The 72089-nt window shown below is 34.0% G+C and overlaps 2 protein-coding genes and 2 long non-coding RNA genes across 5 annotated transcripts; 3 read left to right on the forward strand and 1 right to left on the reverse strand.

Moving 5' to 3' along the window:
• Positions 1-10508: 10508 nt before the first annotated feature.
• LOC128290231 (uncharacterized) lies at positions 10509-12788 on the reverse strand. 2 transcript variants are annotated; one of them, XR_008279883.1, is made up of 3 exons: positions 12589-12788; positions 11629-11670; positions 10509-10752 (listed from the first exon to the last, which is right to left on the reverse strand). It is a non-coding gene; the product is annotated as an uncharacterized LOC128290231 (long non-coding RNA). The 2 variants fall into 2 exon arrangements; XR_008279884.1 differs by lacking the exon at positions 11629-11670.
• Positions 12789-19746: 6958 nt separating this feature from the next.
• LOC128290490 (uncharacterized) lies at positions 19747-21300 on the forward strand. The gene is made up of 3 exons (XM_053026139.1): positions 19747-20172; positions 20272-20749; positions 20852-21300. Exons 1-3 carry the CDS (start codon positions 19747-19749, stop codon positions 21298-21300), a joined length of 1353 nt encoding a protein of 450 aa, XP_052882099.1.
• A 16595-nt stretch (positions 21301-37895) lies between these two features.
• On the forward strand, positions 37896-38726 carry LOC108484145 (pollen-specific leucine-rich repeat extensin-like protein 1). The gene is made up of 2 exons (XM_053026140.1): positions 37896-38267; positions 38364-38726. Exons 1-2 carry the CDS (start codon positions 37896-37898, stop codon positions 38724-38726), a joined length of 735 nt encoding a protein of 244 aa, XP_052882100.1.
• A 23941-nt stretch (positions 38727-62667) lies between these two features.
• LOC128290232 (uncharacterized) lies at positions 62668-65029 on the forward strand. Its single transcript, XR_008279885.1, has 2 exons — positions 62668-62826; positions 64787-65029. It is a non-coding gene; the product is annotated as an uncharacterized LOC128290232 (long non-coding RNA).
• Positions 65030-72089: the final 7060 nt, after the last annotated feature.

The following is a 72089-nucleotide window of genomic DNA, read 5'->3' on the forward strand; positions in this document are numbered from 1 at the left end:
GCCTCCCTTCTAGCCTTAGCACCATCGTTAACGCCGAGATTGTTGGGATACCTGCAAGAAAAGGAAACGCAGCAGACATCTGAAGAGCAAGAAAAGGAAACTAAAAGAATCTCAAAGATATCATCAAAGATACCATAGACAAGAAATCGAGATTTCTTTCCTTATGTAAAAAATCAGTAGGCTATAAAAAGCCTTTGTAACTCTTGTAACAATTACGGACACACACATATACTCATACGAAATAAAAGAGAATACAAGCGGTTTCAAAGAAAAGGTGATTTAACCGTGTGTTTTTAGAATATATGCATGTATGTACATCATTTTTAGCAAAAGTAGTAGCTTTTAAGAAGGGAAGAGATTACTGTGGAAGGACGAGGTTTTAACCTCGGACCATCAGTCTGGTGCGCGCGTGGCGTGAGGAGATCCCTGACGAAGCTCGGCCTCGGGATCACCTCAATCCTCTTCAGAGGATTTTTGTCTTTTTTTTAAAAAGCGGATGTTAAAATGATTTTAGGGGTGAAATGTGGCTTATATAGTCTGTTTAAAACGGTGTCGTTTTACAACTATAGGATCCCATGGCGTCAATCCGATTACCGGGAAGGTCCGCAAGATTTTTGAGAATTGGGCTAATTGCCCAATTGATCCTCTCGCTATTTTTATACTTTCAGTTCTATTTTATTTATTGTGAAATTTGGTATTAACATTTTAATTCTGTTTCAATTGGACCCTCTCAATGATTTACAAGCGTATTAGGGGAAACGGTGACGTTTTGGGAATAGGGCTATTTGCCTAATAACCCCTCTCGATTTCATAAATGTTTCAAATTGGGTCTTAATTCAGTTTTAGCTTTGTGAATCGCCTATAATTTTGTTAAACATCAAATTTAGTCCTATATTTATTATATTATTCTATATATATATTGTATTATTTGTTTATTTTAATTTTACTTTTATATTATATATTATAAAATTGTTTTATTATGAGTGATATTATATGTTGTTATTATTTATTATATATATTGTTTTCCTCAAATTATCACTATTTTTATATATTATTGTATTTTCACATATATTATATATTTATTAATTATATATATTTACATGTTATTTTATATTATATCTACTATAATTCTTATATATTTATATTACATTTTATTATATAATATTTATTTATTTTTATATCATGTATAGTCAATTATATTATTTACATTTATATTGTATATATTATTTCAAAAATGAAAATTATTATTATTAAATCATATTTTTTTAACTCACACTATATATTTTTATTAATTAATTAATTATTTACTATATATTATTTTTTTAAAACTAATATTGTTATATTATGAAATCTCTACATACTTCTAAACCAATATATTATCATATAATTATTATTCTTTTTATATTATCTATTAAATGCTATTTTAAGATGGTTATGAAATGTCTTGTTTTTCAATTGTATGTATATTTTGTTAACAATCAAATTTTTATATATATATATATTAGTTTCTTTTCATATGTTTTATATTGTATGTATCATGTATGTGTTAAGTCTATTTTTATAATATGCACTATATTTCTTTTATTTGTATACCATACATTATTTGATTTATGTTTTTTATATCATGCATCATTTAAATATTATTTCGTGTGTTTGTATATTTCATTTATTCATATTCAATACATGTTATACATATATCTTTGTTTGCATTTTTTTTGCCTCGTATGAATTATTCCTTATATCATAGTATTCATTTTTTATCTACCTAGTGCAATAATATATTATTATGATTTATAATGTAATACGATTTTCCATGCATCATCTTTAAAAAGATAAGGCTCCAAAATTTTCAAAAGTTATAAAGGCAATACTTGGTGTTTGAAAGCTTCGAGAAAAGTAGTGCCCTAACTTATTGGGTTGCAACTTTTCTCGTTGAGTTTGAATAGTCAAGTACCCTTCTAAGTTTTTAAGATTTTCAAAATACGAGCAACTGTCTTGGAATTTCAAAGCGTTGTGTCCTAACTTATTGGATGTGGCGATTTGTCGTTTCGAGATAGGGATTTCCAAAAGGTTAACTTAGAGTCAATGTTTTGATACGAGTGAGCCCAAATTTTCAAAATCAAAGTATTTTAAAGAGGATTACATTTTAAAATCTTTTAAATTTCCGACATTAAAGACACTTGATAACCAATTAGGTACCAATTTTTGGGCGTTACGAGGGTGCTAATCCTTCCTCGTACGTAACCAACTCCCGAACCCATTCTTTTATTTCGTGGACCAAAACTAATGATTTTTAAAACAAAATGTTTTAAAGGTGATCCAATCACACCTAAAAAGATTGGTGGCGACTCCCGTTTTCGTTTTTAAAAAAAAATCGATTCCCATTTTCCAAAACTCGACTTGAAAATGGTCTCGACAACCCTATTATATCTATTATTAATATTGGTTGATTTTATCATACCGTATATATATACTTTCTATATAGTATTATTTTCATATATCCTTATAGTTATTACTATACCTATTATGTTATTCTAATGATATTTTGTATTCATTTTAAAATATATATATGTATTTATGTAGTGTTATCGTGTATATTTTTTATTTCTATTTTTATTTCTATTAACCATATATTTTACACTACTTCATGTATATATTTTTATCCTTATTTATTGTCCTTAATCTTAGTACATTTTTATTATATATGTATATATTTGATATATATAGGTATATATTTACGTAATAGGATTTTTTTATATATATATATCATTATTCCCAATATGTATATATTATGTCAATATTTAAATATTATATTACATGCGCATTTTTTCGTGTATATACTTTTTAATATTGTATTTTCATCGTGCATATATTTGAATACTATGTTATCTTTTTACATATTATATCATGTGTATATATATATATATTTTTTATTTTTTATATACGCTATGTACATACATCTTTCAATATTTATTATTATGTATATACTTTAACATTGCTAGTTATATATATTTTATCACTTCATGTATAGTTCAAATAATATACATAGTGTATTTCTAACATTATCACTACTTATATATATGTGTTTTGACGTACATGTTCTTAATATCATTTTATGTATGTATATTCATTGTTTTCTCGTATTTGATACTATTATTACATTTAATCTCGCATGCACCGTTATTATTTTTTTAATATTATTGTCATATTAGTTATTTGCTTCAATATATTTTTGGCTCTCTTATTTATTTTATTCCATATCAGTTTGCTTTGCATTACCTCAAAAATCATATCCTTGTTTTCTAATTAATTTCAATAATCAAGGCAATGTACCGATTTAACATTAAGTCATCGAATTTCATCGCTATGTTGGATGGAATTTGTCGGCTCGTGTTAAAACGGTATGTCCTTCTCAAAAAATCAAAAAAATTGAAAATTCTTGTGTTTTAACCGGATCACGGCTAAATGTTACATTGAACTCGTATTTTTGAAAATCAAGATAACACGTGTTTATAAGATACCAATTTTGGGCGTCGCGAGGGTGCTAATACCTTCCTCGCGCGTAACCGACTCCCGAACCCTAATTTTTCTCTGGACTTTCACGTAGACCTAAACTTGGCCTTCTTTTTGTTTTAAAAAAAGGAAATCTAATAGGTGTCCGATCACACCTAGGAAACAGGATCGGTGGCGACTCTCTTCTTATTTCAAAATCAAACTTCCATTTTCAAATTTTCAATAAATCGCCACAACTAGCGACCGAAGCTAAATTTTTACGTCGCTACAACATGCACAAAAGAAAGAAAACAGTCAGTATCATATGATATTAATAAACACAAAGATAACCTAAGTATAATTCTATCTATATTGAGCTCTTACGGTTTTTCTATATGTGGTTTGTTTCTAAAGTTTGAGGTACCCGAACCAGCAGATTCCTCAATCCTCACCCATTATAGGCTCATTTGAATCGAGTTCAGTTCAGGGGAATACATTTCCCTATGGCTACACGGAGATGAAAATCTCACGAAACCATAGGTACGGATGTATCCCGAAAGTGATCCACTATCCTACACGGAGGCGAAAACCTCACGAAGGTGTAGCTTCTCACTCCCACTTAAGGGTGTGACCACAACGGTCATGCAAATGCAATACGTATCAGAATATAGCAACACATGTAATAATACAAACACATGTAATGCAAAGAGGATTAAATTTTAAAATTTTTAATTTCCGACATTAAGACAAGAGATAATCAATTACACGGCTTGACTCTCTTATTGGTCCCCAATGAGTCGCTAAGTCGTCGAAACCATTTTTAAATCGAGTTTTGGAAAATGGGAATCGACTTTAAGAAAAACGAAAACGGGAGTCGCCACCAACCTTTTTAGGTGTGATTGGATCACCTTATAAAATGTTTTGTTTTAAAGCATTAATTTTGGTCTACGAAAGTCAAGAAAACGGATTCGGGAGTCGGTTACGTACGAGGAAGGGTTAGCACCCTCGTAACGCCCAAAAATTGGTACCTAATTGATTATCAAGTGTCTTTAATGTCGGAAATTTGAAAGTTTTAAGATGCAAACCTCTTTTAATTAGAATGTCTCAATTTTGAAAATTAAGGCTCACTTATTTCAAAGAGTCAAAACATCACATCTAGTAAGTTAGGACGCAACATTTTAAAACCTTCAAAACTAAGCTCGTCTTTCGAAAATTTCTATCTCGAAACAACAAAACGCCATATCCAGTAAGTTAGGACACTATGTTTTGAAATATCGAAATAATTTTTTAAGTTTTGAAAACTCAAAATCACTTAGAAGGGTGCTTGACTATTCGAATTCAACGAGAAAAGTCGCAACCCAAAGAAGTTAGGGCACTACCTTTCTCGAAGTTTCCAAACATCAAGCATTGCCTTTTATTTTTTTTAAAAAAACCTTGGAATATTATTTTAAATGACGTTTTAGGATGACATATTAATGCATCATGAAGCATAGATGTACAAAATATTCTAACATTTCCATACAAACATAAATAATATCATTAAGACAAAACTAAATAACATGAACATACGTTTAATGGAAAAAAATACTAGGGTAAATATAAGATAATAAACAAATAAAAACATGAGTAAACTAAAATAAAAACATAATACAAGCAAGAATTATACAACAATATATATATCATAAAATAGCACATAAAAGAAATAATTAAACATAGCATATAAAAAATGAAACTATGCACAAATAAGATAAATGACATACACTAAAAAATGAATAAATAGAACATTTACAAATTATAAAAATATAATGCAATAGTTCAAAATACATGAAATGATAATATAATATATATACATGCATAGAAAATATATATTTAAAAATAAACTATATAAAAGGTTAAATATTATAATATATAAAATACATAATCAAATGTATAAAAGATAGGAATAAATATACATATTTGAAAAATGAAGAAATTAAAATATAAAAAGGTTGAAAAACTAAGATAGACGAAGAATAAAATAAGAACAAACCACAGAGAGTAAGAACGCAAGAGGGAGAGAAATTTGAGTGAATGCTCTCAAGAATTCTTATTGCTTCCCAAAACTCAAGTGTGTTACAATGAAGGGAGAGGCCTCTATTTATAGTTGAGCCTCCCCAAATTACATCAACGGTTAAGATTAAAGGATATCTACAAATTAAATCTCTAAGATTACAAGATCTTATCTTCAAGATTGCATATCATATCAAGATTGTATATCATATCTAAGATTGTATCATATCTAAGATTGCATATCATATCTAAGATTGCATATCCTTAAAGATTATATTTCCATATGAGTCAAGCTTATAGATGGACCTTAAATCTTTTCAAGTAATGGGCCATTTTGATTCGGCCAAATTTTATGTTTCTAATTTTGTACTGGACTTGGACTTTTTTTTTTAACTTATTTCTGGGCCCTGGCAAAATTGAGTGTCTACAATGATAATGTGAATATTCATGTTATTTGTGATTATGTATGTATGGAATGTTAAAGTATATTGTGTGATTTATGTCATATTTACCATTTTCAACATTATATTTGCATGAAATGTTAAAATACGTAGGTTAATTAATCCAATATTGATCTTTTGTAATAGGTTAAATGTATCATCATTTTTTAATTTTTATATTTTATTTAATCTAAAGGAATATTAAAAACAAGGCAATGTCTTTTGTATTTAGGAATTCGAGAAATAGTGCCCTAACATGTTGGGTTGCGGTTTTTCATTTGTCTAAATATCTAAAGTATCCTTTTAATAGATTTTATAAATTACGAGATGATTTTTTTTAGTTACGAAAGTTTATGAATATCGTGTCCAATCACGTTGGATGTGATGTTCGCATTCTTTTGGGACGAAAGAATTTTGATTTTCAAATTATTATGGTTTTAAAAGAGATCTTATTGCTAAATTCTTTCAAGCTTTTGACATTAAGACAAAATTATTCAATTTGGTACCAATTTTGGGCATTACGAGGGTGCTAATCCTTCCTCATGCGTAACCTACTCCCGAACCTGTTTTCTCGTAATTTCGTAGACCAAAATGTTTTATAAAGTGATCCAATCACACTTTAAAAGGTTGGTGGCGACTCCAGTTTTCAAAATACCCTTCGCCTTTTAAAACGAGGTTTCGACAGCTTGGCGACTCCACTGGGGACTTATAAGAGAGTCAAGCCAAGAAATTTATTTTTTGTGTCTTAATGTCAAAAGTTTGGAAAAAATTTACATATATTGATCTTTTTACATATGTTTGCTGCATATGTTTGTTATCTTGTTTCCGCACACATTGCATTTGCATGACCACTGTGGTCGCACCCCTAAGTGGGAGTGAGAAGCTACGCTTTCGTAAGGTTTTCACCTCCGTATGAGCTAGTGGATTGCTTCCGGTTTACTATACCTATGTCTTCGTGAGATTTTCATCTCCACATGGCCATAGGGATATGTGTCCCCCTGAACTAAACTTGGTCTATATGAGCCTATAATGGGTGAGGATCGAGGAATCTGCTAGTTCAGGTACCCTTGCTTTAGAACTGAAACGCATATAGTGAGCTTTAGGTGCTTACCCAAGGGAGCAGAACCTTTAGAAAGCTATCCTTATAAGTGCTTGTTTGTTATACTTTTATATGATACTGACTTACTTTATTTTGCTATCATTGCATGTCACTCAACATTTAAAGGTGTCGATTCACGGTTCGATTTCTAGAATAGAAAGTTTTGTAATGATGAATGAATATCTTGATAAAGTGGAAGAAAATGCCTCTGTTTGTACCTGGTCAGAGAAAACCCAGTTAGAGAAAGGAGATAGTATTACCGAGGGGTATACCTCAGAGTTATGGGATTTCACTCGTATTAATTCGACACAGAATGAGTTTCAAGAGTTGAAAGACATTTTGGCCCAATGGGATGACGAGGCTAAGCAGCTTTTCTATCAGAATTATGGAGATCTTCCCTATTTGCTAAATATCAAGGTGGATAAGCGTCTGTTCCGAGCTATGGTACAGTTTTGGAACCCTGCCTATAGTTGTTTCACATTTGGAGATGTAGACTTAGTCCCTACTTTGGAGGAGTATACGACCTTGCTTCGCTGCCCAAAAATTCGAGGTAACAAAGCTTACGTTAGGGCTGCTAATTCCCTAGCTTTAATGAAGAAATTAATGACGATTACAGGGGTGAGTGAACAGTGGGTCGCAGCTCGAATCCAACAAAAGGGTGATAGCAAATGCATTCCGTGGGCAAGTTTGAGGGATTTGATATTGGCACACCCAGATGTGAAGAAAAAGGCTGATGTCTTGGCTTTAAGTATGTATGGATTGATGATTTTCCCAAAGGCTATGGGGCACATAGATGAGGCAGTTGTAGATTTATTCGATCGAATTAGTAAACAGAACACGCTTGTGCCTGCAATCCTGACCGAGACGTTTAGATCCTTGAGTGCATGTCGGAAAGCTGGTGAAGGTAGATTCATTGGATGTGCACAATTGTTGTTAGTTTGGTTCCACAGTCACTTTTGGAAGGTTGATAAGGTTCCTTGCTGGGTGTTCTTTAAAGACTATTCTCCACTAAAGGAAGCAGCAGCTATACCGAGGAGGGATGACATTACAGAAGAAAGGTGGATAGAAATACTTCGGAACCTACAAGAAGAAGATGTTATGTGGAAAGCCCCTTGGATGACCCCTAGCAAAATTCTTTATCGGTGCGGAAGCTTTGATTGGGTACCTCTTCCTAGAATTTGGGGAGTTGTTGGTTATACACCATTATTTGTCCTAAGGCAATACAATGCGGAGTAGTTTATACCGGTAACACAAGGGCTAGCTCAGAGTGACTTCTCATATAAGGGGGATCACTATAAGAAGAAGATGCGGGAAAATTCCGAGGCTTAGAAGAAGGTTTGTTGCGTGAAGATTCTGACTAAAGGTCCGACGTCAACTCTTGAATACAAAGGGCGGTTTGGTAAGAGGGTTAATGATAGCATCCTTAGACCGAGTTTGGAGGCTGCTCGATCAATAGAGGAGAATTTACGAGTGATTCCATCAGAGTTAGATGTCATAAAGAAAGAGTTCGAAAGGAAGAGTTTGGAGCTTGGAAGAAAGATAGAAAGGCTCGAGGAGGAGAAGATGTACCTAAGTTTAGACGTCGATGTTCAGAAAATCGAGGTTCAAAAAGTAAGGAAAGAAAAGAGGAAGATTGAGGAAGACCGAGATGATTTGAAGACACAGTATAAGAAGACAGAGCTATCATTGAAGAGAGCTGGATTGAGGAAGTCTTCAGAGCCTTGGCAATAAGAGGTTCAAGAAGAAAGAGCCAAAGCCGAGTATTGGAAGAAGAAGTTCCAAGAGATGTAGTCGCGTAATCAGGCCCTAGAGAAAGAGAATCAAGGATTAAAAACTAAGGTAACTGAGCTGGGACGATCCCTTCATCATCACCGAAGTCGTAACTCTACGGTCGAGTTAAAGGCAAGCCTGGATAGGATCGAGGAAATGAAGCACAATATTGGATGGTTGGAAGCAGCACTACATAACTGTGAGCTACGGATTGAGCAGCTCGAGGCAAGAGAAGAACATTTGAAGGGAAAGCTTCACCATTTTCAGGATCAAGTCAGAGATAGGGACTACCTCATGGGAGAAGCTATAGCACAGATTCGAAAGGTTGCTGATCATTTGCAAGACCTGGCGGCGCAAGCTAATGTGTTAAGTACAAAGTATGAGTTAGTGTCAAATAGAGGGCTAGAGTTAGCTTCGTTATTGAATAGGGTTAAAACTTTGGGCCTGAGGGCAAAGGCGTACTTGTAATCCGTTTTGTGTTAAGATTTTTGTTTCTTAAATAACGTTTTCTAAAAGATATTGAATCAGAATCGATATCTTTTTACATTCATGCATCTGCATCTCATCATATCATATGCATCCAAATTTATAGAAAAACTCTAATTAGCTAAAATTAATAGGGAGAAAGAGAGTAAGAGAAAGAAACTCTTGAAGCAACACATCCTTACAGTACACGCGCTAAGTCAAAGAATATGGATCAAAGACTTGAGCAGATTCAGAAAAAATGCAGGAGCAATTGCAGGAGCAATTAGCAAAAATCCAACAGGAGATTAAGGATCAAATGTTGGAAGCTCAAAGGAATATGATGGTTGAGATGGCTCAGCTGTTGAGGGGGACAACGAATAAAGGAAAGGCCCCTATGACTACCACTGAGGAGGATAACGAGGGTCATCCTCCTGGTTTTACTCCGTCTCATGTGCAGACTCAACCTGAGGCATATCCCCAAGGGCCGTCCGTCATAATAAGGCCTCAACAGGGACAAGTCAATGCTGGAATACCCATGAACTTTCAAACTGGTTCGGGATTCAACCTTGGAGACAACCCTGCCAATCCAGTTGTACCTGATCTAGATGTAGCTGAAAGGGAAGAGATGAGACTCAAATCATCAAGGCAATTAGAGGAATGTTGCAGATGGTTAGAGGAGAAATTTAAGGCACTAGAAAATGCTGATAATCGTCAGGGAATTGATGCTAAGGACTTCAGTCTGGTCCCAGATTTGGTGCTTCCCCATAAGTTCAAAATGCCGGAATTCGAAGAGTACAATGGGACTACTTGCCTAGAAGTGTAACACCCCAAACCCGGCCCAGACGTTATGACCGGATCTGACATGCCACATCGAAGCGTTCAAAACATTTTATATTGTTGATCCGAAAAACTTACTTAGTGTTTTAAAAGATAATTTCATTATAGGTTAAAGTGAATGGAAGTCATGCACCGGTAGGAAACCGGAAAAGAGGTGGTGAGTCCATCGGACTGCTTAAGTACCAAGCTCCATTCGGATCCAATCCTAGACATGCATACCGCCATTGCCACACCTTAACGTCATGGATATTTCTAGGAAACCGATTTGATTAAGTCATTTTTAGGAAAAGTGATTAATTTTGGAAAATACTTTCATTGCGGAAGCTTTGCTTGTTGTCGTGTTATTTTGAAATCAATTGTTGTTTTTGAAAACGCGCCCTAAAGCTATCTAATTTCAACAGTTAAAATAAGTAATACCTATCTTAGTAATACATATTAAAACCATCAAAAATAATTAAGTGGCCTTATTACATTTAAAAACCCAAAACTTCAAACGTAAAAAAAAGGATGTCCAGTTCACCAGAAGAAAATCAAACTTTCAGAACGGGTGGCCACTCCAAATTCCCTCACAGCTCCAAGCCCACTATGGTTGGGGATTTCCTGCGTGGATGAAAATAAAAGGGTGAGTTTGGGGAAACTCAGTGTGTAAGGAAAACCCATTCAAAGCCCAAGTCAGCTCAAGCCTATTGGGCCTAAGCCCATTCAGGTAACAGTGGTACTGGACCAGAGCCCTTTTCAGATTCGAAGGCGGACCTTAGCCCTTATTCAGATAACAAGATGGCCCATAGGCTCATTTCAAAATACATGCAACATCAAGTAAACATATGCAAGCCCATTTGGGAGACTACTCAACCCACCAACCACTACACTCCATCCGTACCACCATACACTCCATGTGGGGAATAGCTCAACCCACCCACCCAACACTCCACGATTCTGACCTTTGCTGCTCGATTATCATAGAATTGAGGCAAAGCCTCCAAGACGTGGACAAGCCACTTTCAGTACTTCCTCCGTCAATATCCCAGTCCCATGCATCAGATAATAACAACATGGCATGCAATAAATAATATCGGTCAAACATGCATTTAGGTCAATTTAACCCTATGGGTATTTCGGTAATTTATCTCCTAGGGGTAAAACTATAAATTTTCCACTTTTCAAGGTATTTCAGTAATTTATCTATTTTAGGGTTTTTCATGCATATTCCTACCTTTAACGTGCTACAGAATCACGTACCGAGGGTTCTTACCAAATTAGGCCCGTTGGCCCATCATTCCAATTTTGGCCCATTAAGCCCAAAAATATCGAGGGCACAGAAATCATGCACTTCGCAGTCCAAACATTGCAGCTTACCAAAAACATTAATCGATTTACCTCACGAGCATTCGCACACTCGCAAATCTACAAAATACCGGTTTTCGGCATTTTGGCTTTTGCCGATCTAGACTAAGAAAGAGGGTGTTAGTTACACACCTGTTTGCGACGATATGCTGACGAGATCCACACACGAACCGGCTACAATTGGATTACTAACACGTTAATCTAACTATTCAAATATGAACTACCTATTAAACCCTTACAATGTTCGGCCAACCACACCTACAGATCATAGTAAGCTTATAAGAAATCAATAAGCAACTCATTAACAATTTTTTTGTCAATGTTTACCACATAATCAAAATTTCACTGCAAGCTGTCTTCCTGAGCAACAGTCACTAAATCATTTATAACCGGAGCTAAGAAACTCCAAATCAAGTGCCGTTAATTTTCCCTGAAAATAGACTCATATATATTGTATCCATAAAATTTTTAGAATTTTTGGTTTGGCCAATCAATACCAGATTTTTCTCAAAACTTCGCATGTTTCACTGTTTGACTAATCTGACCACTCTTCATTACGAATCAAATTTCTCATTGTACAGAATTCAAAATATGTTCTCGTTTATTCCATTTGAAACTAGACTCAACAATATTTAATTACATAATTTATTCAGCTTCTAATTCATCTCCCACAATTTATGGTGATTTTCCAAAGTCACGTTACTGCTGCTGTCCTAAGCAGATTTATTACCAAATTCACTCTTTCACACGTAACTTGCATGCATGTTATTTAAACATGTATATCACCAATCAATCATCACATATCTATGATTTTACTTAAGTATAATCTCCATTTCATCATTTTAAAGCACAATATGTTAGCCGATTTTTCCCCTTAGCATCTAAGGCACATGCATGCTCATTTGTTTGGCTCAACGTCACCTATCTTCCATTTTTCATCAAAAGAACATGAAACAACAACCATTTCCTTCATTTTAATTCATGACTAAATGCTCACAACACAACTAAAAACCAAAATATGCTTCAAGAGTTAAGGTAGAATTAAGAAGAACTCATGAACCTCAAAATAGAAGCAAGGTACCAAGAACTTACCTTCAATTTTCCTCCTCCTAATGACCGAATACTCAAGAGCTTTCTCCTCTCCTTTCTCTTCTCTAACTTTCAGCTATGATGAACAAAGATGGACAAAACTTTGTTCTTTTCACCCCTTTTTCTTTTAATAAAACTTCATATTTCATCCATTTAATTCTTTAATACAAAAGACATGAAATTCTTATCATGAAACATTTACCTAACCCATTATCATGAAACATTTACCTAACCCATTATCATGGAATATTTACCTAACCTATTATCAATTTGTATCAATTTGTACCATAAATTATGGATATCAAGTGCACATTTTGTCTACAACAACATGATGGCTGGCCACTTCATGTAAAATGGGAGGTTTGTCGTGCAAATCCTCCTATTTCGCACTCCTATTTATTTGGCCACTTCAATTTAGCCAATAACATTTTCAAACATTTTCACATAGGTTTTATTTCATAATTTCACCCCCTTTTTCTTATGGAACAAAAATTAAATAAAATTGTCGGGTTCTATCTTAAGTTTGGGCTTTCTAGAGGCCCACTAACATAATTAAACCTATGCCAACATTCACAGGATTCCCGAAAATTGGGGCGTTACAACTCTACCCTCCTTAAAGAAATTTCGTCCTCGAAATTTACCTAATCAAACAGATGAGGGTATTGTTGTTGCATCGTCTCTTCGGCTCCCAAACTCGAAGTTTCCCTTCCTTAACTTGTTGAAAACGAGCGACCAAAGACTCATCGTTCAACTATTTTTCCTTAATCGATCCACCAAAGTTGGCCTCACTTGTAACTCACCAGCAGACTTCCATCATCATACAGACTCAGACGAGCAAACATTGCTCTCAGATCAGATACAACTCTATGACTTAGAGCATCGGCTACCACATTAGCCTTGCTTGGGTGATACTCAATCGAATAGTTATAATCCTTAAGCAACTCAATCCATCTCCTTTGCCTAAGGTTCAGCTCCTTCTGAGTCAACAAATACTTAAGGCTCTTATGGTCAGTGTATATAATACACCTTTCTCCGTACAAGTAATGTCTCCAAATCTTAAGTGCAAATATCACTGCTGCCAACTCTAAATCATGAGTCAAATAGTTACCCTCTTGCATTAACACGTAGCCCAAACCCACGTGTGATGCGTCACTATACACAGTAAAATCATTCCCAGACTCCGGCTGAATTAACACAAGTGCTTCAGTCAAAACTTTCTTCAACTTCTCAAAAGCTTCCTGCTGTTTCTTAGTCCATACAAACGGTACTCCTTTCCTTATATGTTTTGTCAGAGGTGCTGCCATCATAGAAAAACCTTCCACAAACCTTCTGTAGTATCCTGCCAGTCTTAGAAAACTCCGTATTTCTGACACTGACCTAGGCGGCTTCCACTCCAAAATGGCTTCAATTTTCCGAGGGTCCACCTTAATCCCCTCAGCAGAGACCACATGTCCTAAGAAGGTTACCTCCCTCAACCAAAATTTACACTTGCTGAACTTCGCAAAGAGTTCATTTTCCCTTAATACTTACAGCACTATACGGAGATGCTCATCATGTTTCATTTCAGTTTTAGAATATACCAGGATATCGTCAATAAAGATGACTATGAACTGATCCAAAAATGGTTGGAACACACGATTTATCAGATCCATAAATGCTGCAGGAGCGTTCGTTAGTCCAAATGGCATAACCAGAAACTCGTAATGACCATACCGAGTCCTGAATGTCGTCTTTTGGATATCTGCCTCCTTGACCCTTAACTGATGATATCCAGATCGAAGGTCGATCTTGGAAAATACAGAAGCTCCTCTAAGCTGGTCAAATAGATCTCCAATTCTTGGCAGTGGATACTTATTCTTAATCGTCAGTTTGTTCAACTGGCGATAATCAATGCACATCCGCATCGTACCATCCTTCTTTTTCACGAATAGCACTGGTACTCCCCATGGAGACACGCTTGGCCTAATGAAGTCCCTGTCCAACAACTCTTGAATTTAACCCTTTAACTCCACTAACTCCTTCGGTGCCATCCTATACAGTGCAATGGACACAGGCGCCGTTCCATGCAACAAATCTATTCCAAACTCAACTTCTCGGTTCGAAGGCAATCCTGGAAGCTCCTCCGGAAAAACATCTTGGAACTCCTTTACAGTCCTAACTTTATCCACTGTCAGTCCCTCCTCTTCTGACTGACTTACAAATGCCAAATAGGCCTCACAACCTTTCCGAATCCACTTCTCGGCTTTTAATGCCGACACCACATTGGACAAATAATCCCTTCGCTCACCTATCACCATAACCTCCTCATCCTTTGTGGTCCTTAACACCATTCGTTTAGTAGCTCAATCCAAGGTCGCTTTATGCTTAACAAGCCAGTCCATTCCTAAAATGAGGTCAAACTCTCCGAACGGTAACTCCATCAGATCTCCAGGAAAAACCTTGCCTTAAGTTTCTAAGGGTACATTCCTATACAGTTTGTCTACCCTAACCGAGTGACCCAAGGGACTTAGTACAGATACCCTACTCACAATCTCATCAGAGCAGTCCAAGTCGTCCATAATCCGTTCTGCGGCCTCCAACCAATATTCCGCCACATTCGGGGTTATACCAGACACGCCCTTAAAGATCTCCGCTCCGTTAGCCCGAAGTCGTTCAGAAATAGATCCCTGAATTTCGTTGCCCGAACTTGCTCCGGCAACCCTTTCCAGAACACGAAGCATTGCCTGTGACAGGGCATCATCCTCGGCGACCCTATCATACGGCCCATTCTCATTCGTCGGTGGTGGTCGTGGTACTCCAGTAGGTATGTGTTCAGAAGACGAAGATCCAGCTTGAGTACTACCTCGGCCTCGACCACGGCTTCTTCTCTGAGTAGCTCTTGTACTCATATCGATATATCTTGATTATGAATTTTTATGCATCAATTCAATATTCCAGTGTTTATTACAGATGTTTTATGAATCAGACAGTAATTCAAAGTTTGTTTTCGCAGAATCGAAGTTTAGCTACAGTTTCAATCTCTTATCAGATTTTCCTATGGTTTCAGTATCATCCTATCTAGAGTGTCCTAGTAGGGTTTCAGTACAGACAGATAATTCAGGAAAATATTTAGAAAAATTTAGAATACTTACAGACTTAAGCCGGAGATTCGGAATGCCACCTTCTAAAGATCTAAATTTGAAAATCAAGTTTTTCGCATTCTTTATAAAATTTTCGCTTTCAAAAATCTTTGTTTTTGTAAACCCATTCCACAACCGAGTTGTTACAACCTAGGCTCTGATACCACTAAATGTAGCACCCCAAACCACCTTGAAGTTATGGTAGGATCCGCATGCCACATCAAAATGTTAAAAAATTCCATTCTAAGTCCGTAAAATCGTACTTGATGTTCAAAAGATTAATTCATTAAAGGTTAAAGTGAATGGAAGTTGTGCACCGGTAGGAAACCTAAAAGAGGTGGTGAGTCCATCGGATTGCTTAAGTACCAAGCTCCTTCGGATCTAATCCTGACATGCATACCGCCATTGCCACACCTTAACGTCATGGATATTTCTAGGAAACCGATTTGATTAAGTCATTTTAGAAAAAGTGATTAATTTTGGAAAATACTTTCATTCGGAAGCTTTGCTTATTGTCGTGTTATTGTGAAATCAATTGTTGTTTTTGAAAACGCGCCTAAAGCTATCTAATTTCAACAGTTAAAATAAGTAATACCTATCTTAGTAATACATATTAAAACCATCAAAAACAATTAAGCGGCCTTATTACATTTAAAACCCAAAACTTCAAACGTAAAAAAGGATGTCCAGTTCACGGAAGAAAATCAAACTTTCGAGCGGTGGCCACTCCAATTCCCTCACACTTCCAAGCCCACTATGGTTGGGGATTTCTGCGTGGATGAAAATAAAAGGGTGAGTTTGGGGAAACTCATGTGTAAGGAAAACCCATTCAAAGCCCAAGTCACTCAAGCCTATTGGGCCTAAGCCCATTCAGTGTGATGGTCTGGACGAGCCCTTTTGAGACATAAAGAACTGGACCTTAGCCCTTATTCAGATAACAGTATGGCCCATAGGCCCATTTCAAAATACATGCAACATCAGTAAACATATACAAGCCCATTTGGGGAGACTACTCAACCCACCAACCACTACACTCCACCCGTACCAGCCATACACTCCATATGGGGAATAGCTCAACCCACCCATTTAACACTCCACGATTCTTGCTTTACTTTGCTCGTCAGTTATCAAATAAATTGAGGCAAAGCCTCCGAGACGTGGACAAGCCACTTTCAGTACTTCCTCCGTCAATATCCCAGTCCCATGCATCAGATAATAACAACATGGCATGCAGTAAATAACATCGGTCAAACATGCATTTAGGTCAATTTAACTATATGGGTATTTCAGTAATTTATCTCCTAGGGGTAAAACTGTAAATTTTCCACTTTTAAAGGTATTTCAGTAATTTATCTATTTTAGGGTTTTTCATGCATATTCCTACCTTTCACGTACTACAGAATCACGTACCGAGGGTTCTTACCAAATTGGGCCCGTTGGCCCATCATTCCAATTTTGGCCCATTAAGCCCAAAAATATCGAGGGCACAGAAATCATGCACTTCGCAGTCCAAACATTGCAGCTTACCAAAAACATTAATTGATTTACCTCACGAGCATTCGCACACTCGCAAATCTACAAAATACTGGTTTTCGGCATTTCGACTTTTCGGCTTTTGCTGATCTAGACTAAGAAAGAGGGTGTTAGTTACACACCTCTTTGCGACGATATGCTGACGAGATCCACACACGAACCGGCTACAATTGGATTACTAACACGTTAATCTAACTATTCAAATATGAACTACGTATTAACCCCTTACAATGTTCGGCCAACCACACCTACAGATCATAGTAAGCTTATAAGAAATCAATAAGCAACTCATTAACAATTTTTTTGTCAATGTTTACCACATAATCAAAATTTCACTGCAAGCTGTCTTCCTGAGCAACAGTCACTAAATCATTTATAACTAGAGCTACGAAACTCCAAATCAAGTTCCGTTAATTTTCCCTGAAAATAGACTCATATATCTTATATCCATAAAATTTTTATAATTTTTGGTTTGGCTAATCAATACCAGATTTTTCTCAAAGTTTCGCATGTTTCACTGTTTGACTAATCTGACCACTCTTCATTACGAATCAAATTTCTCATTGTACAGAATTCAAAATATGTTCTCGTTTATTCCATTTGAAACTAGACTCAACAATATTTAATTACATAATTTATTCAGCTTCTAATTCATCTCCCACAATTTATGGTGATTTTTCAAAGTCACGTTACTGCTGCTGTCCCAAGCAGATTTATTACCAAATTCACTCTTTCACACGTAACTTGCATGCATGTTATTTAAACATGTATATCACCAATCAATCATCACATATCTATGATTTTACTTAAGTGTAATCTCCATTTCATCATTTTAAAGCACAACATGTTAGCCAATTTTACCCCTTAGCTTCTAAGGCACATGCATGCTCATTTGTTTGGCTCAACGTCACCTATCTTCCATTTTTCATCAAAAGAACATGAAACAACAACTATTTCCTTCATTTTAATTCATGACTAAATGCTCACAACACAACTAAAAACCAAAATATGCTTCAAGAGTTAAGGTAGAATCAAGAAGAACTCATGAACCTCAAAATAGAAGCAAGGTACCAAGAACTTACCTTCAATTTTCCTCCTCCTAATGACCGAATACTCAAGAGCTTTCACCTCTCCTTTCTCTTCTCTAACTTTCAGCTATGATGAACAAAGATGGATAAAACTTTGTTCTTTTCACTCCTTTTTCTTTTAATAAAACTTCATATTTCATCCATTTAATTCTTTAATACAAAAGACATGAAATTCTTATCATGAAACATTTACCTAACCCATTATCATGAAACATTTACTAACCCATTATCATGGAACATTTACCTAACCTATTATCAATTTGTATCAATTTGTACCATAAATTATGGATATCAATTGCACATTTTGTCTACAACAACATGATGGCTGGCCACTTCATGTAAAATGGGAGGTTTGTCATGCAAATCCTCCTATTTTGCACTCCTATTTATTTGGCCACTTCAATTTAGCCTATAGCATTTTCAAACGTTTTCACATAGGTTCTATTTTATAATTTCACCCCCTTTTTCTTATGGAACAAAAATTAACTAAAATTGTCGGGTTCTATCTTAAGTTTGGGCTTTCTAGAGGCCCACTAACATAATTAAACCTATGCCAACATTCACAGGATTCCCGAAAATTGGGGCGTTACAAGAAGCCCATATCACCATGTTCTGCAGGCGAATGACTGGTTATGTAAACAATGATCAATTATTGATCCATTGTTTTCAGGATAGTTTGGTTGGGGCAGTGGCTAGGTGGTATAATCAATTGAGTCGCGCAAGGATCGGTTCTTGGAGAGACTTAGCGCAAGCCTTTATGCAGCAATATAATCTTGTGACTGACATGACTCCTGATAGAATCACTTTGCAAAATATGGAAAAGAAGCCTAATGAGAGCTTTAGGCAATATGCACAGAGGTGGAGGGAGGTTGCCATGCAAGTTCAACCACCGCTCTTGGAGAAAGAAACTACCATGCTGTTCATCAACATTTTAAAGGCCCCATTCATTACCCACATGATTGGAGGTACCACCAAGAGTTTTGTCGATGTAGTTATGGCGGGAGAAATGATTGAGAACGCCATAAGAGGTGGCAAGATAGAGGGGAAAGCTACTAAAAGATCGGCCTCAAGAAGGAAGGATAATGAGGTGAATAATAAGAGTAGTTATAATTCAAAAGCGGTTACGGTTAGTCAGCCCAGAGTAACTATGGTTGGGCAACAAGATTCTCAAAATCAGGGATCTAGTTCGAGACAGAATTCTAAAAAGGTCTCATTTACGCCTATCCCAGTGACGTATCAGGAGCTTTATCAAAGTTTATTCAATGCGCATGCAATAGCCCCTTTTCATTTGAAACAGTTACAACCCCCATATCCCAAATGGTATAATGCAAACGCCAAAATGTGAATACCATGCGGGGATATCGGGGCATTCAATTGAAAATTGCATTGGTTTTAAGAAAGAAGTGGAAAGACTAATCAAGATGGGGGTCGTAAAATTTGACGACACCCCTAGTACAGAGAACCCGTTGCCAAATCATAGTGATCAAGGGGTAAATGCAGTTGGGGATACGGATATGAGAAGGATTAAAGAGGGCGTGTCTGAGGTGAGAACGCTGATGAAAATGATTTGGGAAGAAATAGTGAAAAGAGAGATGATAATCTCTAAAGAGATGAATAAAGGAGTAAGAGACTACTGTGAGTTCCATGCTAAAGAGGGGCACGAGATCCAGGAATGCGACGAGTTTAAGACCTTGGTACAAAGCCTTATGGACAACAAAGAGCTAGAATTTTATGAAGCTAGCTCAAATGAGGGACATATATGCACATTAGAAGGTGCACCGAAGAATCAAAACCGGCCGAGGATTATTATTTCTTTACCAGGAAGTAATGAAGTTGAAACACCAATGGTACCGAAAGTCATCATTCATAAACATGTTTCCTTTCCTTATAAGGATAACAAGAGGGTACCCTAGAATTATAACTGCCATGTGTCAATACCGGAGAAGGAGGATATAGCTAGTGCTTCTAAGGAAGCTCAAGGTGAGGGTTCTCACGCACGTAGTGGGAAGCGCTACGATGCAGAAGGCATTGGAGTTGAGCCTGCAAAAGCAAAAGCTTTAGACAAAGGAAAAAGGACCGAGACACTGGTTAATGAGCCAGTGAAGGAAGAAGAAGCCAGAAAATTTTTAAAATTCTTAAAACACAGTGAGTACAGCGTGGTTGAACAATTGCACAAACAACCAGCTCGTATATCAGTGTTGGCTTTGCTTCTAAGTTCAGAGGTACATCGAGAAGCATTAATGAAGGTGCTCAATGAGACTTATGTTACTAATGATATATCCGTCAACAAGTTGGATCGATTGGTTAGTAACATAAGTGCTGACAATTTCATCTATTTCAATGATGATGAAATCCCACTTGGTTGCATGGGATCAGCTAAAGCTTTACACATCACCACTCGTTGTAAGGGGTATACCCTGCCAAGTGTGTTTATTGATAATGGATCAGCTTTGAATGTCTTGCCATTATCGACATTGAACAGATTACCCGTAGATAGTTCTCACATGAAAACATGCCATAATCTAGTGAGAGCATTTGATGGCACGGAAAGGAAGGTCATGGGAAGAATCGACATTCCTTTGATGATTGGGCCAAACACGTATGAGGTGGACTTTTTAGTGATGGACATCAAGCCCTCTTACAATTGCCTATTGGGGAGGCCTTGGATACATTCAGCAGGAGCGATGCCCTCATCTCTACACCAAAAATTGAAGTTAGTAGCTGATGGACGGTTGGTCACTATAAATGCGAAGGAGGATATTATAGCGACAGTTACCAGTAGTGCACCTTATGTAGAAGCAAATGAGGAGGCAATTGAATGCTCTTTCCGTTCATTAGAATTCGTCAATGCAACATTCATTTCAGAAGGGAATGAGGTGTCGGTGCCCAAGATATCTAGAACTACAAGGACGGGTTTGCAAATGACAATAGGAAGAGGAGCCTTACCAAGAAAAGGATTGGGAAGATATCTTTAATGAGGGATTCAAATTCCAGAGTTAAAGGAGAAGAGAGACCGTTTTGGTTTGGGTTTCAGGCCAGATCAAAAGTAAAGGAGGAGGGAAATGGAGAAGCGTCAAGAAAGGAGAATGGCGTGTTTAAGCGGAAAAGAAGTAGAGTGGGAATTGATGACGTTCCCCCATATATCCCAAACCTTTGTATCAAGAGGGATAATTCACCCTAAAGGAGGGTTGCTTGAAGAAGGAAGTTATTATATCAATGCTGTGCATAATGAAGAATTTGGACAAGGAAACCTTGAGGGCATTCGCCCTTATGAACCAGAAAGCTCTTTAAACAATTAGGTTGCAGAAAAACTTCCTGTAGTTTTTACAGATTCTTCAGAGTAATTTTCAGAACAATCTTATTGCTCTAAAGCCTAGGAGTAGTAAGATTTCTTTTGTAAAATAGGCTCATGTTCGGATATTTACATTTCAATAAAATGCAACTTTTGTTATCAATTCAAGTGAATATTCTTTTATATCGTTCAATATTCTTTTGACATTTAAATTCTTTCAAATATTTTCCATTTCATTCATAACATATAAATAAATTCATTCATTCTTTGTACATTCTTTCGTACCCCACAGGCCCCTAGATATCAATGACATGAGCACTAATACTACGAACCCTAGACTCTCTTTTGAGCAAGACACGTCTCTAGAAGAACTTGAGGGTTTAGAAGATGACAGGGATTGTGATATGTCCCCAGATCTGTTGAGAATGGTGAAACAAGAGGAGAAACAAATCCTACCCTGTAAGAAAGAGGCAATAGAGAATGTAGCCTTGGAGGAAGGGAAGGAGGTGAAAATTGGCACACATATTGCTAAGGAAACGAGGCAAGGCTTTGTTGAGCTATTACAGGAATTCAAAGATATCTTTGCATGGTCATATGAGGATATGCCAGGTTTGAATACTGATATTGTGGTACATCGTCTCCCCATAAGACAAGATTGCAAGCTAGTCCAACAAAGATTGCCTGGTATTGTGCTAAAAATAAAAGATGAAGTCAAAAAGTAGTTTGATACTGGATTCCTACAAGAGGTTAAGTATTCAGAATGGATGGCCAACATTGTGCCTGTCCCTAAGAAGGATGGGAAGGTACGAATGTGTGTTGATTACAGAGATCTGAATAAAGCTAGCCCAAATGACAACTTTCCTTTACTGCACATCAACACTTTGGTGGACAATACAGCGAGATATTCATTGTTCTCCTTTATGGATGTCTTCTCAGGGTACAATCAAATAAAGATGCATCCTGAGGACATGGATAAAACAAAGATGCATCTTGGGGACATGGATAAAACCACCTTTATAACATTGTGGGGCACCTTTTGTTACAAGGTAATGCCCTTCGGGTTAAAGAATGCAGGGGCAACATACCAAAGGGCTATGGTGACTTTATTTTACGATATGATGCATAAGGAGATTGAGGTGTATGTTGATGACATGATTGCTAAATCTTGAACAGAGAAAGAACATATTGAAGTTTTGAGGAAGTTGTTCCTGAGATTAAGGAAATTTCAGTTGAAGCTTAATCCGGCAAACTGCATCTTCGGAGCTAGGTCGGGGAAGTTAGTAGGTTTTGTGGTCAGCGAAAAGGGAATAAAAGTTGACTCAGACAAGGTAAGAGCCATACAAGAATTGCCTCCACCACGTACTCAGAAGGAAGTTCGGGGTTTTCTTGGAAGATTGAATTATATTACCCGGTTTATTTCACAATTAACCGAGAAATGTGATCCTATATTTCGACTTCTTAGAAAACACAACCAAGGTACTTGGGACAAGGAATGCCAGAATGTTTTTGATAAGGTTAAGCAATACTTGTTAAACGCTCCAGTGTTATCTCCGTCTAGTCCAGATAGACCATTAATTCTGTACTTATCAGTGTTTAGTAATTCTATAGGATGTGTGTTTGGCCAACATGACGAGTTAGGAAGAAAAGAGAAGGCGCTATATTACCTCAGCAAGAAATTCACAGAGTGTGAGATGAGATATTCACCAATTGAGAAATTGTGTTGTGCTTTAATCTGGACAACTCGAAGGTTGAGGCAATATATGTTATATCATACGACTTGGCTAATTTCAAAACTTGATCCATTAAAGTACATGATGGAGTCAGCAGCCCTAAATGGAAGAATGGCAAGATGACAGGTACTGCTTTCAGAATTTGACATAGTCTCTGTAAGTCAAAAGGCTATAAAAGGGAGCACGATAGCAAAATTTCTGGCAAGCAGAGCACTAGAAGATTATGAGCCATTAAACTTTGATTTCCCTAATGAGGATTTGATGTACGTGGTAGCTATTGAAGAACGTCCATGGAAGATGAACTTTGACGGCACATCCAATATGGTAGGAAATGGAATTGGGGCAGTCTTGGTATCCCCAAATGGTGATCATTATCCATTTACATGTAAATTGGATTTTGACTGTATGAACAACATCACCGAATATGAAGCATGCATCATGGGGATTAGAGTGGCCAAAGAGTGAGAAATTAGAACTTTGGAAGTATATGGAGATTCTGCGTTGGTAATTTACCAGCTTAGGGGTGAATGGGAGACAAGGGACCCCAAATTGATTAATTATTGACAGGTAGTTTTGGGGTTACTTGAAGAGTTTGATAACATCACTTTCAATTATCTCTCACGGGACAAAAACCAGATGGCAACCGCTTTGGCGACATTGGCTTCCATGATTAAAGCAAATAAATAGAAGGATATGAAACCAATTCAGATAAGCATTTCAAAGGATCCAGCTCATTGTTGTAACATCGAAGAAGAGGAAAATGATGACCATCCTTGGTATCAAGATATATTACGGTATGTGAGAAATCGTGAATATCCTGAGAAGGCAACTGAGAATGAAAAAAGAACTTTGAGAAGGTTAGCCTGTGAATATGTGCTAGATGGGCATATCCTTTATAAAAGAAGGAAAGATTAGGTATTTTTGAGATGCGTTGATGCTGTAGAAGCTAAACAAATCCTGAAAGAAGTACATGAAGGAGTTTGTGGTACACATGCTAATGGCTTTACGATGGCAAGACAAATCATGAGGTTTGGATACTATTGGTCTACTATGGAAGGAGATTGTATTAGTTATGCTAAGAAATGTCATAAATGCCAGATATCTGGAGACAAGATTCATGTACCACCTTCACCCTTACATGTTATGACCTCTCCATGGCCCTTTTCCATGTGGAGCATGGATGTCATTGGGCCAATATCGCCAAAAGCTTCGAATAGGCATCGTTTCATTTTTGTGGTCATTGACTACTTCACGAAATTGGTAGAGGCGGCTTCTTATGCTAGTGTCACCAAGTCAGCAGTAGAGCGATTCTTGAAAAAGGAGATCATTTGTCGGTATGGAATGCCTGAGAGGATCATATCAGACAATGCATTGAACTTGAACAACAGCACGATTGATGAAGTATGTAGCCAATTCAAGATTAAACATCATAATTCATCCCCATATCGCCCAAAGATGAATGGGGCAGTGGAAGCTGCTAACAAAAACATCAAGAAGATAGTGGGGAAAATGACTGAAACCTACAGAGATTGGCACGAGAAATTACCATTTGCACTCTTAGCCTACCGAACATCTATCAGAACCTCTACTGGGGCAATTCCTTTCTCGTTGGTTTATGGGATGGAGGCAGTGTTACCTATTGAAGTTGAGATACCTTCTCTTCGAACTTTGTCGAAAATAAAGCTAGATGAAGTAGAATGGATTCAATCGCGATATGACCAATTGAACTTGATTGAAGAAAAGAGGCTAAGGGCTATTTGTCATGGTCAGATGTATCAGAAGCGAATGATGCGAGCTTATGATAAGAAAGTTCGTCCAAGAGAATTTCACAAAGGGGACCTTGTGTTGAAAAAGATCATTCCCATACAAAAGGACTTTAGAAGAAAATGGATGCCGAATTGGGAAGGGCCGTATGTTGTGAAGAAGGCTTTCTCTGGTGGTGCACTGATTTTGACAGAAATGGATTGTAACAGCCTAATTTTCAGTGGTGTCGGAACAGTGATTCGAGATTACTAAATTCGACAAATGAGTAGGAAATATTATTAATTTAGTGAGTATAAGTTAAATGTGAAGTTAGGAAAATTTTTGAAATAGTGAAATGTACAAAAAATATATATATTAAAATAATTAGAATTGAAAACGAGGTATCGAGACCTCGAGAATTTAAAATCGAGCCATAAATATTTTTATAAATATTTATGGAGTGTTAATAAGTTAGTATTAAAGTTTCGCCAAGAAATTTTAAAGTACTGATAGCTAATTGAACAAAAAGGACTAAATTGTATCAAATGCAAAATTGTTGAAAATGATTAAATAGCTTAAATGATAAAAGAAAGAGGGTTTAAAAGGCAAATAGACCCAAGGTCTATTTGGGCTGGACGATAAGAGCATGAAATCACCAAGAAAATAAGGGCAAAATTGCAAAATTGCAAAATTTACTTAATAAAGCTAGGACTAAAGTGGAATTCTAGATTTCTCTTTATTTTTCTGCATTATCATCAGCAAAAACACCATGGAAGACTTCCCTTAAGCTGGTTTTTCATATTTTTACTGCAAGTGAGTTCAATTCTTGATTATTGCTTGAAATTTTTGTGTTTTTGTGACTTTTACAACTAGGTCCATTTCTTGAATTCATTAGTTCTTGATTCTATGAAAGAAATTGAAAGTTTCTATGAATATGTGCTGGAAGTATATGATGATTTGATATAGAATTAGAGCTTTAAATTGTTTATATGCTGATTTTATTGAAAGAATTGAATAGAAAGTGAATGTTTGGGACCTAAATTGTAAAAGAGTTTGAAGTTAGAGTTTTATGTGGAAATTCTGAATTTCAATAGTTATGAAATAACTTATAATGTCTAGGAAAGTATTAATTGAGAAAATTAGTTTAATTGAGGGTTAATTAAGTAAGGACTGAATTGTATGAACTGTGAAATTTGGGGCAAAATGAAAATCAACATTTTGCACTAAAACAGTTTTGGACAGAAGCAATAGTCTAACTTTGAAAAAATCTCCAAAAATTATAGAAATCTAATTAGAGGATATGAAATTAAATCTTATTAAGTCTAGTTTCTTATAGAAGAAACGTTGTAAGCAATGGAATTGTAAATCATGAGATATAATAAGTTTTGTGAGACAATGTCAGAATGATTTCGGGTTCCCCTGTTCTGACTTTGGAAAATCATCAAAAATTGGAGAAAAATAATTAAGCGATTAAATTTATATGTTTAAAATCCTTAAAGAGTCTATTTTCAATAGAAATAAGCAGGAATATCATCCGAATCTTGTACGATGAGATAATTAATTCTTAGTGAAGAAGGGTCGGAAATGTCAGACAGTAGAACATGGGCAACTTTAAAGAATAAACTGTATTTATTGGCTACACCAAAAATTCTGAAAATTTTATGGTAATAAGATAAGTAAGTCTAGTTTCAGGGAAAATTAGCGGATCTTAATTTTGAGTTCTGTAGCTTAATATATAAATAATTTAGTGACTATGACGCAAATGGCCAGTTTTGAATATACATAAGTAAATAGTGAAATTATTGATAATGTTACTTGTTGCATGTTATATAAATTAAGGATGCAGAATGGAGAGGAGGAGGAGGAAAATATGTATGAATATTCAGCTAGCATGGCTAATTTGTATGTTTTAGGCTCATGGACTAAATTGAATAAAAGTAAAATTTTATGGGCAATTTTGTAAAAAAAATGTTAAAAATGACCAATTTGCATGAAATGGATTATTTTATTATTTAAATTACAAAATTGAATGAAATTATTAATTTAGCTCAAGATCAGGGAAAAACATGTTTTAAGGATTAAATTGAAAAGTGTTGAAATTATGGAAAATTCAGACATTTTATAGAATTCATAGGTTGTTATCAATTTGTGTGAGAATAACAGCTGGAAATAAGGATTAAATTGCAATAATTTTATTTTATTTTAACCAAGGATGAAATCATCATTAATTAAAAGTTTAGGGGTAAAATGATAATTTTGTTTAGAGCATTAGTTGAATGTATTATAACATGAAATAAATGAAAACGACGATCAAATTTCTTTATAAAGATCTGGATGACTTGAATACGAGACTTGAACGTGGAAAAGAAAAGATATCGGATTAATGAAATATCTGATAAATGAATCGGTAACTCCGGTAATGCTCCGTAACTCTATTCCGGTAACGGATTTGGGTTAGGGGCGTTACATTTATTGGTATCAGAGCTAAGGTTTAGTCAGTTCTCGGACCAAACGTAGCATATGTGAAGTCTAGAAATACATGCCATTATATAACTTGTGATAAGATAATTTAATATCTTCCAGCTCTGATGATATTTATTTTACTTAAAGATAGAGATACTTTCCCAACCGAGCTAATTACGATAATGTTGAAAGCGATACTCAAATATGTTAGCAAAAGTAGATTATGATGAGTCGGAACTCATAAAGGTATGAATAAATGTTATATTTAAATTTATGTGTATAGTAAGTAAAATTTTAAGGTAAGTATCAATATTGAATTAAATTTGTATGGATATATGTGATTGATGTGGAAATAGAATTTTGGAAATATGTTATATTTGAAAATTTTATTGATTGGGAATGTGATGAAATTGATATGAATATGTGATTAATTGAAATGTGTATTGATTGGAAACTAAAAAGTGAATTGAATACCCTATTAACTGTACCGGACTGAGTCCGATATAGTTGGCATGCCATAGGATTTTGAGAAGGGATTTGGAGATAAGATTTGGATATGCTGATGTTTATATCCTTCAGATTTATCCGAAGAGGCACTTTGTGCTATTTTGGTGTGTTTTGGATGGATTATATTATTCTGGTGTGTTTGGGAGGATTATATGATGCTGGTGTGTTTTGAAGGATTATACCGGTGTGTTTTGGTTGGACATTTTGGTGTGTTTGGATGGAATCCGTGTATCCGCTAAAGTCCAAGTCTTGTTAATAGAGGTAAATATGAATATTAAGTGAAATTGAAATGAGAATTGAATTCCCTATTAACTTGTCGGACTAGTCGGATATAATTGGCATGCCATAGGAACTGGAAGTGTATGGGATTTGTCGGCTTTACTGATCAGGCACTTTATGTGTCATATGTCAGGCACTTATGTGTCGTATTCTGATCAGGTACTATGTACCATTTTAAGCACAATGTGCCTTACTGGTGTGTTTGGTTGGATCCGTGTATCCGTCTGAGTCCGAGTTATGTTAATAGGGTTGAGTAAATGAAATGAGAAAATCGAATGAATTTGATCGATTAAACTATAGAAAGTGTGAAAAAGTGGAATTATGAAAAGAAATGTGAATTGTGAATTGAAATAGAGATATGAGATTGAAAGCTTGAACTAGGTTCATGAATTGATTAAAGATAATATAGATGATATATGATGCCATTTGATGAAAGACTATTGCCGAGATATGAAATTAAAGCATAATTAACACATATGACTTATATTGTTACATGTTTGATGTCTATTATTTATTATAGTATTTATAATTTGAATTATGGTAATACCATGAATACAAACATACTCAACGACGATTATATTACTATAATTCAAATTATTTATTATTAAATGTTAAATTTAAATTATGTATATGGTAAGAGAAGTATGAGTTAGTGATATTGAGATATTTGAAATGTGTTTATGATGAGAAGGAACTTAGAAATGTAAGAATAGAAGTTCATGATATGTATGTGACAATGTACGAAATGAGATAATCAAAAGTTGAGAAATGATGAAACGTGAATGAAATGAAAGTTTATATTGTGATAAACTTATCTATGTTTGTGTGGCATTCATATGATATTATGTGTCTGACTTGTTTGGTTAAGTAAATGCTATGAGTAAATTTACTCAAAATTCATGGAATGTATGTTTAAGTACACTAGTTTGAAATGGATAATTGAAAAGTTCGTGTAACATAATCATGTATGTTAATTTGTTTGAAGTAAATTATGTAATTGTGATGATATGATGTTGATGATAAACGCTAAGTTATATGTGTGTATTTATGAGAACTCGTTAGAGGCTTTACGACCTCACCCTCTTACCAATGTAGTATTTTATAATGAAAATTTACAAAAAATGATAATTGAGTAGTAAAGATGTCTGTGTGTGATAGTTACAGTTGAAACGAATATGATCATCTTTTCTGGGTATTCTATATATTCTTTTATCCTCAGAGATATATGTGTGTGGTTGTTCAGTCTCTGGTGGAGTTCTGATATTTTGAGAATGCTAGTTAATTATGATGTTAGACGAAAGCCCTATTGGTCTGATCGGTTTATGATCATCATTTCTTCATCTTCTTGGAATTCTATTTTAATATGTTGGAAATGAAGTTAATGGTAAAAATTTATGTGAGACTATTCTTATGTTTCTACTGATTATGATTTTGTTTTATACATGCGGGAAATATATTATCTTTGTTATGATGGAAGTCCAGAGTCGGTAAGCAGTGGTTTTCTTCTGGCTTTCTTTGAGAAATTATCAAGATCTTTATTATCTTCTTGTGAGTTAGATGTACTAGTGATTGCACGAGCGTTACATAATATCTTTGAGTTCATGTTCAGATGTCTATTTGTTAGCAAGTAAGCCGAACATTAAGAACATTTAGGATTATTGCAGTCAATGATAATACTAGTGTGTTATGAGATAGAATGACTATAGATTTCGAATTGGGATTGTCATTAACATCGGAAAGGAAAATGTTATTTAGTTTATGGTTGTTCATTTGACAAAGAAAGATCTGTATGATCATTTCAGTAGGTACAGAGTTTTCATTTGACAGATCAGCTGAGTATATGTATCCCTGAGAGGGTAATTTAGAATTTTGACAGTATGTTCCAACATTGTGTTCTAGAGTTCAAAGGTGAATGGAAAAAGATATTCGAGGTTAAATCAAATTGTGATTCTGAGAAGTTAGTAAAGGTGTTTTATGAGTGTTGAAAGCAACTTCTTCTGGTAAGATTTTCGGGGACGAAAATCCCTAAAGGGGGGAGAGTTGTAACAGCCTAATTTTCAGTGGTGTCGGAACAGTGATTCGAGATCACTAAATCCGACAAATGAGTAGGAAATATTATTAATTTAGTGAGTATAAGTTAAATGTGAAGTTAGGAAAAATTTTGAAATAGTGAAATGTACAAAAAATATATATTAAAATAATTAGAATTGAAAACGAGGTATCGAGACCTCGGGAATTTTAAATCGAGCCATAAATATTTTTATAAATATTTATGGAGTGTTAATAAGTTAGTATTAAAGTTTCACAAGAAATTTTAAAATCTCGATAGCTAATTGAACAAAAGGACTAAATTGTATCAAACGCAAAATTGTGGAAAATGATTAAATAGCTTAAATGATAAAAGAAAGAGGGTTTAAAAGGAAAATAGGCCCAAGGTCTATTTGGGCTGGACGGTAAGAGCATGAAATCACCAAGAAAATAAGGGCAAAATTGGAAAATTGCAAAATTTACTTAATAAAGCTATGACTAAAGTGGAATTCTAGATTTCTCTTTATTTTTCTGCATTATCATCAGCAAAAACACCATGGAAGAGTTCCCTTAAGCTGGTGTTTCATATTTTTACTGCAAGTAAGTTCAATTCTTGATTATTTCTTGAAATTTTTGTGTTTTGTGACTCTTACAACTAGGTCCATTTGTTGAATTCATTAGTTCTTGATTCTATGAAAGAAACTGAAAGTTTCTATGAATATGTGCTGGAAGTATATGATGATTTGATATAGAATTAGAGCTTTAAATTGTTTATATGAAGATTTTATTGAAAGAATTGAATAGAAAGTGAATGTTTGGGACCTAAATTGTAAAAGAGTTTGAAGTTAGAGTTTTATGTGGAAATTCTGAATTTCAATAGTTATGAAATAACTTATAATGTCTAGGAAAAGTATTAATTGAGAAAATTAGTTTAATTGAGGGGTTAATTAAGTAAGGACTGAATCGTATGAACTGTGAAATTTGGGGCAAAATGAAAATCAACATTTTGCACTAAAACAGTTTTGGACAGCAGCAATAGTATAACTTTGAAAAAATCTCCAAAAATTGTAGAAATCTAATTAGAGAATGAATAAAATATGAAATTAAAGCTTATTGAGTCTAGTTTCATATAGAAGAAACGGTGTAAGCAATGGAATTGTAAATCATGAGATATAATAAGTTTTGTGAGACAATGTCAGAATGATTTCGGGTTCCCCTGTTCTGACTTTGGAAAATCATTAAAAATTGGAGAAAAATAATTAAGGGATTAAATTTATATGTTTAAAATACTTAAAGAGTCTATTTTCAACAGAAATAAGCATGAACATCATCTGAATCTCGTACGATGAGATAATTAATTCTTAGTGAAGAAGGGTCGGAACTGTCAGACAGCAGAACAGGGGCAACTTTAAAGAATAAACTGTACTTATTGGCTGAACCAAAAATTCTGAAAATTTTATGGTAATAAGATAAGTAAGTCTAGTTTCAAGGAAAATTAGCAGATCTTAATTTTGAGTTCTGTAGCTTAATATATAAATAATTTAGTGACTATGATGCAAATGGACAGTTTTGAATATACATAAGTAAATAGTGAAATTATTGATAATGTTACTTGTTGCATGTTATATAAATTAAGGATGCGGAATGGAGAGGAGGAGGAGGAAAATATGTATGACTATTCAGCTAGCATGGCTAATTTGTATGTTTTAGGCTCATGGACTAAATTGAATAAAAGTAAAATTTTATGGGCAATTTTGTAAAAAAAATGTTAGAAATGACCAATTTGCATGAAATGGATTATTTTATTATTTAAATTACAAAATTGAATGAAATTATTAATTTAGCTCAAGATCGTGGAAAAACATGTTTTAAGGATTAAATTGAAAAGTGTTGAAATTATGGAAAATTCGGACATTTTATAGAATTCATAGGTTGTTATCAATTTGTGTGAGAATAACTACTGGAAATAAGGATTAAATTGCAATAATTTTATTTTATTTTAACCTAAGGATGAAATCGTCATTAATTAAAAGTTTAGGGTAAAATGATAATTTTGTTTAGAGCATTAGTTGAATGTATTATAACATGAAATAAATGAAAACAACGATCAAATTTCTTTATAAAGATCCGGATGACTTGAATACGAGACTTGAACGTGGAAAAGAAAAGATATCGGATTAATGAAATATCTGATAAATGAATCGGTAACTCCGGTAATGCTCCGTAACTCTATTCCGGTGACGGATTCGGGTTAGGGGCGTTACATGGATGGGAAAAGTTTACCCAATCCAGTGAATTCAAACTCAGTCAAGAAGTACTTTGTCTAAAGAGAAGGGAAGACAAGGTGAAAACCCATAAAAGGGCGCTTTGAGACTTCTAATATATATATATATGGAGAGGCCAAGGTGAAAACCCATAAAGGGCGCCTTGAGACCCAAGGGGTTTGAGTTGAAAACCTGAAAGGGCTGCTCAAATTTTGAGAAGCATACAGTGACCTTGCTATACCAGACCTGATGAGAAGTGAAGTGTGTTACATACGGGGGATCAACGAAGTACTTTGGATCTTCTAAACTCATGATGTTAAAACTCAAAATAGTCTTCATGGAATTTGTACACAGAAGCTCAAGCTGCGATATGTTGGACATCGAATTTTTGATCTGTTTATTATCTTTGGATTCTTTTTCTTCTCAAAGATGTTTTCAGATTAATTTCCTATTGTATTTTGATGATTTATCTAACTATTCTCAAGGTTAAATCATTTTTCTTTCATTACTCATAAAGAGTGTTGCGTTGAAATAATAATTGATGAACTAAATATTTTTACGAACGAAGTTTTGCATATTACTCTGGAAATCTCTAGAGAATACAAGAAACTAAAACAGGACAATTGTTTGAAGAATTCCTATGAGTAAATGTCGGAGGTACTCGAGGAAATTTCTTTCCAAAGGATGATTGGATAATTCAAACGATTCAATCGTGGGAGAGGATCGCCTTCAGCAGGTTGTAACGTTAGGAGAATGGTATAATAGGACCAATTTGATTCAAAACACATGAGGGAGTATGATTGATACTTGGAGTAAAATAAAAGTGGAACTTTGATGGATGAACGAATAAAGACGTCTGAAATAGGAAACATTTTCATAACATTTGGCATAATTAGGAGCATTTGATTCATTTCAAGCATGACATCTTAATCATCGGGCATGAGTACATATGCATTCTACAGGTTATGTCCTTTAAGGGACAATGTAGATCACCGATAGCTGATTTGGCGTCTTTGTATTATCAGAGAGCAAATTGAAGATAGTAGATTTGGCGTCTCTGTATTGTCAGAGAGTAGATCAAAGATAGTAGATTTGGCGTCTCTGTATTGTCAGAGAACAGATCAAAGATAGCAGATTTGGCGTCTCTGTATTGACAGAGAGCAGATCGAAGATGACAGATTTGGCGTCTCTGTATTGTCAGAGAGCAGATCAAAGATAGTAGATTTGGCGTCTCTGTATTGTCAGAGAGTAGATCAAAGATAGTAGATTTGGCGTCTCTGTATTGTCAGAGAACAGATCAAAGATAGCAGATTTGGCGTCTCTGTATTGACAGAGAGCAGATCGAAGATGACAGATTTAGCATCTCTGTATTGTCAGAGAGCAGATCGAAGATAGCAGATTTTGCGTCTTTGTATTGTCAGAGAGCAGATCGAATATAGCAAATTTGGTGTCTCTGTATTGTCAGAGAGCAAATCAAAGATAGCAGATTTGGCGTCTCTGTATTGACAGAGAGCAGATCAAAGATGACAGATTTGGCATCTCTGTATTGTCAGAGAGTAGATTGAAGATGATAGATTTGGCATTTCTGTATTGTTAGAGAGCAGATCGAAGATAGTAGATTTGGCGTCTCTGTATTGACAGAGAGCAGATCGAAGATAGCAGATTTGTCATCTCTATATTGACAGAGAGCAGATCGAAGGTAGCAGATTTGGCGTCTCTGTATTGATAAAGAGCAGATCAGAGATAGCAGGTTTTGCATCTCTGTATTGACAAAGAGCAGATCAAGGATAGCAGATGTGGCGTCTTTACAGAAAGCAGATTAAAGATGGCAGATTTGGCCCCTCTGTATTAGTGAAGCAGTTTGAAGCCATCAGAATACCTTTGAGGAAGATGAGGATCAAGATTTCGAGACTTGGTCAAGCCGGGCAAATTTGGTCCTTGTATAATCTTTGCTCTATTCCTGTTACACAGTAATAAGCAAAGAGGGGCAGCTGTAATAGTCCAAATTTACCCGGGCCCGTGAAATAGAATAAAACAAAAATTAAATAAAGTCTGTAATGTCCAGTTTACAAAACGGGCCTAAAGGCCTGATGACCCAAGACCCAGTTAGCCTAAACTACCCATTAGCCCGGTTACATTTGGTCTTAACTAGAATGCCCATACCCGGCTACACCTCAAGACCTTTAGCCCAAAAACCTAAAACCCAACAACTAACCCCAAATCAACAAAACCCAATAGGGCCCAAACTAATAAAGGACGGAAGACCTAGGGTTTTTGAAACCCTAGGCGCCGCACACGCTAGAGGAAGGTTCCAGAATTCGTGCCGCAGGCACGCCAATCGTCACACCCTGTTGCGTCATTCCAGTGACCTTCATCGACGCCTGCATCGACATCGTGACTCCGGCGCCATATTGCGTCGTAATTGGCCCACGAATCAATGCCAGCGCATTCACCGCCGGATTCTTCGCTGGTACCTGCAAAAAAGGAAAGAAGAAACAGCAGAGACCAATGCAAATATGGCAAGAAATAAAATCAAAGATTGTAATATATTTTTCTTTTCTTTTTCAGTGGCTATAAAAGCCCAAATCAAAAGGATGTAAACTACGGTTTTTTGAATATACACACAGATTCAATAGAAAACACAGATTTTACAGTATAGAACAGATATACACATATACACAAGGGAGACGAACAGTTTCATTGTGAAAAAGGTGATTCAGTTGTCTATTCATTTCTGTTACTTTTTCTTATGCTTAAGAATCATTTCTTTTAAAAAGGGCTGTTAATATTTAAAAGGAAAAGGTTACCTGAGTTTCACCTGGAAAGATGAAGGTTTTTAACCTTCCGGCCACCGTGTACGGTGGCGCGTGTGGGGCGTGGACATGTGTTGCCCAGTGACCGGAGGTTGGAGGCCGGAGCCTGGATGGCCTTTTCCTTTCCTTTTTCAGAGGATTTTAAAGATTTTTTTTTTTGAACAGCTTCTAAAATGAATTTTGGGCTAAAAAGCTAACTTAAATAGCACAATGAAAACGGTGTCGTTTTACTTAATCTGATAAGTACCAAAACGGCACCGTTTAAGCCTAGGATCCACGTGTTGACCTGAAACCCAGATGAGATCCGCGTGTTTTTATTAAAAGGGCAAATTATTCAATCGATCCTTCCGCATTTTTAATCTTTACAATTTCATTTTGTTTTTATTTTAAATTGACCCCCAGTCTTCTACGATTAATTTAATCTAGTCCTAATGGCTATTAAAGCCTATTCTGGGAACGACGTCGTTTTATGGGATTAGGGCAAATTGCCCAGTGAGTCCCTTGTAGTTTTGAATGCGTTCCAATCAGGCCTAAATTTTTTTGTTATTTTGAAATTAGCCCTAGAACCCTAGTTTTATTTAATTTTAATCCTTTAAAATATTTTTGCATAATTTATTTATTAAATACCTTATATATTATTTATTTTTTATAAATATTAGTTATATAAAATAGTATATATTATTTTTATTCATATATTATTCATTATATTATTTTATTATTATACATTTTATTTTTAAATTTTATTATACATTATATATTTTACTATAAATATTATTCCTTGCATTTTTATTTTTATTTCATTATAAATTATGTATTGTTTTATTATTCATTAATTTTGTAAAATATTAATTTTTTATTAAATAATAGTATATATATTATCCTTATTTATATGATAGTTATCATATTATTATATTTCATTATATTTTATTTATATATTTTATTACATATCATATATTATTATATATTATTCCTATATTATCTTCCTTTTATTATATATTATTTCATTATTTATTATTTATTAGTATAAAAAATTTTAAATTTGTAATTTATTATAAACTAATACATATATTGTTATTATATATATTTAATGTCTATATCTAAAATTTACTATAAAATTTTGTTCTAATTTAACATCCCTTTTATAAATATATCAAGCTACTATATTAAATAATATATATTTTTAAAATTTTTTTATTACTTATATATTGCTTAATATTTTTTATTGTTTTCATTTTGTTTTTTTATCCTTCTTTTATTAGGTATTGTTTCAACACGCTAATTTCATCTTATAAATTATTTATTATTTATCATGTTATTTATTTATTGTTATGTATTCGCGTGTAAATTGATCATTTTATGTTATTATTTTAAGAATATATTCGCATGAAATATTATTATATATGTTTAATATTCATTATTCTTGTTGCTTTGTACTTTTGTATGAAATGATAATGTGAATATTCATGTTATTTGTGATTATGTATGTATGGAATGTTAAAGTATATTGTGTGATTTATGTCATATTTACCATTTTCAACATTATATTTGCATGAAATGTTAAAATCGTAGTTTAATTAATCCAATATTAATCTTTTGTAATAGGTTAAATGTATCATCGTTTTTTAATTTTTATATTTCATTTAATCTAAAGGAATCTTAAAAAACAAGGCAATGTTTTTTGTATTTAGGAATTCGAGAAATAGTGCCCTAACATGCTGGGTTGCGATTTCCCGTTTGTCTAAATATCTAAAGTATCCTTTTAATAGATTTTACAAATTACGAGATGATTTTTTTTAGTTACGAAACTTTATGAATATCGTGTCCAATCACGCTGGATGTGATGTTCACATTCTTTTCGGACGAAAGAATTTCGATTTTCAAATTATTACGGTTTTAAAAGAGATCTTATTGCTAAATTCTTTCAAGCTTTTGACATTAAGACAAAATTATTCAATTTGGTACCAATTTTGGGCGTTACGAGGGTGCTAATCCTTCCTCGTGCGTAACCGACTCCCGAACCTGTTTTCTCGTAATTTCATAGACCAAAATGTTTTATAAAGTAATCCAATCACACTTTAAAAGGTTGGTGGCGACTCCCGTTTTCAAAATATCCTTCGCCTTTTAAAACGAGGTTTCGACATTACTCGAATCAAATGCTCTCACAAACTATTATCTAAATAAAGAAAAACACTTAATTTTTATAACATTTTTTTCATATATTTGAAAGATTATATTTTTTATATTTACGTAAAAATATTTGACATAGATTGATCACCTTCTTAACATAATCCCACCATAAGTCAATTATGTAGATGAGAAATTGGTACAAACAACGTGGAGCCAAATCCCACCAAACCATCTCTCATCCTCTCCTATAAAAGGCTTGCTACACATAGACAACAATCCACACAAAAATACACTCAAAATTCTTTTCTTTCTATTTGGTTAACCATGGCTCATAACTTTCGTCATCCTTTCTTCCTTTTCCAACTTTTACTCATTACTGTCTCACTAATGATCGGTAGCCACATCGTCTCGTCAACGGCTCGACATTTATTCCAGACACAAACAACCTCATCAGAGCTGCCACAATTGGCTTCAAAATACAAAAAGCACGAAGAGTTTGAATACAAACAGCCAAAATATCACGAAGAGTACCCAAAACATGAGAAGCCTGAAATGCACAAGGAAGAAAGACAAAAACCCTGCAAACAACATGAAGAGTACCACGAGTCACACGAATCGAAGAAGCACGAAGAGTACAATAAAGACAAACCCGATTTCCCCAAATGGGAAAAGCCTAAAGAGCACGAGAAACACGAAGTCGAATATCCGAAAATACTCGAGTACAAGGACAAACAAGATGAGGATAAGGAACATAAAAATGAAGAGTTCCACGAATCACGCGAATCGAAGTAGCACGAAGAGTACGAGAAAGAAAAACCCGAGTTCCCCAAACAGCAAAAGCCTAAAGAGCACGAGAAACACGAAGTCGAATATCCGGAAATAACCCAGTACAAGGAAAAGCAAGATAAGAGTAAGGAACATAAAGATGAAGAGTGCCACGAGTTACACGAATCGAAAGAGCACGAAGAGTACGAGAAAGAAAAACCCGATTTCCCCAAATGGGAAAAGCCTAAAGAGCATGAGAAACATAAAGCCGAATATCCAAAAATACCCGAGTGCAAGGAAAAACAAGATGAGGATAAGGAACATAAACATGAGTTCCCAAAGAATGAAAAAGAAGAGGAGAAGAAACCTGAGAAAGGCAGAGTACCCTGAGTGGGTTAAAATGCCTGAATGGCCGAAGTCCATGTTTACTCAGTCTGGCTCGAGCACTAAGCCTTAAGCCATATGACACTGGTGCATGTTCCATCATATCATGCAGTAATTTCTTGGGATATCATAATTATATTGTTAATAAAAAAGATGGTGAGTGGGAAATGTGTGTGTGCATTCATCCATGTAACAATGCTGAATCTCTTTGCATGCATAGAGATTCTGAATGGTTATAGTTTATGTTATATCGTTTGTTCTAGTGAAATTAATTTTGAATGTTGTATCTAATGTTAACATCACTTGGCTTGATTTATGTTTTAATGAAGTTTATGTTGTGTATTTTACTTTAATGATATTGTATGTATTGTTAATTTAACATAGCTTGATTATTATACTCTTCTATTGTTAATTATAAATTGCATCGCCTTGTTTAAACTTTTTACAAGTTAAGACATATATAAATATATGACAATATAATTACAAGTTTTAGTTCAATGTTCGCTATCTTAGTATGTTATTGATGATTCAATCTTAATTACATTTAAAAAATTCTATTTAAAATTTTAATAAATAATAACAAATAATTATTGTAATATAATACACAACTAAAAATGAAATAAATAAAATAAAATATCAAATAATTGTTATAATATTGTAATATAATATGTACAATATTCTTAAGTGAATTAGGGTCTAACTTATAATCCGGTAAAATTTCAGTTTAAATATTTTTATTCTTATCATATTATTAGAACTCTTTTAAATAAATTAAAATTTTAATTATATTAATTTAATTTAAACTCCTAATTATCTTATATAAATTAAAACTTTAAATATCCTAATTTAATTTAAATTCTTAATTATCTTAATTTGTAACCTCCTTCACCCGGCTAGACATTAGACTCGAATATAGGAGATTACATCGGCCACCGAGATGGCCTAATAGAAATCAGGGTTTAAAAACAGTCGATTTTAAAACATTTATTTATTTATAAATAAAAATTAGTCTATTTTCGAAAAAACACATGAGTTAGTAAAATGATTTATTTGAAAACTTTTAATCTTGTTATTTGCATTTTTACCCTTCAAGTTACGCAATTCATGTTTTTCATCTTTAAATTTCTATATTATTTAATTTAAGTCCTTCTACCATTTATTTTATTAGATGATTATTGTTAATTTCGTTAAAATTTCATTATTGTTAATATTACACGGTTATAATTATAACATCATCATATCTTTTCTGTTATTTTACTATATATTATTATCATTATTAAATAGTATTATTATTCTTATTATTATTTTTGTTATTTTATTATAGTGTTATTTTATTATTTGTGTTGTTATAATTATAATATCATAATTTTGTTATTATTATATTATGCCTACATATATTCACCTGTTTGGTACAACATACCACGTTCGAATAGAATTATCGCATGTCACATTAATGTAGCATCCATTTTCGCGTACCGCATAAGCAGTTCTTAAGACCAAGGCAATGTTCTTGTATGTAGGTAATATAAGAATTTGTGCTCCTAACTTACGGGATATGACTTTCTCCTTGAACCGAATTAATTAAATATCCTATTTAAAATTAAAAACGTATACGGTTTAGGTAATAATTAGACGATGAATATTCTTTATTTTTGGGATTCAAGATGTTGTGCCCCTAGCTTACGGGACATGACTCATCTTCTTGATTGACTCGAAAAAAAGTAGCCTCCTCCATAAAATGTAATTTACACAGTGATGTTTTTCAGCAATGTCATCTAATAATATCATGTATGCAAGGCTCGCATTTTAAATTCTCTTCGAATTTTCAATTCCCAACACTAAGATATTAAGTAATCAATTAGGTACCAATTTTGGGCGTTATGAGGATATTAATCCTTCCTCATACATAGCCGACTCTCGAACCCACTTCTTGAATTTTGTACTAGAAATCGTCACTTAATAATTTTGACATTTTATTAAAATGATTAAATTTTGAGGTGATCCAATCACATCTAATAAAAAAATTGGTGGCGATTCCATCTTTCTTTTTAAAAAAGAAAATAGTTCAAGACAAAAAAAAGGCTTCCACAATAGACATATCATCAGCCAAAACTCAATAAATATTATGCTATTCCAATCATGGTCCATTACATCGAACTCATTGCTTCACTCTCTATTCAAACATTAAAACATATACCAACCAAATCAACTTGACAATATCCAGGTTTATTCCATTCTCATACTGCAAATTAAATTATCATATAACTATAATAATTAATCTATTACTACTCATCCTTCAAATTAACTCACCTACTAAACCTATTTATTCATCATCATGTAAGTGCCACCATAAATTTCACACAAGATATCAAAATCATCTAGTACTCTTTACCAACCTATTATGTTATCTCTTACTCGTTAACCACTCAAAACATCACAACATATTATAAACACATAATTCATACCATTGTCAAAATATCATATATTACCATTTCAAATAAACTAATGCAATATTTCCACAATTTGGCATCAAAACATATCAAATTAACTTAAATAAACTCACATGCATCAACCAAGCCTTTTAACCATTTCATGACATTATATTACCTATTTAATTGCATGCTCGAATGCTATTTCAAATGCCAAATGCACAATTCAATCCATTTACTAATGCATTTGTTTTCCACTAAGCATTATCTCTGCCAGAATTCTATCAACAGGGATTTCAAGCCTTATCATTATACAAGGAAACCAAAACAAACTCCTAAGTACATGTAACGACCCGATAGTTATGGGTTTCGGAAAATGTATTTATGAGACTCCGTTTTCGTAAATTAGACTCGTAAATATTTATTAGAAATATTTACAAAGTTAGTTGTGTGGTTAATTAGGTTTTGGTTAGGTGAATTTGCATGAATTAAGAGTAATTAGGTATAAGGACTAAATAGTATAAAGGGTGAAAGTTGAATTATATATTAAAGAAAAAGTAAAAGGACTAAAGAAGAAATTATGACATTGCTTATAAATGAGGCGGCATAAGTGTATATTATTATAAAATTTAAAGTAAAATATATATTATAATATTATATAATATTAAATCTTAATGTTTAAGTATATATATTATATTATAATAATAAAATAAAAGAAATAGAAATAGAAAAGAAAGAAAGAACAAACGAAATAGAAGGGAAAAAGAAAGAGAAAGGAAAGAAAAGGAGAAAGACCAAAGCTATGGGTTTCAAAGTTTCAAGCTCAATTCGTTAGTCAATTTAGTCCCCTTTTTCTTGTAATTTTTATGCTTTTGGAATCCCAGTATTAAATACTACCTGGCCCATGTCAAAATTTTAGAAATTATTGAGTTTTTAAGTGTTGTCTATGTTGAATAATTTTAGAATTAGGGATTAAATTGATAGATTTTTAAGCTAGAAATGAAAAATGATTAAATTGTAGAACAAATAGTAAATTTTGTGTAATAGGGACTAAATTGTGAAAAATTCAAAATTTAGGAATTTATGTGAAAATAGGGAGTTGAATTTAGTCTAAAGTGGAATTTGCATGAAAATAAAGAATTAAATGTGAAGAATAAAAGTTAGTCTTGGTTTAGGGACTAAATTGGAAATTAGGCAATATCTGCTAATAATTATCGAAACTGTAAACAGATAATTATTGAAACTGTAAACTGATGTGCATAAAAATTCTAAATACAGATTAATTTGATAGTTACGATGAGCACACACGTGGTACTCGTGGACGGGGTACTAGAGGACGAGGTAGAGGCCGTAGAGGGATTCGAGCTGAGTCCTTCGCATTTGATACGATCCCTAATCTGGACACTAGCGAGACACCAGTGTCACCTGTTACTAAGACTGGTGCTAAGTCTCAGAACTGTGCAGCTGGGGACGACGCACTGTCCAAGGAAATACTGCGAATTCTAGAGAGGATCGCTGGGGCTAATACTGGATCTGGAGGCCCTAGGTCGGTTACGGAAACTCAGGTCGAATGGGGCTGAGATACTCAAGGGCATCGCTGGAGTTGCTTCGAGTTTGGCCGAGTATTGTGTAACGCCCCAATTTTTAGAATTTTCGGGATTTTTGTAATTTCCAATGAATTTTAAAAATACTGTGTTTTGACTGTCTGTTGTGGGTCTGAGTATGTTGGTGGGCCTTTAAAAGGCCCAAGAGTAAATTCAATTCGAGGAAATTCCTGAATTTTTAATTTTGGAGAGAAAGGGTTCTAGCAATATGGGCTTTTAAAATTGAGGTGGTAAAATAGGACACAAAAAGATCTGTGGTAAAGTAGCATGTGGCGCCACCTAGGTGTTTGGGGAGTGACGTGTAGATGTTCAGGGGGAGCCAGAGTTCAAGTCACAGGGTAAACGTGTTGTTACTTTTATTTTTTTTTGTGCATGTGCCGGGCATGTGATAGAGCTTAAGTGGAAATTCAGCTAGGGCTTTAGAAAGGTTGGGCCGTGGGTCTGAATGGCCATTAGGGCAAGCTTTATTTTCTTTTTGTTTTGTCGAATTAGGGTTATCCACCTAGAGCCTTCCCTTTCATTCTATTCTCTTCTCAGTATCTCAAAAAGCCGAAAAACGCAAAGTTAGATCTCCTAAGTGCCAAATTCTTCCTTCTCCTCTCCTCTCTTCCTACCATTCTACTCATCTCCTCTTTCATTCTCATTCTTTTCTAAACCTCTATAGCCGATTGCCATAAAAGCCAAAATCCCAAAAGTTATTTCTTGTGCCGATTTATTCCAGCCAAAATCCTCCTATTTTCTTCATCTCTTTTGGTTGATTTTCACATCCTCTAAACCTCAACCCCTGTCGGCAATACCACTGTAAAAACCACCATACCAAATCATCTTCCTCTTCACAGTTCCAAAAGCCGAAAACACCATAGTTTTTAGGGACATATAGCCGAATCTTTAGATATCTAAGATTTGATTTCTGCAATTGTTTAAGGGCTGGATCTGCATCAGATCTGAGTAGAAACTGAAGTGGAATCATTTTGGTTGAAAGAACCTGTGGTAAGTATTCAGATCTATTCTTTATTTCAGGTTTTAGAAAAGCCGAAATCCCTAAAGGCATAGGGAGGCTGTCAAATGGAGCTTAAGGCTCTAAGGGTTGTAACAATTGATTTTTTTTGGTGTAAGTGTGATCTAGAGGCTCCTGATCGAAGGCTTGGACAAGTGGAACGACTAGATCGAGATCTAGTCACTAGTTTTGGCAAAGGTAGGATCTCAAGGGCCATATGTATTGATGGCCGATTATGGTAAGTAAGTTTATGATGTTTGCCATTATACTTTGGATCTGGTATGTCTAGTGACCAATTGTAGGATATCGTGGGAGATTTCGGTAGCAATTTTCACAAATCAGGTGTGTAAACTACACCCACTAGTAGACTAGATCGGCAAAAGCCGAAAAGCTGAAATGCCGAAAAGCCGGCATTTTGAGAACTTGTGAGCGTGCGAGAGCTCGTGGGATTGTTTGTATTGATAACTTTGGTAACTTCAACGGTAAGATTGCAGAGTGCGTAATTTCGTGCACTTCGGTATATTTGGGCTTAATGGGCCGAAATTGGGTTAAATGGGCCAACGGGCCCAATTTGGTAAAAACGTTCGGTAAGTGTTTCTGTTAATACGTTAATAACTGTAATGAGCATGAAACCCTAAAAAGACTGATAAAATTACTGAAATACCTCTGTAAGGTAGAATTACCGTAATATGCCTAAAGGGGTAAGTTTACGATTATGCCCCTCGAGGGTAAATAACTGTTCTTACGCTATAATCTGACTGTCTTTCTGAAGCATGCCTTGTTAATTATATATTCTCTGCATACATGTCATACTGCATGGGGTTGGGTTTTGTTATGGAGGAAGAACTCGTTCTGGTGGCTGTCCACAAATTCTGATATAAGCGACTTTTGTCATGGATTATAGTTAGTCTCTGAATCGGTGCTAACACTGTTAGTGTAGGGATGACGTGGGTGATTTATTCCCCACAGGAAGTGTAGGGATGGACGGAGGCAAGTGCAGGGTTGGATGGGGTTATCATGCATTAATCATATGAGACTGTTTTGTTATGGGCCACCTGTATTGAAATGGGCCCAACTGTGTTAATATGGGCAAGGCCCAACATATCTCGACTTGTAATAAAGCTATGGCCAAGATTGATACTAATATGGGCTAGGCCCAGTATACGCTGATACTGTAAGGGGCTATGACCTAGATTAACATTGATATGGGCTAAGGCGCAGTTAACTCTGATTTCTGAATAAGGCTTAGGCCCAGTAGAGCTTGAACTGATTTAGGCTCGAGTTGGGTTTACTTTACACACTGAGTTTTCCAAACTCACCCCCTTTTTCCCATCTTTGCAGGTGAGCCTTAGATCGGTGGACCTGGAGCTGGAGGGATTCAGAGTGGCCATGTGGACTGTTTAAAATAAGTGTTTATACCTTCATTTTTATTTTAGATTATTTTTTTTATGTTTTCGGGTTTAAATTTGTAATAAGGCCGCTTTAATTATTTTTAGTTGTTTTTAGTATGTTTTGTTAGCTTAGATATGATATTGTTTTAACTGTTTGAAATTGAATAGCTCTAGGGCACGTTTTAAAAAGGTTACTTGATTTCAAAATATCGAGATAACAAAGCAAGGCTTCCGCAACGAAAACGTTTTCAAAATTAATAACCTTTTCAAATGGTTTTAAACGAATTGGTTTTCCCTGAACAATCACTCAGTTAAAGTGTGGCAATGGTTGTGTGCATGTCTAGGATTGGATCCGTGAAGAGCTGGGTACTTAAGCAGTCTAATTGACTCACCTCCTCTTTCCTGGCATCCTACCTGGTGCACAGCTTCCATTCACTTTAATCTTTAACGAAGATATTCTTTAAACACTAAGAAAGACTTTAGATAAAACATGAATTTTCTAGTAACGCTTCAATGTGACACGTCGGACTTGGTCGTAACGTCTGGGCCGGGTTTGAGGTGTTACATATTGGATGGAGGCCACGGAGCATATCATGGACGATCTGGACTTTTCTGATGAGCAGAAGCTTAAGGGGGTTGTGTCATTGCTGTGAGATGAGGCGTATCAGTGGTGGCTAACCGTTAAGGAGGGAACTCAGCCCGATCAACTGACTTGGGATCTATTTAAGACAACTTATCAGAATAAGTACGTGGGAGCTAGCTACACTGACGCTAGGCAACGTTAGTTCCTAAATCTAACTCAGGGTGACCGTTCAGTGGCTGAGTATGAGGCTGAGTTCATTAGATTGAGCCGTTATGCGGGGCGCATGGTGGCGACCAAGTATGAGCGCTATGTCCAATTTGAGGATTGTCTCCGTGATAGTCTGCGGATTCTGATAGCTCTACAGAGAGAGTGAGATTTCTTCGCCTTGGTCTGGAAGGCCAATATAGTCGAGGAGGTGAAGCACTCTGAGTGCCAAAATCGTAAAAAAGGGAAGGCTAAGAGGGATTCTGAGCCTTCAAATATTGGCATTTAGGCCTTTGGGTATTTTGTACACTACCCACGCTGACAGCAGGTCTGTCAGATGCCTTATAATCAAATTGTCTTAGTCTACTCTTTCCCGATCTTTCCGGTGCTGAAGTGGCTCCACTAAATTCCTCTTTAGATTTCTTCATTGGTAAAGCTGAAAAATGACTTAGATGCACTTCTTTTGAAAGATTCTTTACTTCTTTTATCTCGTTGCATCTTTCTATTAATACCTCTTCAAGTTTCTGAGCACAATCTGATAAAACAACAAATTCTCGTATCTCAATGCCCCCTATCATCTTCTAATCTCATCATTAAGCCTTTCTTCAAACCTGATACACATTTCTTCTTCAGTGGGTACGATATCTTGAGCATATTTGCTCAGATAAACAAATTCTCTTTCATATTCAGCCACTGACTTGTTTCCCTGTCGCAAGTCGATAAATTTTCTTTTCTTCTTATCTAGATATCTTCTACCAACATATTTCTTCTTAAATTCATTTTGGAAAAATTCCCAAGTGATCTTCTCAGCCGGTACAACAGCTTCTATTGTTTCCCACCAATTATAAGCTTCTTCTTTCAATAATGACACAGCACATATTAAGTAATCATCTGGTGAGCACGCCATTTGTTTAAAAACCTTCATTATACTTTGTAGCCAATACTCAGCTATAACAGGGTCATCATCTGTTGTTCCCCGAAATTTTTCAACCCCATATTTTCTGAGCTTTTCAAATGGAGAACGTTTACCGAATTTAGTTGTCAGAGGAGGTGGAGAAGCAACCGGGGGTACTACCGATGTTGAAATAGGGGGAGGAGGTTGCTGAGTCTGATTTCTTTCTCGCACATTCTCATTATACCACTGATTCATGAATCCATAAATCATATTTTTGAGTTCTTGCTCTCTTATCAAAGAAATTGGAACTTTACTACTTGTTCCTTGTTCCGAGGTTTGTACTCTGCTGTTAACTTTTTCTTGCTCAATTTGTTCTAGTCTATCTGACATCTTTTTAAATCGAAGATAATCTATAATAAAAACAAAGATTAGATCGGATCATACACATCATACTATCACAGAATTATATGGCATGTAATTCTAGACACTTTTCATATCATACATATTCTGATAATCAACTAAACCAAATCTCTGATACCAATAAATGTAACAGTCCTCGCCCGTATCCGATGCCGGAATAGGGTTCAAGGTGCTACCTGAATTAAACAATAATAAACGAACAAAATTGAGTCATAAATTTGTATTTCAATTTAAAATTTCTCAAATTTCATCTTTAAGTCCCTAATATGGACCTACGAGGCCCAAAATATGCTTAGGAAGTGATTTGGGACTAAACCGGGAGCTTTAGAAACTTTTCCTTGAAAATAAGGGCGCACGCCCGTGTGGCCTAGGACATGTCCGTGTAGCCTGCCCATGGGGCTTCCATGGCCGTGGGGCCAGCCCGTGGGCAGATCTGTTTTATTCACACGATCGTGGGATTAGCCTATGGACGATTCTGACTTTGCCACACGGCCTAGGCACACGCCCATATGACTTGGCCATGTGAAAACCTGATTTTTCACCATTTTAAGCTATTTTCACATATCAAACACACCTATTTCATGCCCAAAACATTGACTTATAAATCTTGATCAAATAACATTCATTTATCCATTTCCTGTACTTAAACACAATTATACACTAATAGAATCCAACCAATTAATTATTTCAATCCAAAACATGTATATTTTATTTTCAAACACAAAACATCACATTCAACATACTTTGCATACTTAATCATTCACACAATTACATTATCAAATCAACTCCTATACATGCCATATAAATCAAAAAGTTGTTTAACAAAATCTACCAGAGCAAAGCTAGATAGTGTGATCCTTGATGTAGATTTGATCCTCCATATATATATATAAGTCAATCTACAAAACAAATATCATACACAAGTAAGCTTATATAAGCTTAGTAAGCTCATAGGCATAAAAACACAAATCTTACCGAATATTGTACACAATCATCTATCTATTAGTTTAACTAATTCATCCTGCAAATCAAAATTTCATTAATAAACTCATTTGGATAATTTTCATGTTGCTATTCACAAATTTAACTCCCTTGGGCCCATTTCTCATTTATTTCCATTGTCAAATTAGGGAATAATAAGGGAATTGAGTGCTTCATTATCACATTGTCATAGTAAACTATAGACTTTCACATTGCCACACATCACACACTGAAGCCATAACCCTGCCATGGTCTTACACGGATCACATATCATATCGATGTCATATCCCAGATATGGTCTTATATGGAATCACATTATCACATCATACCGATGCCATAGCCCAGCTATGGTCTTATACGGGAGCATGAATCACATTTTACCGATGCCATAACCCTGCTATGGTCTTATACAGAAGCACATATCACATATTTTCCGTCAATTCATTATGGTCATAAAATGAAAGCACTTAAAACTATTGTTCCAACTAATTTGTTCTTTTAGTCACACATTATTTATTAGTTAATACAATTTGATAGTATTTATCTACAATAAAATACTTTAACAATCATAATATTTTCCTATCAACATTGAACTTTGCCATATGAACTTACCTGGGCTAATTTGCAAAAGTCGTAGAAATTCAAAGACTATTCTTGAATTTTCTCCTTTCCACGATTCACTTCGTTTTCTTGATCTATAATTACAAAATCATTCCTTCATTAGCATCTATTTCGATTCTATTCTATCTCACAACTTATGCCATTAAATTTTCAAAATTACACTATTACCCTAAACTTTTCAATTTTTACAATTTAGTCCCTACTCAATTTATTCATCAATTAAACTAATTCCTTTTAAATATCATTTTATCTAAACACTATAAACTAGTTCACAACCTTTGACATTCCAAGCTTCAACACAAAACCCTAATTCCAATAATTTTCACAATTAGGTCCTAAAATTAATTTCTATGAAAATCTCTTCATAAAATTATCATATAATAAAATTAAAACTTCAATTCCATGATAAATCATCATAAAATTCCAGCCCTTATTCATGGGAACTTTCAAAATTACCCATGAAATCAAAAACTAATGAATTAAACAAGTGAACCTAGTTGTAAAAATCTTAAAAACACAAAAATTACAAGAAATAATCAAGAGTTGAACTTACATGCTGTAGAATATAAAAACCATCTTCTTAAAAGCTCTCTAATGGTGTTTTTAGCTTATGAAGATGAAGAAAAATGTTGAATTCTCTAGAATTACCAACTACATCATATTTTATTATTTAATTTTTACCCTATTTCCAATTTTGCCCCTTGTTCACACTTGATTTTTTTTTATTTTTCCTGCACACACATGCCGTCCAGCCCAATAATAGGTGTTTAATTGCCTATTTAGTCCTCCTTTAATTATTACTAGAGCTATTTAATCACATCTCACAATTTTGCACTTAATTCAATTTAGCCTATTGTTCTTTTATGCGAAATTCTGTCATAACGTCTAGTTTGGGTTTGGAGTGTTAGAGGGCGTGTGGGCTCATTTCGAATAAGTATGTTATATTGTACCAATGGTGAATTTCTTTGCGTACATAGAGATTCTGAATGATTATAGTTTATGTTATATTGTATGTTCTAGTGAAATTAATTTTGATTGTGTATCTAATGTTAACATCACTTGGCTTGATTTATATTTTAATGAAGTTTATGTTATGTATTTTACTTTAATGATATTGCATGTATTGTTAATTTAACATAGCTTGATCATTATACTCTGCATACTATTAATCATAAATTGCACCGTCTTGTTTAAACTTTTTACAAGTTAAGACATGTATAAATATATAACAATATAATTACAAGTTTTAATTCAATGTTAGCTATTTTAGTATGTTATTGATGATCATGTATGATTCAATCTTAATTACATTTAAAAATTTCCACTTAAAATTGTAATAAATAATAACAAATAATTATTGTAATATAATAACCAAAAATGAAATAAATAAAATAAAATATCAAATAATTGTTATAATATTGTAATATAATATGTACCATATTCTTAACTGAATTAGGGTCTAACCTATAATCCCTAAAATTTCAGTTTAAATATTTTTATACTTACCATTTTATTAGAACTCTTTTAAATAAATTAAAATTTTAATTATACTAATTTAATTTAAACTCTTAATTATCTTAACTAAATTCTAAAATTTTATTTAACCTATTAATTAAATTCCTAATTATCTTATCTAAATTAAAACTCTAAATACCCTAATTTAAATTTAAATTCTTAATTATCTTAATTTGTAACCTCCTCCACCCGGCTAGACGCTAGACCTGAATCCGGAAGATTACATCAGCCCCGAGATGGCCTAGTAGTGATCGGGGTTTAAAAACATGCAATTTTAAAACATTTATTTATTTTTAAAGAAAATTTAGTCTATTTTCGAAAAAACACATGAGTTAGCCAAAACGATTTATTTTAAAGTTTTTCTTATAACAGAATCTATTTTTGAAAACTTAGTTAATTTAATTAAACTTTCAAACACTTATTTTCAACTTAGCATCGGAAAAGTGGTATTAACGTAATTTTAACAAAAACGATGCTTCATTCATAATTTAAAGAAAATTTTATATTCTAATGGCCTAAATGATTTAAATGTCATGCATGCCTAAGTAAAAACCATAAATTAGGTCCCATGCCACAAGTCAAAATAAAATAATACAGTCTTCGAATACTAAAGAGAAATATCAAATAAAACATTTTAAGAACTAAACTGTACCGAGGCCCTCTAAATGTTGAGTCTGCGTCTTAACCTTGTGAGTTTTCTAAAAAGAAAGAAATTAAAGGGGGAGACCTATGAAAGCTCAGTGTGGGTTCCATCACAAGGAAATCAAAACAAAACAGAAGACAAGACATTTCAACAATTCCAAGAATAAACACAATCACAATGCACTTCAAATTAAACGATTTTTCTCGTAAAACACTTCACTATAAATTTCTCAGAATTTAGAATAATCATACTCGAATAATAATTCAGAATATAGCTATTTCAGATTAACTCAACACAAGAATAATTAGTGTAACGAAAAATCATACAGAAACAATGTTCATTGAACAATTCTCATAGTAATTTCACACATATCAATAATTCAGATCACACAACAATGTACATATGTATCATATCAGAAATTACAGTTTTGTATGCACATGATTTTATGGATGTCATGCAGTTTTGATTTATCAAAAAAATCCTACCCCACCACTACACGCTATAATGGATGTTCCCTAGAATTCCCTTTTCCAATCACACTGGGTTGTGTATATATCACCAATAATTTGCAGTTTTCACTACCAATGGTTGTGGACACACAACAAACTAACGCAATTGTAATCTGCTTTTGTTATGGATACACAACGCATAACTAAATGCAAATAAAACATGCCAATGACCGTGGAAACACAACATACTCGCAAATAAAAGATGTGTGGTTGCATAGTAAAACGGACGCAGTTGGGATTTACTTTTGCTGTGGATACTAATTGCACAATATAAACTCTTAATTATCTTAACTAAAATATAAAATTATATTTAACCTATTAACTAAATTCTAATTTAATTTAAATTGTTAATTATTAATTAACATCTAAAATATTATCTAACATTTCTTATTATCTAAACTAAATTAAAGCTTTAATTATCATAATATAATTTAAATTCCTAATTATCTTAATCAACACAAAATCTAATCTAAACTATTAAAAATAAACACATTACTTTCTTTCTTTTTATTTTATTTCTTTTTACGCTTTTACTTTTACGTCTAACTTATCTAAATCGTTCTTTAAATTCTTAAAAGGATTAATTGCTAATTTAGTCCTTAATTAAACATTCAATTTAATCCTATAACTAAACCATAATTCAATTGTTTCACAAGATTATACCCATATTTAATAAAAGATTAAATTATTTACTTTTATTTTAAAACAACTTGTATCAATATAAATTTAAATGCATGAATTTTATTTTTCAATTACACTTTGATTATATATTTTAATTTCTTTACACATATATACCTTAAATTTTTATTTAATTAAACATAGATGTTGTGTCTTTTAATATAATAAAGTAAATGATGAAATATATAAAATTAATGCTACAAATTCTGGAAAAGATTATGCTTCTTTTGTAGTTTTGGAATATTTTATTCCTATAAATATAATCATAATTAATCTAAATGTACTAGTCAATGAAAATTACTTACATTTGTTCAGTACTATAAATGTTATGTTTATTGTATTTATACATTTTAATTTATATAAATTTTAAATCTCAAGTTTTTATTTATAAAAATACAGCCAGATCGGTGGGTAATAAAATTAGTTTTAAAATATTTTTTTACATTTTTATCTTTTTCTAATTTATATATATATAATTTTCTGTTATTTTAAGAAAATTTTAATGTTTTTTTTTGCAAGTTTTAATAATTTATATTATTTTTGTATCATTTATACTAATTTTTATAATTTTGTGCGCTTTTATATAATTTAATAACTTTTTCCATTTTAAATATTTTTTATTTTTTATAATTTTAATGGTTTTAAATGTAACTTTTGATTTTGGGGTTAGAAGTTTTGTGTTTTGTAGGTAGGGTCAGTGACTGGATCAAGTATTTGAAGTCGTTTCCGTGTTTTAGTGTTAGAATGGGCTTGCTGGTCTAGTGGGTGGTTGTGTGTTAGGGTACCCTAGGGTTTTGGGTTTGAGTCGTTATATGTGTGGTTTGGGGAAACAATTTTAATTTAGTTTTGTTTTAAAGTCCAAAATACCTGTCTTAATTTTAAATTTTATTAATAAAACTTATTAAAATCACTTTCACGTTCTCTTTGTTTCTCTCCCACTCTCTCATAACAGTTTTTTTTTTTTGAATTCTCTTCTCTTTATTTTTTCTTCGAGATTTAAAAATTATACGTTTTTCTGCCATTAAAATTTCCTCTTTAATTTTCGTTGATGGTGTTTGGATAGTTCAAGGTATCGAGCAGAGGTAAGTGGTGTTCTTGGTTTTTGGTAGAGCAATTTTAGGTTATTCATTTGTGTTATATAGGTATGGTGATAATATTGGTTTTTGTTTGTGTAATTGAGATTTCAGAGTTGTGTTAAGGAGGCGAATTGGTCTGGTTTTGGTGCTAGAGAATCCGTTTAAAGGTGTGTTTTTGAACCGTAGTATTTAGAGACTTCCTTGTGGTTGCAAATTCATGGTTTCTTGGTGGTTTCAGTGTAGTTTCGTGACCACACGGGTGGCCACATGGGCGTGTGCCCCCATATGGGCAGTTTACATGGCTGTGTACATTTAGGAATTAAGGTTTCCGGGCAAGATTAGGTGCCACACGGCCTGGCCACACGGGCATGTGGCTGTTTTGGGGAAATTAGTTGATTTCCACATAGCCGTGTCTCTTAGACACACAAGCGTGTGCGTTTAGAAATTAGGGCTTAGGTGATTTTGGTGCCACATGGCCTGGCCACACGGTTATGTGGTTAATTTGGGGATTAGGGATTTCACACGGATGTGTGTTTTAGAAGACAAGGTCGTGTCTGGTGAGAACATAAGCGTGTGAGACCTTCACACGGTCGTGTTTGCCCTGCACCCTAGATTAGCAATTCGACAGAGAGTTACACGGCCTATTCACACGGCCATGTCATTGGGTCATACGGGAGTATGCCTTAGCCACATGGCTGTGTGCCTCCTTTTACACGGGCGTGTGTCATCTCTATGTGGGTGTTTTGACCCACTCATGGCCTAGGCACTCCCACATGGTCGGAGCACACGGCCGTGTGGCTCTGTTACTCAAATTTGTTACCCTGAGCTACGAGCTAGCTTGTTTTAAATACTTGTGCTTCCCACTTGCTATGTGGACCCTGTAGTCAATTTGGGTTTGTGTGTGTATTTGCAATTATCGAAAGTGCGACTAGTACTGTTGTGGTTTAATAATTGTATGAGAGATGCTTACTGTAACACCCCCTACCCATATCCATTGCCGGAATAGGTACGAGGCATTACCAGAGTTTATTGAACATTTTCAGATAATTCTAAGTCATTTATTATTCATATTTTGAAAATAATCATAACGTCTCTCTATTGGGCCCTTGAAGCCCCAAACATACATTAAAACCAACCGGAATTAAATCGGGATCATAAAAAAATTTGTAAAATCTTAAATATTTTCATCTAAGTAATTACCATTTCAATGCTTCTTATAATTAAACATGTTACCATTCAATCAATAGCTTGACACTTGTCTAAGCGTCAAACAACATCATTGTTAGTATACTTGCACATATTTCATATAAATTCAACATTGATATACTTATTTTCTCGACATGTCACGCTTGAGTTTAATAATTGTCTTTACTTACATAATTTTCTTGTATCAACATATCAAAGATAATCATATATGTACATGTCATGAAACATATCATTCTCTTACCGTTTCTTCATAAGTATATATCAATCATTTCATTATATCAATATTTCATGCTCCATCATTTCCATTTATTTTATGTATATTTGTTCGGTAAAGTTTATATCAAACTTAACATAAATTATATTCCATGTTCTTATTCTTATTTCGTTTATCTATCATCATAATTATTTCATAAAACTATTTTGTATATACATTTCCATATGACCAGTTCTTGTAAACATTTCACACAACCATTTCATATAACCACTCGTCATCTGATACATATTACCTGAATATCAATTGTTCAATAGATGTCATCGCGTCTCCTGTAGCACCCCAAACCCGGCCCAGACGTTATGGTCGGATTCGACATGCCACATCGAAGCATTCAAAACATTTTATATTGTTGATCCAGAAAAACTTACTTAGTGTTTTAAAAGATGATTATAGGTTAAAGTGGATGGAAGCTGTGCACTAGGTAGGAAACCGGAAAAGAGGAGGTGAGTCCATCAGACTGCTTAAGTACCAAGCTCCCTTCAGATCCAATCCTAGACATGCACACCGCCATTGCCACACCTTAACGTCATGTATATTTCTAGGAAACTGATTTGATTAAGTCTTTTTTAGGAAAAGTGATTAATTTTGGAAAATACTTTCATTGCGGAAGCTTTGCTTGTCATCGTGGTATTTTGAAATCAATTGTTGTTTTTGAAAATGCGCCCTAAAGCTTTCCAACTTCAACAGTTAAAATAAGTAATACTTATCTTAGTAACACATATTAACACCATCAAAAATAATTAAGCGGCCTTATTACATTTAAAACCCAAAACTTCAAACGTAAAAAAAGGATGTCCATTCACGGAAGAAAATCAAACTTTCGAGCGGTGGCCACTCAATTCCCTCACGACTCCAAGCCCACTATGGTTGGGGATTTCTGCGTGGATGAAAATAAAAGGGGTGAGTTTGGAGAAACTCGGTGCGTAAGGAAAACCCATTCAAAGCCCAAGTCACTCAAGCCCATTGGGCCTAAGCCCATTCAGTAATAAGGATATCTTGGGCGAGCCCTTTTCGATTACAATAAACTAGGCCTTAGCCCCTTATTCAGATAACAGTATGGCCCATATGTAATACCCTGAAAATCTTTACAATAATATATTATCCTTGATATAATAAAATAAGGAAATAAAGTGATAAAAAGGGAAGTTTTGAGTTATGGCAACATTGGGAAGTAAATTATGATATCTTGATTCAAGAAAGGACTAAATTGTAAAAGTTAGAAAAGTTTTGTTGCCTAAGAGTAAATACTCAAGACTTAAAGGGTTAAAGTGTAAATATGAAAAAGTTGAAGGACCAATAGTGTAAATATTTTAAGGGTAGAATGATCTAGAAACTAAGGAAAATAGATGAATTAGGACCAAAATGAATAAGTGAAGAACTATGAGGGACTAAATTGCAATTTTACCAAATTAAATGATGACTCAAGGATGGAATTCTAAAAGATCATGAAGGGCAAAATGGTCAATTAGTAAGAGAGAGAATTCTAGAATGTAATGATTATGTTAATGATATTTTAAATTAATTAATTAGATAAATATTATTTTATTAATATTTTATGAGATATTTAATATTATTTTATTATTATTTATTTAGTATATAAGGAAAGAAAGATGAAGAATTTTCATCATCTTTCCTTTCCATGCAAACTAACGTGAGAGAAAGAGAGGAAGAAAGAAAGTTTTACTTTCTTTACAATTTGGTCCTTTTACCAAAAATTCACCATTTTCACCCAAAAATCAAATGAATTTCCATAGCTACCAAGAGAGAAAAATGTTAAGGAGAACATGGGGAGTTAGAATATCAAGTTGGATTCAAGAAATAGAAGCTGGAGGAGAGAGAAAATCAAGTTAAAGGTTGGAATCAATAGAACAAGGTAAGAACATCATGATTTCAATATATTTTTAAGTTTGATATTATTGAAAAAGCATGAGATTGATGTTAATTTAGAGTTTCTTTACCTATGATCCTATGTTCTTGATATGTTAGTGAAGAGAAAATAAGAGAAAGTGATGAAAAATAGTGTAGAGAAAGAAAATAAGGGTGTTATAACATGGTAATTAATATCTTGCACTAAAACAGTTATGGACAGCAGCAGTAGTCTAACTTTGAAAAATCACCATAAATTTTATAAATTGAATTAGAAGATGAAAAAAATATGGAATTAAATCTTAATGAGTCTAGTTTCTCATAGAAGAAACAGTGTAAGCAATGAATTTGTAAATTTTGATATATAATGAATTTTGTGAGACAAGGTCAGAATGAATTCGGGTTCCCCTGTTCAGACTTTGAAAAATAATAAAAAAATGAAGAAAAATAATTAGAGGCTTAAATTTATATTTATAGAATCCTAAATGAGTCTAGTTTTATTAGAAACAAACTATAACATCATTTGAATTCTGTAAAAGGAGATAACTAATTTTTAGTGAAGAAGGGTCAGAACTGTCAGACAGCAGAACAGGGGTGACTTTAATGAATAAAATGTACTAATTGGCTAAACCAAAAATTCTGAAAATTTTATGATAAGAATACATGTGAGTCTAGTTTCAGGAAAAATTAACGGATCTTAATTTCGAGTTCTGTACCTTAATATATAAATAATTTAGTGACTATGACGCAAATGGACAGTTTTGAATGTACATATAAGTAAATAGTGAAATTATTGATAATGTTACTTGTTGTATGTTATATAAATTAAGGATGTGGAATGGAGAGGAGGAGGAGGAAAATATGTATGAATATTCATCTAGCATGGCTAATTTGCATGTTTTAGGCTCGGGGACTAAATTGAATAAAAGTAAAATTTTATGGGCAATTTTGTAAAATGTCGAAATGACTAAATTGCATAAAATAGATTATTTTATTATTTAAATTACAAAAATTTAACGAAATTATCAATTTAGTTCAAGATCGGGAAAACATGTTTTAGGGATTAAATTAAAAGTGTTGAAATTATAGAAAATTTTGATATTTTATAGAATTCATGGACTCATTATCAATATATATGAGAATAATAGTTGGAAATAAGGATTAAATTGCAAGAATTTTACTTTCTGTCCCTAAGGATGAAATCGTCATTAATTAAAGTTTAGGGCAAATGGTAATTTTGCCTAGAGCATTAATTAAATGTATTAGAATATGAAATGAATGAAAATGATGATCAAATTTATTTATAAAGATCCGGACGACACAAATACGAGACTTGATCATGGAAAGAAAATATATCGAATAATGAAATAATAAACACGAGCAATCAATGAGGTAAGTTCGTGTAACTTGAATTATATTCGAAATGCTTGAGATTGTATGTTATTGATGTGAATATGATTTGAATGTTCATTGTATGAAAATTTATAAAACATTGATATATTTGATAAAATGGGAAGAAATCCGGTTGAATGAAAGGAAAATTCGATGGATCTCGAAAAGGAAATTGACGGTAAAAAGGATCTAGCGGACGGGTGATCCTATCTGATATAGCCCTCCGAAGAATATGTGTAAAATGGATTTAGCCGGACGGGTAATCCGAATTAGGTCAATTTAGCTTTGGATGGTAATTCAGATCCAAGCTCATTAGAGTAATTGTCGTTAGAGGATTTAGCTTTGGACTGGTAATCCCGACAATACTCTATGAGTTTATATTGAGGATTTAGCTCGGATTGGTAATCCCATTTGCAAGGTTGAGGTTCAGGAGTGTGCTCTCGAAATGAAATGTGTAAGACCATGGTTGAAAGATACCATGGCAACATGATATGAAATGTATAAGACCATGGTTGAAAGATACCATGGCAACATGATATGAAATGTGTAAGACCATGGTTGAAAGATACCATGGCAACTCGATATGAGATGTGTAAGACCATGGTTGAAAGATACCATGGCAACGTGACATGAAAAGAATAAGACCATGGTTGAAAGATACCATGGCAACGTGACATGAAAAGAATAAGACCATGGTTGAAAGATACCATGGCAACATGACATGAAAAGAATAAGACCATGGTTGAAAGATACCATGGCAACCTGACAGAAAATGAGTAAGACCATAGTTGAAAGACACTATGGCATCATGTCAAAGATAAATAAGACCGTGGATGGGAGACGCTCTAACATCTGTTGAACAATTGATATTCAGGTAATATGTATCAGATGACGAATAGTTATATGAAATAATTATGAAGATAGATAAATGAAATAAGTATAAGTACATGGAATACAATTCATGTTAAGTTTGATATAAGCTATTACCGGAATAAAAATACCTAAAATATATGGAAATGATGGAGCATGAAATATTGATATAATGAAATGAATGATATATGCTTATGAAGAAATGGTAAGAGCATGATATGTTTCATGACATGTACATATATGATTATCTTTGATATGTTGATACAAGGAAATTATGTAAGTTGAGACTATTATTAAACTCAAGTGCGATATGTCGAGAAAATAGATATATCAGTGTTGAATTTATATGAGATATGTGCAAGTATACTAACAATGTTGCTGTTTGATGCTTATACAACTGTCAAACTGTTGATTGAATGGTAATATATTTATTTATATGATGCATTGAATCGGTAAGTATTTTTTTTTAGTGATCTGTAAATGGTAATAATGCTCCGAAACCCTGTTCTGGCAGCGGATACGGGTTAGGAGTGTTACACCATAGGCCCATTTCAAAATACATGCAACATCAATAAACATATGCAAGCCCATTTGGGGAGACTACTCAACCCACCAACCATTACACTCCACCGTACCACCACACACTCCATGTGGGAATAGCTCAACCCACCCATTAACACTCTCCGATTCTTTGCCTTGCTTTGCTCGATTAACGATAAATTGAGGCAAAGCCTCGATCGTGGACAAGCCACTTTCAGTACTTCCTCCGTCAATATCCCAATCCCATGCATCAGATAATAACAACATGGCATGCGATAAATAACAACGATCAAACATGCATTTAGGTCAATTTAACCTAGGGTATTTCGATAATTTATCTACTAGGGTAAAGCGTAAATTTTCCACTTTTAAAGGTATTTCAGTAATTTATCTATTTTAGGGTTTTTCATGCATATTCCTACTTTTCACGTACTAACAGAATCACGTGCGAAGGTTCTTACGAATTGGGCCGTTGGCCCATCATTCCAATTTTGGCCAATTAAGCCCAAAAATATCTAGAACACGAAATCATGCACTTTGCGGTCAAATTTTGCAGCTTACCAAAAACATTAATCGATTTACCTCACGAGCATTCGCACTTTTCGCAAATCTACAAAATACGGTTTTGGCATTTCGACTTTTCGACTTTTGCCGATCCAGACTAAGAAAGAGGGTGTTAGTTACACACATTTGCGACGATATCTTGTGAGATCCACACACGAACGCCTACAATTGGATTACTAACACGTTAATCTAACTATTCAAATCGAACTACGTATTAACCCCTTACAATATTCGCCAACCACACCTACAGATCATAGTAAGCTTATAAGAAATCAATAAGCAACTCATTAACAAATTTTTGTCAATGTTTACCACATAATCATAATTTCACTGCAAGCTGTCTTCCTGAGCAACAGTTACTAAATCATTTATAACTGGAGCTACGAAACTCCAAATCAAGTGCCGTTAATTTTCCATGAAAATAGACTCATATGTATTATATCCATAAAATTTTCAGAATTTTTTGGTTGGCCAATCAATACCAGATTTTTCTCAAAGTTTCGCATATTTCACTGTTTGACTAATCTGACCACTCTTCATTACGAATCAAATTTCTCATTGTACAGAATTCAAAATATGTTCTCGTTTATTCCATTTGAAACTAGATTCATTAAGTTTTAATTAAATAATTTATGCAGCTTCTAACTCATCTCCCACAATTTATGGTGATTTTCCAAAGTCACGTTACTGCTGCTGTCCCAAGCAGATTTATTACCAAATCACTCTTTCACACATAACTTGCATGCATGTTTTTTTTTAAACATGTATATCACCAATCAATCATCACATATCTATGATTTTACTTAAGTATAATCTCCATTTCATCATTTTAAAGCACAACATATTAGCCGATTTTTCCCCTTAGCATCTAAGCACATGCATGCTCATTTGTTTGGCTCAACTTCACATATCTTCCATTTTCATCAAAAGAACATGAAACAACAACCATTTCCTTCATTTTAATTCATGACCAAATGCTCACAACACAACCAAAAACCAAAATATGCTTCAAGAGTTAAGGTAGAATCAAGAAGAACTCATGAATATCAAGATAGAAGCAAACTACCATGAACTTACCTTCAATATTCTTCCCCAAGTGACCGAACATTCAAGAGCTTTCTCCTCTCCTTTCTCTTCTCTAACTTTAGGCTATGATGAACAAAGATGGACAAAACTTTGTTCTTTTCACCCCTTTTTCTTTTAATAAAATTTCATATTTCATCCATTTAATTCTTTAATACAAAAGACATGAAATTCCAATCATAGAACATTTACCTAACCTATTATCATGGAACATTTACCTAACCATTATCATGAAACATTTACCTAACCCATTATCATGGAACATTTACCTAACCCATTATCAATTTGTATCAATCTGTACCATAAATTATGGATATCAAGTGCACATTTTGTCTACAACAACATGATGGCTGGCCACTTCATGTAAAATGGGAGGTTTGTCATGCAAATCCTCCTATTTTGCACTCCTATTTATTTGGCCACTTCAATTTAGCCTATAGCATTTTCAAACATTTTCACATAGGTCCTATTTCATAATTTCACTCACAAATGACAAAATTAAAGCATGAAATTTTGCCAACATTCACAGAATTCCCGAAAAATGGGGCGTTACATCTCCCATCCACGGTCTTATTTATCTTTGACATGATGCCATAGTGTCTTTCAACTATGGTCTTACTCATTTTCTGTCAGGTTGCCATGGTATCTTTCAACCATGATCTTGTTCATTTCATGTTACATTGCCATGGTATCTTTCAACCATGGTCTTATTCATTCCCGTCATGTTGCCATAGTATCTTTCAACCATGGTCTTACACATTTCATATCATGTTGCCATGGTATCTTTCAACCATGATCTTACACATTTTATATCCTGTTGCCATGGTTTCTTTCAACCATGGTCTTACACATTTCATATCATGTTGTCATGGTATCTTTCAACCATGGTCTTACACATTTCATTTCAGAAAGCACACTCCCGCGAACCTCATCCTTCTAAATGGGATTACAGTCGAGCTAAATCCTCGTAATATAAACTCATAGAGTATTGTCGAAATTACCAGTCCAGGCTAAATCCCCTGCAATGACAATTACTCTAATGAGCTTGGATCTGAATTACTAGTCCAGGCTAAATTCAGACCCTAATTCGGATTACCCGTCCAGGCTAAATCCATTTTCCACATATTCCTCGGGAGGGCTATGTAACGCCCCAATTTTCGGGAATCCTGTGAATGTTGGCATAGGTTTAATTATGTTAGTGGGCCTCTAGAAAGCCCAAGCTTAAGATAGAACCCGGCAATTTTAGTTAATTTTTGTTCCATAAGAAAAAGGGGGTGAAATTATGAAATAGGACCTATGTGAAAATGTTTGAAAATGCTATAGGCTAAATTGAAGTGGCTAAATAAATAGGAGTGCAAAATAGGAGGATTTGCATGACAAACCTCCCATTTTACATGAAGTGGCCAGCCATCATGTTGTTGTAGACAAAATGTACACTTGATATCCATAATTTATGGTACAAATTGATACAAATTGATAATAGGTTAGGTAAATGTTTCATGATAATAGGTTAGGTAAATGTTCCATGATAATGGGTTAGGTAAATGTTTCATGATAATGGGTTAGGTAAATGTTTCATGATAAGAATTTCATGTCTTTTGTATTAAAGAATTAAATGGATGAAATATGAAGTTTTATTAAAAGAAAAAGGGATGAAAAGAACAAAGTTTTGTCTATCTTTGTTCATCATAGCTGAAAGTTAGAGAAGAGAAAGGAGAGGAGAAAGCTCTTGAGTATTTGGTCATTAGGAGGAGGAAAATTGAAGGTAAGTTCTTGGTACCTTGCTTCTATCTTGATGTTCATGAGTTCTTCTTGATTCTACCTTAACTCTTGAAGCATATTTTGGTTTTTAGTTGTGTTGTGAGCATTTAGTCATGAATTAAAATGAAGGAAATGGTTGTTGTTTCATGTTCTTTTGATGAAAAATGGAAGATAGGTGAAGTTGAGCCAAACAAATGAGCATGCATGTGCCTTAGATGTTAAAGGGAAAAATCAGCTAACATGTTGTGCTTTAAAATGATGAAATGGAGATTATACTTAAGTAAAATCATAGATATGTGATGATTGATTGGTGATATACATGTTTAAATAACATGCATGCAAGATAGGTGTATGAAAGAGTGATTTGGTAATAAATCTGTTTGGGACAGCAACAGTAACGTGACTTTGGAAAATCACCATAAATTGTGGGAGATGAATTAGAAGTTGAATAAATTATGTAATTAAAGCTTATTGAGTCTAGTTTCTAATGAAATAAACAAGAACATATTTTGAATTCTGTACAATGAGAAATTTGATTCGTAATGAAGTGGTCAGATTAGTCAAACAGTGAAACATGGGAAAATTTAAGAAAAATCTGGTATTGATTGGCCATACCAAAATTCTGAAAATTTTATTGATAAATGATATATGAGTCTATTTTCAGGAAAATTAACGGCACTTGATTTGGAGTTTCGTAGCTCCAGTTATAAATAATTTAGTGACTGTTGCTCAGGAAGACAGCTTGCAGTGAAATTATGATTATGTGGTAAACATTGACAAAAATTTGTTAATGAGTTGCTTATTGATTTCTTATAAGTTTACTATGATCCGTAGGTGTGGTTGGTCGAATATTGTAAGGGTTTAATACGTAGTTCGATTTGAATAGTTAGATTAACGTGTTAGTAATCCAATTGTAGGCTTATTCGTGTGGATCTCACAAGATATCGTCGCAAAGCAGTGTGTAACTAACACCCTCTTTCTTAGTCTAGATCGGCAAAAGCCGAAAAGTCAAATGCCGAAAACCGGTATTTTGTAGATTTATGAAAAGCGAATGCTCGTAAGGTAAATCGATTAATGTTTTTGGTAAGCTGCAATGTTTGGACCGCAAAGTGCATGATTTCTATGCCCTCGATATTTTGGGCTTAATGGGCCAAAATTGGAATGATGGGCCAATCGGCCCAATCTAAGTAAGAACCTCGACGTGATTCGTTAGTACGTGAAAAGTAAGAATATGCATGAAAACCCTAAAATAGATAAATTACTGAAATACCTTTAAAAGTGAAAATTTACGCTTTACCCCTAGGAGATAAATTACCAAATACCCCTAGGTTAAATTGACCTAAATGCATGCTTGATCGTTGTTATTTATCGCATGCCATGTTGTTATTATCTGATGCATGGACTGGGATATTGACGAGGAAGTACTGAAAGTGGCTTGTCCACGCATCGGAGGCTTTGCCTCAATTTATCGTTAATCGAGCAAAGTAAGGTCAAGAATCGTGGAGTGTTCAATGGGTGGGTTGAGCTATTCCCACATGGAGTGTATGGCTGGTACGGTGGAGTGTAGTGGTTGGTGGGTTGAGTAGTCTCCCAAATGGGCTTGCATATGTTTACCGATGTTACATGTATTTTGAAATGGGCCTATGGGTCACATCGTTATCTCAATAAGGGCTAAGGCCCGCTTTATTATAATCAAAAGGGCTCGCCCAAGACCATCTATTACCCAAATGGGCTTGCATATGTTTATTGATGTTGCATGTATTTTGAAATGGGCCTATGGGCCATATTGTTATCTGAATAAGGGTTAAGGCCCGCTTTATTGTAATCTGAAAAGGGCTCGCCCAAGATCACTTTATTACTGAATGGGCTTAGGCCCAATAGGCTTGAGTGACTTGGGCTTTGAATGGGTTTTCCTTACACACCGAGTTTCCCCAAACTCACCCCTTTTATTTTCATCCAAGCAGGAAATCCCCAACCATAGTGGGCTTGGAGCTGTGAGGGAATTCGGAGTGGCCACCCGTTCTGAAAGTTTGATTTTCTTCTGGTGAACTGGACATCCTTTTAATTACGTTTGAGGTTTTGGGGTTTTAAATGTAATAAGGCCGCTTATTTTTTTTTTGATGGTTTTTAATATGTATTACTAATATAGGTAATACTTATTTTAACTGTTGAAATTGGATAGCTTTAGGGCGCGTTTTCAAAAACAACAGTTGATTTCAAAATAACACGACAACAAGCAAAGCTTCCGCAATGAAAGTATTTTCCAAAATTAATCACTTTTCCTAAAAATGACTTAATCGAATCGGTTTCCTAGAAATATCCATGACGTTAAGGTGTGGCAATGGCGGTATGCATGTCTAGGATTGGATCCGAAGGGAGCTTGGTACTTAAGCAGTCCGATGGACTCACCACCTCTTTTCCGGTTTCCTACCTGGTGCACAGCTTCCATTCACTTTAATCCTTAATGAATTAATCTTTTGAACATCAAGTACAATTTTCTGGACTTAGAATGGAATTTTTTTTTTTTACGTTTTTGATGTGGCATGCCGGATCTGGCCATAACTTCTGGGCCGGGTTTGGGGTGCTACAGGCTATATCAGGATAGGATCATCGGTCCGGGCTAGATCCTTTTTACCGTCAATTCCTTTTCAGAGATCCATCGAAATTTCCTTTCATTCAACCGAGATTTCTTCCCCTTTTTATCAAATATATCAATGTTTCATAAATTTTCATACAATGAACTTTCAAATCATATTCACATCAATAACATACATTTCAAGCATTTAAGAATATAATTCAAGTTACATGAACTTACCTCATTGCTTGTTTGTGTTTATAATTTCATTAATCCAATATCTTTTCTTTTCCACGATCAAGTTTCGTATTTGAGTCGTTCGGATCTTTATAAATAAATTTGATCATCATTTTCATTCATTTCATATTCTAATGCATTTAATTAATGCTCTAGGAAAAATTACCATTTTGCTCCTAAACTTTTAATTAATGACGATTTCATCCTTAGGGTCAGGAAAATAAAATTCTTGCAATTTAATCCTTATTTTCAGCTATTATTCTCATACATATTGATAACAGTCCATGAATTCTATAAAATATCAGAATTTTTCATAATTTCAACTCTTTTCAATTTAATCCCTAAAACATGTTTTCCCCCGATCTTGAACTAAATTAATAATTTCATTCAATTTTATAATTTAAATAATAAAATAATCCATTTCATGCAATTTGGACATTTCTAAAATTTTTACAAAATTACCCATAAAGTTTTACTTTTATTCAATTTAGTCCCTGAGCCTAAAATATGCAAATTAGCCATGCTAGATGAATATTCATACATATTTTCCCTCCTCCTCTTCTCCATTTCACATACTTAATGTATATACACACTTGTAAGTAACATTATCTATAATTTTTATTATTTACTTTTATGAATATTCAAGCTGTCTATCTGCGTTATAATCACTAAATTATTTATATCTGGAGATATAGAACTCCAAATTAAGATTCGATAATTTTACCTGAAACTAGACTCATATATATTCTTTCAATAAAATTTTTAGAATTTTTGGTTTAGCCAATAAGTACAGTTTATTCTTTAAAGTCACCTTTATTCTGCTGTCTGACAGTTGTGACCCTTCTTCATTAAAAATTAATTATCTCCTCATACATAATTTTAATGATGTTCCCGTTTGTTTTTATTGAAAATAGACTCATTCAGGATTCTAAATATATAAATTTAAGTCCATAAATATTTTTATCAAATTTTTTATGATTTTACAAAGTCAGAGCAGGGGAACCCAAAATCATTCTGACCTTGTCTCACAAAATTCATCATATCTCATGATTTACAATTCCATTGCTTACATAATTTCTTCTATAAGAAACTATACTTAATAAGATTTAATTTCATATTTTATTCATCCTATAATTATATTTCTACAATTTTTTTATGATTTTTCAAATTTAGACTACTGCTGCTGTCTAAAACTGTTTTAGTGCAAGATATTAATTACCATGTTATAACACCCTTATTTTCTTTTTCTACACCATTTCTCATCACTTTCTCTTATTTTATCTTCACTAACATATCAAGAATATAGGACCCTATGAAAGAAAACTCTACTATTATATTATTTCCATGCTTTGTCAATAATAACAAACTTAAAAACATATTGAAATCTTGATGTACGTACCTTGTTCTATTGATTCTAATCTTTAACTTGATTTTCTCTCTCCTCCAGTTTCTATTTCTTCAATCCAACTTGATATTCTAACTCCTCATGGTCTCCTTAACATTTTTCTCTCTTAGTAGCTATGGAAATTCTTTTGATTTCTAGGTTAAAATGGTGAATTTTTGGTGGAAGGACCAAATTGTAAAGAAAGAAAACTTCTTTTCATCTTCCTCTCTCTCACGTTGGTTTGCATGGGAAAGAAAAGATGATGATTCTTCATCTTTCTTTCCTTATATATACTAAATAAAATAATAATAAAATAATAAAATATCATTTAAAAATCAATTTAAAGTATTAATAAACTAATATTTATTTATTTAATTTATCTAAAATATCTCCAACATCATCATTGTCTCTAGATTTCTCTCTCTTCCAATTGACCATTTTGCCTTAGTTATCTTTTAAAATTCCATTCTTGAGTCATTGGTAAAATTGCAATTTAGTCCCTCATAATTCTTCACCTATTCAATTTGGTCCTAATTCATCAATTTTCCTTGGTTTCTAGATCATTCCACCCTTAAAATATTTGCACTATTATCCTTCAACTTTTCATATTTACTTTTTAATCCCTCAAATTTTGAGTATTTATTCTTGGGCCACAAAACTTTTCTCACTTTTATAATTTAGTCCTTTCTTAAATTAGTATATCATAATATACTTCCCAGTGATATAACTCAATTTTTTCCTCTTCTTGTCACTTTATTTCCTTATTTTACTATATTAAGGATAATATCTTACTGTAGAAATTTTCAGGGTGTTACATTTCTCTCCCCCTTAAAATAAATTTCGTCCTCGAAATTTCCTTGTTTTCTTTGATCATGAATTTCATTATTTCTATAGTTCTATAGTTTCTTTTCGTACATATTTACCAGGTTTATCATTTATATCCATTCTCTATCCTTTCATTTCATAATTTATTTTCAATACAATATTTCACATTTGTCTTTCAGAGCTTTTACCAACAGAAATAGAAAATAATATCATATGAATCTTATTATCAAGTGTTCTATCACATATATTGGCTTGGAAAACCAAAGAAAGATAGAGTAGTACCACTTGTGAATCAATCAGACTTGTGATAATTTCTGTCTATTAGCATATTTATCCAACCTTTCCATATGTTGATTATAGCATCCAAACATGAACAGTTGTATATACCTCTGAAAATATCAGTATATATAAAATACCCGTATAAAATCCAAAATTTTTTTTACTGTAATATACCTATTTATAACAGCTATATTCAAATATATTTTTTTAATTTATCAGTTCACTCAAGAAACTAATTTGGAAGAAATTTTCAGTTAACCATTCTGTAAATACCATATTTGAACAAATCGATTTTCCTATAAATAATTTCTTTATTTAACAGTGGTACTGTATATCCCAGCTAATTTTCAGAAAAATTTTGATGTCTCCCAGCTAATTTTTAGAAAAATTTTGATGTCTCTATTCAGAACCCATCTTTATTTATTAACTCATTCTCAATTCCGACTGCATTATCAATTATTCAACCATTGAGCTTTATTACAGTACTGACATCTCGGCTTAGGAGTGCCAACACTGCCAACACTGGCCACTGATGGAGTGGAAGGTCTTGGATTAGTGCGTTGAGAACCTCGCTCTCTACCCGAATACCCAGTGGCTGAGGTAGAACGATCCTGGTACTTCTTCAATTTCTTTGGAGCAGAAAACTGGGATTTTCCCATCGGTCTTTTACTAAAAATTCGAGCTTCTCTCTCAGCCTGTTTCTTTTCTTTGCTCAATTCTTCTGCTTTATAAGCTCTCTCTGCTAATGTAGCAAACTCTCGAATTTCAAGAATTCCAATCAGTAGCTTAATGTCTTCATTCAACCCTTATTCGAATCATTTGCACATTTCAGCTTCTGATTGTACCCATTCTCGAGCATGTTTACTCAATCAAACAAATTCTCTTTCATACTCAGATACTGACCTATTACCCTGTTTCAGCTCAAGAAATTCTTTTCTCTTCTGATCGAGAAACCTCTGGCTGATATATTTTTTTCTGAACTCGGTCTGAAAGAATTCCCATGTAATTTCTTCTTTTGGAACAACTGATGTAACGCCCCAATTTTCGGGAATCCTGTGAATGTTGGCATAGGTTTAATTATGTTAGTGGGCCTCTAGAAAGCCCAAGCTTAAGATAGAACCCGGCAATTTTAGTTAATTTTTGTTCCATAAGAAAAAGGGGGTGAAATGATGAAATAGGACCTATGTGAAAATGTTTGAAAATGCTATAGGCTAAATTGAAGTGGCCAAATAAATAGGAGTGCAAAATAGGAGGATTTGCATGACAAACCTCCCATTTTACATGAAGTGGCCAACCATCATGTTGTTGTAGACAAAATGTACACTTGATATCCATAATTTATGGTACAAACTGATACAAATTGATAATAGGTTAGGTAAATGTTCCATGATAATGGGTTAGGTAAATGTTTCATGATAATAGGTTAGGTAAATGTTCCATGATAATGGGTTAGGTAAATGTTTCATGATAATGGGTTAGGCAAATGTTTCATGATAAGAATATCATGTCTTTTGTATTAAAGAATTAAATGGATGAAATATGAAGTTTTATTAAAAGAAAAAGAGGTGAAAAGAACAAAGTTTTGTCCATCTTTGTTCATCATAGTTGAAAGTTAGAGAAGAGAAAGGAGAGGAGAAAGCTCTTGAGTATTCGGTCATTAGGAGGAGGAAAATTGAAGGTAAGTTCTTGGTACCTTGCTTCTATTTTGAGGTTCATGAGTTCTTCTTGATTCTACCTTAACTCTTGAAGTATATTTTGATTTTTAGTTGTGTTGTGAGCATTTAGTCATGAATTAAAATGAAGGAAATGGTTGTTGTTTCATGTTCTTTTGATGAAAAATGGAAGATAGGTGAAGTTGAGCCAAACAAATGAACATGCATGTGCCTTAGATGCTAAAGGGAAAAATCAGCTATCATGTTGTGCTTTAAAATGATGAAATGGAGATTATACTTAAGTAAAATCATAGATATGTGATGATTGATTGGTGATATGCATGTTTAAATAACAAGCATGCAAGTTAGGTGTGAAAGAGTGATTTGGTAATAAATCGCTTGAGACAACAGCCAGTAACGTGACTTTGGAAAATCACCATAAATTGTGGGAGATGAATTAGAAGCTGAATAAATTATGTAATTAAAGCTTATTGAGTCTAGCTTCTAATGAAACAAACAAGAACATATTTTGAATTCTGTACAATGAGAAATTTGATTCGTAATGAAGAGTGGTCAGATTAGTCAAACAGTGAAATATGGGAAACTTTGAGAAAAATCTGGTATTGATTGGCTAAACCAAAAATTTTGAAAATTTTATGGATAGAAGATATATGAGTCTATTTTCAGGAAAATTAACGGAACTTGATTTGGAGTTTCAGTAGCTCAGTTATAAATAATTTAGTGACTGTTGCTCGTGAAGACAACTTGCGGTGAAATTATGATTATGTGGTAAACATTGACAAAATTTGTTAATGAGTTGCTTATTGATTTCTTATAAGCTTACTATGATCCGTAGGTGTGGTTGGCGAATATGGTATGGGGTTAATATGTAGTTCGTGTTTGAATAGTTAGATTAACGTGTTAGTAATCCAATTGTAGGCGTTAGTGTGTGTGGATCTCGTCAAGATATCGTCATAAGCAATGTGTGTAACTTACACCCTCTTTCTTAGTCTAGATCGGCAAAGCGAAAAGTGAAATGTCAAAACCGGTATTTTGTAGATTTATGAGTGTGCGAATGCTCGTGAGGTAAATCGATTAATGTTTTTGGTAAGCTGCAATGTTTGGACTGCAAAGTGCATGATTTCTGTGCCCTCGATATTTTTGGGCTTAATGGGCCAAAATTGGAATGTGGGCCAACGGGCCCAATTCGGTAAGAACCCTCGGTACGTGATTCTGTTAGTATGTGAAAGGTAGGAATATGCATGAAAAACTCTAAAATAGATAAATTATTGAAATACCTTTAAAAGTGAAAAATTTACAGTTTTACCCCTAGGAGATAAATTACTGAAATACCCTAAGGGTTAAATTGACCTAAATGCATGCTTGACTGTTGTTATTTACTGCATGCCATGTTATTATCTGATGCATGGGACTGGGATATTGACGGAGGAAGTACTGAAAGTGGCTTGTCCACGTCTTGGAGGCTTTGCCTCAATTTATTGATAAGCGAGTGACAAGGTCACAAGCTGTGGAGTGTTAAATTTGGGTGGGTTGAGCTATTCCCCACATGGAGTGTATGGGTGGTACGGGTGGAGTGTAGTGGTTGGTGGGTTGAGTAGTCTCCCCAAATGGGCTTGCATATGTTTACTGATATTGCATGTATTTTGAAATGGGCCTATGGGCCATAATGTTATCTGAATAAGGGCTAAGGCCCAGTTTATTGTAATCTAAAGGGCTCGCCCAAGACCACTGTTACTACGAATGGGCTTAGGCCCAATAGGCTTGAGTGACTTGGGCTTTGAATGGGTTTTCCTTACACACCGAAGTTTCCCCAAACTCACCCCTTTTATTTTCATCCACGCAGAAATCCCCAACCATAGTGGGCTTGAGTCGTGAGGGAATTCGGAGTGGCCACCCGTTCTGAAAGTTTGATTTTCTTCTGGTTAACTGGACATCCTTTTATTTACGTTTGAAGTTTTTGGGCTTTTAAATGTAATAAGGCCGCTTAATTATTTTTGATGGTTTTAATATGTATTACTAAGATAGGTAATACTTATTTTAACTGTTGAAATTGGATAGCTTTAGGGCGCGTTTTCAAAAACAACAATTGATTTCAAAATAACACGACAACAAGCAAAGCTTCCGCAATGAAAGTATTTTCCAAAATTAATCACTTTTCCTAAAAATGACTTAATCAAATCGGTTTCCTAGAAATATCCATGACGTTAAGGTGTGGCAATGGCGGTATGCATGTCTAGGATTGGATCCGAAGGAGCTTTGGTATAGCAATCCGATGGATGACCACCTCTTTCCGG

This window comes from Gossypium arboreum, chromosome 3, assembly GCF_025698485.1.
Source record: "Gossypium arboreum isolate Shixiya-1 chromosome 3, ASM2569848v2, whole genome shotgun sequence".
NCBI lineage: Eukaryota > Viridiplantae > Streptophyta > Magnoliopsida > Malvales > Malvaceae > Gossypium > Gossypium arboreum.

Excerpts from the sequence above, each read along its gene's own strand:
- LOC128290490 (XM_053026139.1), top strand. The coding sequence starts at position 19,747 with ATGGGGGTCGTAAAATTTGACGACACCCCTAGTACAGAGAACCCGTTG. Across the intron at positions 20,173-20,271 it reads ATGAAGTTGAAACACCAATG|GAGGATATAGCTAGTGCTTC; the intron begins GTACCGAAAGTC and ends ATACCGGAGAAG. Across the intron at positions 20,750-20,851 it reads TAAGGGGTATACCCTGCCAA|TGAGAGCATTTGATGGCACG; the intron begins GTGTGTTTATTG and ends GCCATAATCTAG.
- LOC108484145 (XM_053026140.1), top strand. The coding sequence starts at position 37,896 with ATGGCTCATAACTTTCGTCATCCTTTCTTCCTTTTCCAACTTTTACTC. Across the intron at positions 38,268-38,363 it reads AAGAGCACGAGAAACACGAA|CACGAAGAGTACGAGAAAGA; the intron begins GTCGAATATCCG and ends GAATCGAAGTAG.